Below are 72,089 nucleotides of genomic sequence, written 5' to 3'. Positions count from 1 at the left end.
CTCCGTGAGTTAGGTAAGTTACTCAACATCTCTAAGCCTCTAATTCCTCAGTACTGCTTTTCATTAGGAAAGTCACTAGAATAAATGTCTTCCAAAGGTTATATAACAAACTAAAACTAACAAAGAAACAAAAAACAAAAACACTCTTAGTTTTATTGTTCTCAATGTATTTTTTCTACTCTTTTCTATCTCTATCTTCCTCTCTTCCTCCATTTCTCTATATCTTTTCCTTTCTTTCCTCCTTCATCTTTTCTTCCTTCCTTCCTTTTTTCCTTTCTCCCTCTCTCCCTCCTGTTCTGCATTTCACTTCCCTAGAACTGCCTTCTTTTTAAAAATAAATTTACGTATAATTTCCTTAACTTTTAAAATTTGGTTACTCTATAATTTACATTTTTATTACCTCATATTGTTAGTTCAAAATATGAGATAAGAAATTTTTTCCAAATAATTATATTGACATATTTTTAAATTCTTTTTATTGACAATTCTCCCTTTTCTGGGGCATGATTCCTACCCTTCAATGTACAATTTTTTATTTCTTCATTCAAATCTATATGGAAAAGCAGCAATCTATCCCTTTTATTCGGAAATATTAAACTTCTTATGGAATGTCAGTTACTCTATATGAACTTTAAAATTAGTTCATTTAGTTTTATAAAACTTCCTATTTTAAATTTAGTGACATTTTAGATAAATTTAGAAAATAACTGTGCAGTGTCTATATTCATCTGGATGTGCTTGAATCCTTTATCCATCTTTCTCTACATATGTGAAAGGAACAAGTGAACTCCACTTGTTCTGTGTCACGATTTTCTTAAATTAGGGATTTAATTAACACTTGCCTTATAGGATTACTGAGAGTAATATATGCATTAATTGATGTAAATTGTAGAGTTAAGTCTCTACCATAGAACACAAACTCAACAAATGTTAGCTGTTCTTACTATTAAAAATTATTAAAATTATTAAAAATTATTGTCATACACAGCCTTTCTATTTAGTAATATAATCTATCCACATGTTCAAATTACTTTTGTCTAAGGAAGGCAAGTAAAGTTTGCAGCTTCCTGTCTCAGAATTCCTGGATAGTTCTCATGAATTTTATGCTAATTATTTTATTGTTAATATGTGAACCATTAAATATGTGATAAATATTTAATGCTTCACATATTAACAACAAAATAATAAAATAATAATTAATAAATTCATAAAATACGTTCACATATTAACAATAAAATAAAACTTCCACATATTTAATGGTTCACATAACAATAAAATCATTAGCATAAGAAATTAAAAATAATTAAAAATAAAATAAATAGCACATACTAAATCAATTTGTTATATATTCCGATACCATTTTCAGAAAAAGAACAAATGTATTTTAAATTAATTTGAATCTAATAGTTGTTACTTTCTAATAAGAGCAAATGTACCAGCATTTTCTTCTGTATGAATCTTTTCATTTAATTGTATATCACCTGCTGGTAGGGTTTGGATATTCATCCCTTCCAAATCTCATGTTGAAATGTCATCTCTAGTGTTGATGGTGAGGCCTAATGATAGTTGTTTGGCTGATGGTGTCAAATTCCTCATGAATGACTTGATGGCCTCCTAGAGTGAGTTTGCATTCTGAGTTCACACAATATCTGGATGTGTAAGAGTGTGGTGCCTCCTCCATCTCTCTTGCTTCTGCCATCGCTGAGTGATCCTGCTGGTCCCCCTTTGCCTTCCACCATGATTGTTATCTTCTTGAAGCCCCATCAGGAGCACATGCAAGCACCATGCTTCCTATTCGGCCTGCAGAACCGTGAGCCAATTAAACTTATTTTCTTTATAAATTACCCAGTCTCAGGTATTCCTTTCTAGCAGTTCAAAAACAAATGAATATACCTTCAAACAATAATGAATGTTTTATCTAATTTTGAACATTTCCATTTACCATGTTTTCATATTGAAATTTGTTGGCTAATTCTTCTGCAACAATTTAAGGGGATAATGGACAACAGACCCTCTGGACTAAATTCTAATGTTCATGAGTATTAATTTGTATTTTATTCTGTTAATGTAATAGCCAATTGTTTGAAATATTTTAACACAATTTAAAGTAAATATTCTCTATGGCAATTTAATTGTTTTACAAATTTCTACAACGATTTATTCATACAGTTTTTCATTTATTTTTTGATGTATTTTGACAGTTTCCAAATGTTATGCTTTGAAAGTAGGGGTAGGAGGAGCTAACATGTATTGTGAGCTCACTACACAAGAGGAAATGTTTAAGCATGCTATTCATACTCTAGCATGTAATCCTGAGGAACATATAAACATAATTTTCTCCATTTTGCTGATGAAGAAACTGAGCCACAGGTAAAATAACTTGCTCATGGTAACATGTTAAGTGATGCAACCAAGATTTGATCTTACGTAGTTGGATTCTAGTGCCATTATACTATGAAGTATGTAAGTGTGAACATTAAATGTTCATTCTTTCATTTAACAAATGTTAATAATATATTTTATGTTAATAAGGAATTGTACAACATGCAATTCACACTAAAATGAATGTTTTCATCTTCTTTAATGGGTTTGGTTTCTAACAGGTTCACTCTATGAAGTCATCAAGTCAGATTGTAGGAGTAAAAGAAATGAGACTGAAACTTCCAGGGTAGAGGACCTAGTACAGTCTCTATCTGGTTGTTTTCTATACTGCAGAAATTAGTTGCATACATTTCTAATGTTTGGTCATCATGGCTATCTATGTATATGGGTATGTATAAAATAAAGCCTCTAGTGTAAGCCTTTAATCATCAAAAATATTTCAAAGAATAGAGTTTGAAAGTTTTGCAACAAAGAACACATGCTTTCATTTTTCTGGTATGAGAATGAAACACAAATTGTTTTTTTTTCTTGTGTTGGACTAGAACAATTGTGAGTTTATGCTGAAAGTGAAAACATTATTCTACATATAATACTATAATGATTAAAATTAGTTGATTCACAATGCTAAGTATACTTTGATGACCTTATATTTTAATGCCCTGGAATCATATGAGAACACATCATTTTTATGGTAAATTTTAATGCAGTGTAAATTGTTATAGGTACCCTTTAATATTTAGTATTGTTATCTGCCCCAGTAACTGATTTTCCTTCTTTTTAAAAAACATTTTGTCATTTCTTCAAATGATTTCCAGTTCACAGATTAAGAGATGATTACACAACAAATTTTAATCACAACGAATTTTACTCAGGTTGCACAGCTTTCCTTCTTAGCCTTATTTTGTTTCTAAAAATCACCATGCTGATATCTTACTTTTTAAGAGGATTTTAGAAGATAGAAAAGCTAGGAATGAGATAAGTAAACAGAGGCTCAAAAATATTAAAAAAATACTAACCTCTGGGGCATCCAATTATTTTCACTGTGGGATAACCTTTTGGCATTCATCTGTAGACCCTTCCAAACTGTGTTTTGTGCTGCACAGTTATAAAATGAGTGCTTTTAATTTTTTCAGTTTGTGGAGCAGTGAGAATAAGAACATATGGCCTCAAATAAACTTTATCCTTTCACATTCTGCAGAATAAACTGCCCCTGGGAAATGTTTTCTGCTTTGTAATAACTCAAAACTTTTTCACTCTTACCTACTCTTTAAGCATAAATGAAGTCTTATTGGAATGCTCTTTGATATTAAATAATTTATTATTAGCACTGTGTTTTATAAAGTATAAAAATCTGTATTATTCATGATACCATATTTGATTTACATCAAGGTAAGTTATTTTAGTAAGAGAATTTATTTTCTAAAAAAATCATAAATGAACAATTATTCTAGATATTACATATATCAGGGTATTCTTACAACTACAACTGGATTTTAAAGTATGAAATGCTCAACAGTAAGTCAAAATACATTATAGTAAAATCTATCCATACTTAAATGGACAAACTTTGTTATTAGGGAAATTGATTTGTAGATATTGATAGAGAATTAAAGACACACTTTGACACACTGACACATTTTATTTATATATTAATTTGATTTTCATATCATTTCAAACATTTTTAGAGAAATTGTCAGTGGATATTTTTCAATCATTGCCATTTAAAGTGCTTATCATTTGGTACGGTGAAGAATTTGCCATCTGGAAACACTCCTGCTTTAGCTACCAGTCCAACAAAGGTTTCGTTTTCTTCCTGTCTCTCAAATACTTTCTCCATTTGCTTTGAATTTTTTTTCTCATTGTATACCCAACCACTGATTACTGCTGCTCCTTGAAGCTTAGTTCTAAGCATATATTTTTCTCCCTCTAGAATTTAACTTTTAGTAATCCTATATAATTCCCAAGGATTTCATAGCTACTGTGTTTTAATAAATCTCAAATGTTTATATTTCAGTTACATTTATTCTCTAAACCTCATCTCTGCATTTAACTGCTAATTAAACACATTCACTCAGAGGTATTCCAAGTATTACCAAACGCTCTTTGGCCTACATGTTCATATACTTGCTTTACACATCTCAGTAAATTTCACCTTTGTGTACCCATTGCGTAAGTCAGAAACCTGAAACTTGCCTATCCTTTCTTCCTCAACTTGACTATTATTCAGTCTCCTAAATGTTCTAATTTTTATTTTTCTAGCCTTCCAAAAGTTTTTAAACTACTGCAAATATGTGAAAGACACTAGATGCTCTCCAATTTCATCTGTTTTTGGTTATGGGAGAAACTAACATTTCTTGGCCTTCTCGACAGACGTAAGAGTCTATTTGGTAACTGCTCAATGAAACATGGGGTAGAGTAATTTTGTTCACTTCTAGACCTGACTACAACATCCTACTAGATAAAAATGTCTCTCTTTCTGTATTTTCTAGATTGTTAAAAGAGATTTAAAGGGATCTTGGTTAGAAGGAATCTAGTGGAGAATTTTCTAAGACTCTAGAGGTCTGTGGCAGATAATTTTATGTAGTGAAGGAAATATTCTATATTTCTGCTGTTCAATATACTAGCAAAATATTTGTTTTTGTAATTCATTTGAGATGTATTGTCTGTTCTCACTATTCATAGATTTTGTATTTGCAAACTTGCCTACTTGCTAAAATTTATTTTTAAACTTCATCTCAATAGTTATAGTGCTTTCACAGTCATTTGTGGACATGTGCAGGGTGGCAAAACATTCTAGTTCCCCGAAGGGCATGTTCCCAGCTGAAGTCAAACGAGCTGATGCTCTGCCTTCTTATGTCAGCTCTTACACTGTAAACAGGGTCCTTTTTGCAGTCTATGTAGTACCACTTTCTTCACAACTTTCTATGGGTTTTTTGACGATTTTGTTCATTAAAATGACCCCCAGGCATAGGGCATAACTGCTGTCTAGTGAACCTAAGCATGAGATGGCTGTGATATCCCTTGCAGAGAAAATAAGTGTGTTCAATAAACTTCATTCAGGCGTGAGTTACAATGCTGTTGGCCATAAGTTCAATATGAATGAATCAACAAATATGCATTAGATAAGACATCTTTAAACAGAAACACACATAAAACAAGGTTATGTATTGATCAGTTGACTAAATATTTTTACTAGAGGCTCATAGGAAGATAACTCTGCATTTTTATATTGGCTAATACAGTGTTTGCAGCAATTTTATAGAATATAACTACCAGGAATAAAGGGAACTAATTATATCTCTATTTTTGTCACTTTCTTATTTTCCTCCAAGAGTCTCATCATTGTTTTCATGTTTACAAAGTTCCTTATTTCACTTTGATAACCAGATCATATTTTCTCCTGGTAAAAGTCAGATCATATTTTCTCCTGGTAAAAGTCACATCAAGACCAGACAAAATTAGGCCAGGTGCATTGGCTTATGCCTGTAGTCCCAGCACTTTGGGAAGCTGAGACGGGTGGACCACCTGAGGTCAGGAGTTCGAGACCAGCCTGGCCAACATGGTGAAACCTCGTCTCTGCTAAAAATACAAAAGTTAGCCAGATGTGGTGGTGGGCACCTGTAGTCCCAGCTACTCGGGAGGCTGAGGCAGGAGAATCACTTAAACTTGGGAGGCGGGGGTTCAGTGAGCCAAGGTCGCATCACTGCACTCCAGGCTGAGCAACAAGGACAAGACTCCACCTCAAAAAACAAAACAAAAAGAAAGACCAAACAAAATTATCAAGAACAGAACAATAGAACTCTAAGTATAATTGTTGCCCAATTGTATAATGAGCAGCATGATTCCTCAATAATTTCTTGGAGAGCCTTAATCACAAGATTTCTGATATGGGTTTAAGAGCAGGATGCTTGCTATAGTCAGAAGGTCATTAGGAACTAGACTAGCATACTAACTAAACACCTGAACATTACCACACAAAACACAGGACAGAACATTACCACACAAAACATAGGACAGAACTCAGCCTGGGTCTTGAAAAAAACATAAGGTCACTAAGGTCACTACATGGATTTCATCGATTTTTTTCTTTTCCTTTAATTCAGGGAATTAAATATTAAGAAATGCAGAGTTAGCACTACCATTCCTTTTCAAACCACATTTGATATGACCTGAATCATTCTGATGCTCATGAAGAATTATCATTTTAATGATGAAATTATTGTTCACATCATAGCTCTGCAAGGTGAATCCATCAGCTGTTTTAATGGCTCCAGGGGAAATTAAACTCAGAAGACTTTTGCCATTCAAGACCGCATGATAAACTTTTGGTTTTGTGCATTACAGTACATGATGTGAACATCAGATCCTGCTGAGCCTTCTGGGAATGTTCTATAATTTGATAGCAGGAGTCCCAAACTCCCAGAACAGTGAAGCATTGAAGTTATAAAGATCTATTTCCAGATGTCTTTTTTTTTTTTACATTTGTTTATCAATTCTCTCTAAGGCTTTAGAAGAGACATTAAGTAAAGTTTATAAATGGCTCCTTAGCATATCTTCTTTCTTCAAACAAATAAACGAATATATTTTGAGTGACTACTAGAAGAGCCTTTTATAATATTTCACTATTTAACAGAAAAACTCTAACAAGTTATTTTGCATTTCAAGATGTGTTTTTGTACTAAAATGGTTTCTGTGAAGAATGCCATACTCAATGGGACCATTAGCATCCAGGAAACATATTTTAAAATTAATTATTAATGGTACCCAAACACCTGCAACAGAAAATAGTAAAGAGCTGATTGGCAGGTGAAAATTAACATAAATTTATAGGCCATTTTAAAATGATATGTAAACCAGAGTAAGTGAAGAAATTTCAGAAAAAAAAATTATTCACAGTGCCAGTTCTTCCAAGCCTCTGCCCCATGCTACTGTAAGGCTTTGACATAAATTAAACCCTTGAAATTCTAGTTTTGTCATTTTCACTTCCTCTCCATCCAACACAATTTTAGTTACATGGTTACGCTTTTCTCTTTATTTATCCTTTTGCATCTTTTGATTCCTTTCTCTCCCTTTCCTCTTTTGCCCTCTTAACTTTGCCTACCTCTGTCTTTCTCTTCAGCAGTTCTGTAATCCCCAACAAGTCAAATTAATGTACCTTTAAATTTAGTAGTTCTTAACAGTTTCTCTTTTTCTTCTAAATCTTTTTTTTTTTTCCTGCAGTTCTGGATCATCGAGTAATACAGTTTGTGTAAGTAATAGAACATAATAATACAAAGAGTGACATTAAATAAATAATAACTCCAAACATTGATGTTTTGTGATCACTAACAAGGTAAATAAAGAGTAAAAGAGGAAGAAAAAGGAGTGATTGAGACGCAAAGAATTGACAAGACAAAGCCAAAACAGGAAGGAAATATCTAGCACGTGAGTCTCCAGAGGGATCAACTGACCTCTGGCGGAAAACAATCTTCAAAAGGAAGGGAAACATTATGGATGTATCAGAAGCTTGACGTTAGGTTCCACGGAGCACCACTAATGAAATGTCAAAACTGAATTTTTCCCAGGGACGAATTGAGGAGTGTTGCATCAGTTTAAGAGACATAAAACTGGGAAGGCAAGTGTCACTGATGAGAAAATCCACAGAAACCCCAAAAAAGAAATGTTGAAAGTAAGAGTGAATTCAAGAGCTCTGCAGGTAGTGAGGAAAACAAAGAGTGGAGTTCAAGTCTTGAGAAAGTGTCACAGGTCAAGAGATGAAGTGATAAGTTAAAACAAATCAAAAGAAGAAAACAACAGAAGACAAAGCACTGTTAAAGTATTGATTGTATTTTAAGCTATATGAATAAAATAAAGAAAACAATATCAACAAAATAGTTTTCAAATACCTGCCATTAATAGTATTGATGGTATAATTTTGTAATATTTTACATACAGAAGAAGTAAAACTAAAAATAATAATTGACATCCTACTTTATGTGAAATGCTGTTGCAAAATGATGGGATATAATGATGACTTAAAACAAAAATATGTTTGTGTCAAATACTCCAGTTTATGGTATTATGAAGGAAACAGACTCAAACACACACACACATAACATAAATACAGATTACACCTATGGCATATCTACAGACATAAGAAATTTACATCTGTTATGGACTAAATGCTTGTGTCTCCCTCCAATTGGTCTGTTGACATTCTAACTCCAATGTCATGGTGATAGGAGGTGGGGTCTTTGGGAGGTAATTAGATTATGAGGATAGAGCCTTCAGGAACAGGATGAATGCCCCTAGAGAAGAGACAGTAGAACTTCCTATCTGGGTCTGCCCTCTCTGCCATGTAAGGATACAACAAGAAGTTAACAATCTGAAAAAGCAGGCATCACCAGACACAGGGTCTGTTAGCACCTTGAGCTTAGACTTCCCAGTCTCCAGAATTGTGGTAAATAAATGTACGTGGTGTAAGACATCAGTCTATGAAAATTTTTTATTGCAGCATACACAGATTAGGAAGTAAACTGATATTGGAAGTGGTGTTCTGCTGAAACCAATAACTAAGAATGTGGAAGCATCTTTGTAACTGGGTAATGGCTAAAGGCTGAAAGAATTTTCAGATGCATGCTAGAAGAAGCCAATATTGCCATAAAGAAACTGTGTGATTCTTGCGATGACTCAGTAACAAAAGAGGAGAGTTGAAGGGAAAATCATTTTCTTAGAGAATACGTAAGTAATCATGAGCAGAATGTTGGTGGAAATATGGATGGTGAAAGCCATTCATGGTAAAGGTCTCAGATGGAAAGGAGGAATATACTGTTGGACAATGGAGAGGCGATCCTTGTTATAAAGTGGCAAAAACTTGACTAAATTATGTTCATAATCTAGTGTTTTTTGGCAGACAGAACTTGCAAATGATGAAATAGAATATTAACTGAGGAGACTTATCAGAAGAGTGTCGAAAGAGAAGCTTGGTTCCTCCTGACCGCTGATAGTAAAATTCAGCAAGAGAAAATGAATTAGGATGACATTGTTAAGCCAAAAGGAACTAGAACTTAAATATTTGGAAAATTCCTAGCTCACTCATTGTATTAGTGTATTAGTCAGGGTTATCTAGAGGGTAGAGAGAGAGAGAGAGAGCCACAACCAAGCTCAAGTACTAATATGCTACCTCTCGGCCTATCTGCACTGTCTCAATTTTGATACTCTGAGGACCATTGGAGAAATTCATGAAATTAGGACATGTTTATGTTTCCACCATTAAAATATATATTTTCTGGTGTTTACTTAAAGTGAGGGCTATTATTAAAGTTTTTTTATGTATATTTCATATGACTTTAGCAGACATAATTCATTTTTACTAGTGAAGATCCTTCTCCACTATATATATTCACAAGGTGAAGTCCCACAATAGGCTGTCTGCAAGCTGAGGAACAAGAAAGCCAGTCGAAATCCCAAAACCTCAAAAGTAGGGAAGCGAACAGTGCAGCCTTCAGTCTGTGGCTGAAGGCTCGAGACCCCCTGGCAAATCATTGGTGTAAGTCGAAGAGTCCAAAAGCTGAAGAAGTGCAGTATGATGTTCAAGGGCAGGAAGCATCGAGCACAGAAAAAGATGAAGGCCGGAAGACTCGGTAACTCTGTTCTTTCTAAATTCTCCTGCCTGCTCATATTACCAAAAAAAAATGCAAAAAACATCGTTCAGAAGAAGATGCTAAAGGTCTAGTTGACTGAATTTTTGATAATGAGATTAGTGTGGCTGTAAACCATGGACCTAATTAATCCTTTTCAGAGAAGCCAGGAATAGATATGGATACTGACAGAAACACTGGTAGCTGGGAATAAAGGAAATGGAGAAAAAGAGAAGGAATGAAGAAAGGTTAAAAATATGTGCTATCCTTCAAGCAAAAGGAATAAGGACACAAGAGGTGATTCAGAGATCATCAAGCCACCACTTAGGTTTCAAAAAAGCCAATAGCTCCCAACAGAATTTTGCATATGAGAATATGCATTTGGGAGGTCAAGGAAGGAGTATTATGAATGAAATGTTTACCGACTCCCAACCAAATTTATATGTTGAACTCCTAACACCCGATGTAATGTTATTAGGAAGTGTGGCCTATGGGAAGTAATTAGTCATGAAAGTGGAGCCTTCATGAATGTATTAGTGCCCTTATAAGAAGAGACAGGAGAGCTTATTGTCTGTCTCTGCTGTCCACCATGTTAGAATATAACAAAGAGACAGCCACATACAAACCAGGAAGTGGGTCCTCACCAGACGCAGGTTCTGCTAGCATCATGATGATGGACTTTCCAAACTTCAGAACTGTGATAAATAAGTGTTAGTTGTTCAAGTTACCAGTCTATGATAATTGCTTATATGGCCTGGACTAAGACAACATCTGTGACAACTGCTAGAAGAACATATGCGGAAGATACAATGAGCGCTTATAATAATAGGTTGCTTTGATACTCAATTGTCCTGGAAGAGTCAATCTAGCAGAAATGAAAAAGATGGATATAGGCTTTATTAGGCAAAGAGAAAAGGGCCTACATTGTAAGTTGAAGAAACAGTGGATAAAGGAACTATAAAAACAAATCTAAGTGCCCCAAGAAATATTTAGTTTTCTTGTTATTGATAACTCAATATCTTTGTCATTGGTAGCCAACTGTGAAATACTGTCACTGGACTTTAAAAAATTTTGTATTAATCAGGCCACAACCAAGCTCAAGTGATAATATGCTACTTCTCACCCTATCTTCACTGCCTCAATTTGGATACTCTAAGAACTATTGGAGAAATTCATGAAATTAGGATATGTTTACATTTCCACCAATAAAATATATATTTTCTGGTATTTACTTAAAGTAAGGGCCATTACTAAAGTTGTTGTATATATTTCATATGACTTTAGCAGAAATAATTTATTTTTAGGAGTGAAGGTCCTTCTCCACTCAAAAATAAATGGTGATACTTCTAAAAATATGGTTAGTGAATAGTCCCCTGGATGGTAAATAATCAGTTTTAGATTAATTCAAGTTTAGATTCTTCAGTGTGTACTCAAAGGCTCACTCAAAAGTGCACTTTATTACGCTAACAATATACTATCCAAAAATCAAGAAAACAATTCCATTTATAATAGCTACTAAAATAAAATACTTAGGAATAAATTTAACCTAGGAGGTGATCTATACTCTGAAAATAAAACATTAATGAAAGAAATTGAAGAAAACATGAATAAATGGAAAGATACTCTGCCCTTTGCTCCACTCCAGCCCATGGCTCTGAGGCTGGCTTAGCCCAGCCACTGCTTCCCGTTGCTTGGAGTGGCTGCCTTCTGCAGGCAGAGGGCAGAGGCCCACAGTGATACAGCCTTCTTTGTACCCACATCCACTGGATCCCGAGTTCTTGTCCCATGTCCATAAAGAATGAGGTTACGCAGACAATCAAAGGGTGAGGAGAGCAAGAAGAATTGTACAGAGCGACGAGCAGCTCTCAGCAGAGAGGGGATGTGAGGGCGGTTCCTCGCTCAAAGCTGGATGGTCTCTCTTGCAGTGTGGCTGGGTCCCGGGCTTCTGTGGGCTCAGAACTGGGAGTGCATGGTGATTGGTTTATGAGTATGCAAAAAAGGATAAAACAAAGATACCACTCGAAGGTTGGCATGACAGTGTAAGAAACCAATTAAGAAAGGGTAGGTACATGTAAAATAGATGAAGGGTGGGGATTAATCAGAGGAAAGCACACCAAATGGGAAGATGGGTTCTCAATCTGGTCCATGGATTTACCTGGGAATTGTAGCTAGGCTTTATTTAAACTGTCCTTAGCTTGAAAGTCAGGTTTCATCGGGAACCTGTCCTTGTCTTCCTAGGATTTGGCTGTTTCCTGCCACTTTCATCGTCTCTAAATCTTGACGTTTGATCATAATTGTTTTAGGATCAAAGTGTCCCAAAATGACATTTAATATGTAACTAAACTTCAGACACCTTCACAAGCCAGTAATTTAGTAATTGTTAATGCAAGTTGCTCTTATATAATTTGGATTATGTGGGTGACATTTATCAGTGGCCAGATTGAAGTTGTCACATTACAAATATACATAGATGGCAAAGATTTTCTCACATGTAAGTTCCAAAGATTATGAATATTATCTATAATGCAAAGGAAAATCCTCAAATAATAGTATTTTCTGATATTTTCTTTTCATAACAGTTATAACTTAAAGGCATTTTAATTTCAGAAGTCAACTTTAACATTATCTCAAAATGTCAGGGAAAACCAGCAGATGTACAGTGACTGGCACATAGTAAACATCTGATAAGTATTTTTATTGTTTCTGTTCTTAACGATATTGTTGCTGTTACTATCAATTCTATTTGCAAAAAGCAAAGAAACAATAATTAGAAAAATCAGGAATAAGTACCTATTCTTAATGTGCTTGAAAGCATTGATTTGTGGTGGTGGGTATGTTAACTAGCTTGATTTAATTCCACTGTGTAGTCATAAATTATAATATGATTTTGTACCCCATAAACGTATACAGTTATAAATTGTCAATTTACAATAAAAAATGTGGATTTTTGTTTTCAATTTCAGTTAGCTAAGGTGAGAAGGCATCAAATTATTTCCCTTTGCCAAACAATTTTAAAACTCTCTGTACCTTCCTGCTTCCTACATATCAAAAATCTCAAACATACAGCTTATTTTTTCATTGAGTACTTTGAAACTAAAAAGTATCAGAAAATATATGCTGTTAAAGCTCGTTTGGTTTTCCAAAGAAAAATCTTCAAATATTCCACTTTATATTGACTATTATAGTAGTCAGCCTCAAATCACTTAAATGATGCAATTCAGATATTTTACTTATTTTCACGATCATTTGTTCAGATATTTTATGGTTCCCAAATGCAGCTACAATTTGTATGTATGTGTATGTGCATGTGGCTTCTTGGTATCACATCATATGAAGGACATTTTATTTAACTACATTACAATATGCTTTTAGTTTTTTTTCCACATGATTACATTATTATCCAAATTCTAGGAGTTATGTCATGACTACAGACATATAAAATATTTAAAATATTTTATATGTTTTTCTCACGGTTGCTAAGTTTATTACTGTATAAGGAGTTTACAAATTGCTAATGGAAAATACTAAATAAAATATATATATTGTTATAAGTTACAAATTATTTGACTTCTAGAATACAGTCTGTCCCCATCAAAATGCTGTAGTGCAAGCATCAATTCATACTTCAGTCTAACAAGATGCATTACAAAATGCCTTGTCACAGCTAATGAATCTTCGGACCATCTGGTTTGCTCTGTGTTATCAAAAGTCACCAAGATATTTTTTCAGCAAGTCATCAAGACACAGATGCCAGGTGATCATTCTTTCATTTGTTCACCACCAGATACTCTTTGGTGTCTACTACATTACAATTACTGTTCTGGGTACTTGGGATGCATCACTGAACAAAATAGAATTTAAAAATTCTTGCCTTGTGGAGCTTACATAAATAGCATAGCGGACAATAAACTGCATAGTAAACTATGAGGTTATGAGTGTCACTGATGAGGAATAAATGGAGCAGGATAAATTTTATGAGATATACCAGTCTGTGAGGGGGTGGGGCAGGTCACAATTTTAAATAGGATGGTGAAGATGTGGACTCAGAGAGAATTCGATTTGTCCAAAGACTGGAAAGAGGAGAAAGCACTAGCTATGTGGATATCTGAGAAAAGTTCTTCTCAGACAGAGGGGGCATCCGAAGCAAGAGCTTTGTGACTGGGACATATATGGAATATTTTAGGTACATCAAGGAAGTGATATGGGTGAATTGGTGATTAAGGGAGGGAATAGTGGGAGAGGAAGTCAGAAAGGAAATTGCATGTCCAGCTGTGAGGAAATCCTGTAGATCACTGTGAGGGTCTTGGCTTTTACTTGGAGTGAGGTACGAAGCCTTTGGAGGATTTTGAGCAGAGAGACGGCCTGTCTTATGGTTTTTTAACAGTTTTTTTTTAGATTGATACATGACGCATTCTGGACATTGTATTGAAAATGGTTTGTAGTAGAATAAGAATAAGAGCAAATTGACTAGCTTAAAAGGCTTGGCCAGGACAACAGCATTAGAGTAGCAGTGGAGATTATGAGGTGGTAGGATTTTTGATAATATTTGGTGGCTTGGAAATAGGGTGTGAGAGAAAAAGAACGTACAGGGCGACTTAGTTTTTGGTGTCATTAAATTAAAGAGTGAAATGTTAAAGGTTTCTGAACTAAAAGATGCCACACCACCAAACTCCTTATACCAAATAATATGATAACAACATGTATTTGGAAAATGGTATTGGCCTGGTGCAGTGGCTCATGCCTGTAATCCCAGCATTTTGGGAGGCTGAGGCGGGCAGATCATTTGAGGTCAGGACTTCGGGACCAGCCTGGATGACACAGTGAAACCCCATCTTTACTAAAAATTCAAAACTTAGCCAGGCATCCTGGCAGGCACCTGTAAATCCCAGCTACTCTGGAGGCTGAGGCAGCAAAATTGCTTGAACCTGGGAGATAGAGGCTGGAGTGAACCCAGATAGTGCCACTGCACTCCAGTCTGGGTGAAAGAGTGAGACTTTCTCTCAAACTAAAAAAAAAAAAAAAGGAAAATGGTATTGACTTCTCTCAGAGATTTGCCAATGTTCATTTTGTTTTAATACTAGATATTTTATTTTATTAGCCTTTTGAAGACGTGCTATTTTTTTTTGGTCCAGATTAGCAACTAACTAATTAACTGGTAAGATTTCCATATGATTTTTGTCTAGGTTTTATAACTCCATGAGAACATTGATTGCAGGCTAAAGTAGTTTCATTGAGACCGTCTGTTTAAAATGTGTAAATTACACCATCAAGCTAAGTGGAGAAAAGACAACTTTAATTTGCATGGTAACCAATACATTTGAACTTCAGTAGGAAGATGTATTGAATGTATGTTTTAAATTTAAATTCTGATAAACAATATATTCTTTTTGAAGCACATCTTTGCTTATGTCATAATATATGTGACTTACTTACTGCATAGGTACATATTTTAAAAAGTGCTTTGGAACCAGATATTTCTGGAGATTTTGTTTTCCTGCTTGAAACTGTGTTGGTAAATTACATTAGTTTTAGTCTTATGAATGGCATTTCATAATACTAAACGTAGAATTATGAAATGTCATTATAAATTACAAGAAAATGGCAAATAAGATAAAACAGAATGTATTAAAGTGGAACAAACTAAAAATATTCTTATTCCCACATAATTGGAACCATTGTCTATTGCTATAAACAAGTTAGAAAAAATATCTTTAAAAATCTAGTGAAACTTAAATGAGAGGGTTTCCAATCGAATATGCTTTCTAGGGGACTACTAATATCCATATAATTTAGTCTGGAAGTCTGTTAATTTCCTGTTTGAAGGGTATAACGCCATTTAAAATATTTTATAAAATCTTAGAGTATTCTTTCCCATTTTCTCTGTCACTGTTTATATGAACAATAAATTTTGTGAGACAACCTTTCCCAGGGATCAATTTGTATAAAAACGAAAATAAGTAAAATTTATATATATATATATATATATATATATATATATATATATATATATATTCCGTTTAGCTTTTTTCCTCAACAGAGCTCACACAGCTTTATTTTATACTTTCCCCATCTGTTTGGCTCAATTCTGGGCACTGGTATGTTTAAAGCAAGTGATAGTGTTTGCCCAACAGAAATCTGTAGTCAACAACCTCATTTCTATTTCTGTCTTCTAGAACTGGGCCAGAGAGTTTTGCATCAGATAAAAAGACGCTGTGTTTTGCCTATCTTATTATCTGCATAGGCAACTCCAAAATGACATGTAAGAACATTATCCAAGAGTATGAAGAAGATTAAGAGAGGAAAGAGGAAAAGATTTCTTTCTTTAGGCCAGTGGCTAATTCATTAGCAGGGAAGTTAATAACTAGGAATAAAAACTTCTCTATGGAACTACTAAAATAACGACACATGTCTGAAAATAGCTATCATAATCTGTACTTCTGTGGCTTCTAGCAAGAAAAACTTCACCTACCAATATAGTTTCTTATTTATGTAATTTTAAAGGACAATTTTGGATTGCATATATTTCAGAGCATTTTAAATTTAGATTACTTTAATCAATTATTAAAATTATGATTCCCTAACTGTATATGTAATATACAGATTATTGTCAAGTATGCATTATGTTTCTTTTCCCTCATGAACTTTCAAATGTAGTTTTTATAATCTATGTATTATAAAACATAATACCTATTATGATATGTATTAATAATCGATGTATTATGTATTTCTTTTACTTCTGCCCACATGGTACATAGGCACTAATCTATTTAGTCATTCAGTATATTTTTGGATGTCATTCTTAATGTCCTTAATGTCATTCTCTTTGTGACTTATGCTTTTCCATCCAGTATCAATGTGTACTGGATTATGTTTTTCTATGTATCAGCCTCCTGATTTATAATTTACATCACTAATTCTTATTTGTCTTCTCTTAGATCTCAAATAACTTTTGATCATTTCCATTTCCAGCTTTATCTCCCCCTTTTCTAAATTTAAATTATATAACCAGGCTTTCATCTACGTTTATCTATGTCTCAACTCTTGAGAAATTGCTTTTCATTCCCTGAAAATTCATCTTTCATTCAGGTCTCTCTCCTTGGTTCAGACACCTTCTTTTTTTTTCTTTGTCAGCTGGTTATTAGGCATAAGTGCTTAGACAGCCCAGAGACACATAACATTAGCAATACAGAAAAACACCCCTTGTTGTTTTACCCCAAGTCATTTTTCCTTTCCTGTTTTTAATCTTTGTGCCATAATCCAAGGCTTCCACACTGACTATTTGATCTCTCTCTCTCTGTTCATACTACATTCAAAGCTCAGTCAGGTCTACTTCTTAAATATATCTGGAATCTTATTATGTCTGCCCTGCTCTTATTGCAGTCCCCAAGACTATCTTCTTTGCCCTGGGCTCTGTGACAAGATACTAACAGATTTTCTGCTTTTTGTCTAATCTCCATTTAATCTATCCTTCATATAGTAATCAAAGTCCTCTCTAAACAAAACAAATCTGATGTCACTTTCCTCCTTAATTTTCTTCTTAAAGTTTAAATCTCTACTCATTTAAACGAGTGTCCACTTATCCTGTAAATCTTCCAGTGTCTCATGTTCTAGCCCATCCTTACCTCTCCAGCATCATATCCCACCATCAGCTTCATTTTCCTCCTTCTTTGCCCCTTTACCCCACCACACACGTCTCAGTATTTTAGATTCCAGCTCTCACCCTACCAGTTTAAAATCTATATAAATGCACTTGAATATTTTATTTCTCAAATGATTTTCTCTAATCCCTGGACCTTTCTGCAGCCTGTTCCCTCTTCCTAGCACAATCTCCTCACCCACTTCCGACCTTGCTTGGGCATTTATCTTTGTTCTTTTCTATTTTGTTTATATGATATTTCCTCTAGACAAGTTTTCCTCAACTCTCTTCCAACCAGTCTATAGTAGGTGCTCTTCATTTCCTATGACATCTGTGTTAACAACTGGTTGCAACAATTTCAAACCTTAATGCAATTGTCTTTTTACTTGTTTTCACCTCTTTCTCCCATGAGAGTTTTTATTATCATTGCACATGGAATTATTTTTGAGATTCTTTTTTTAACCATTCAGGTCATTGTATGCCATCTGTTATTGGGCCTATTATATTTGTTACTTCCTGTATTTATACTATAAATCATGGTGCAATTAGATAGATAGATACATTCATTAAATAAATCATAAATATTTTTTGATGGGACTTTTTATGCTGACAAATTTTCTACTTTATAAGATAGTAGATTATAGCCATGATGAATGATTATAAAATTCATCAGTAATTTGTTTGTGAAGACAGACATCATAAATATGTAGATGGTTTTAATATGTATTTTTCAAATTGCTTTCCAAAAACAATATTCCAATTTGAAAGATCAACTATTACATCAGCATTTACTCAACTGACTGTTCTTTCAACAGGAGGGGTTATAATTATTTTTTAAATATTAGCTAAATGGGCACTGCGAAATGTTATAAACTTTAATCTTTTTTCTGAATTTAGAGTATGAGTACATATTTCACCTGCTTTCTTTCCCATTTGCATTTCTTCATTGGCCTATTGTCTATTTATCTACTGGATTTTAGAGTGGTACTTCTTTTTTTATTTTTTATTATTATTATACTTAAGGTTTTAGGGTACATGTGCACAACGTGCAGGTTTGTTACATATGTATCCATGTGCCATGTTGTTTTGCTGCACCCATTAACTCGTCATTTAGCATTAGGTACTTCTACATTTTGTAACTAATTTATGTATTAAGGGCAACAGCTTTCTTCTGTGTTTCGTACACTAAAACCTGTCCTTAATATTTACCTTGCATTTGATACTTCGGTTTATATTTATATGCAGATGTTTAATTTGTGTGTGCTTACGTGAGTATATGTATATATTTAAATCAAAATAATTTTGATTTTACCCATTTTCTTGAAGTGAATAAATTCCTCCTTTATGTAGAATTTCATAAAGATCATTATGGTTATCTTTAATTTTTAATTTAACATTTTCATTTAATAAATACACTTAATACATTATTTAAAGATTATTTCTTCTATAATGTTTGTCCCTTTTTCTGGTTGCTAGTCACATGGGAGTGCTCAGTATTTAAAAATAAATCAAATATGATTGGTGAATTTTTCTTATCAGATTTTCTTTAGAAAATGTTATATTTGAATAATTATTTTTTAAACAACTGATACTCTAAAAATGTTAACGTATTGGAGACCATAGGAAATCATTAAGGATTTGCACTTATTACTTTAAAATATCCAAATTTTAATGTATAAGCATATAAAGCATATATAGTAAAGTAGTAATGCATAATGAAAGGTGATACATCAGTAAAAGTGCATAGAGAGCCTGATATATTAAAACTTCCCTACATAAAATAATATCTACTTTAAAAGAAGTTTAAATAAATTAGACTACATTAAAATGCATTTATAGGAGTTGAAATAGAAATAATCATTAAACATGACTGAAAACATTTGCAAACTCGCATATAAGTCATTTTAAGCCATAATACATCAAACTAATTTTTATTAAAATATTTCTATAGTTTTATGATAATATAAAAGAATTAGAAAAAGATAGAAGTCTGTATAAATATTAAATAAAATTTCTTTTATAAGTTAAAATATTGTTTAATGTTTTAAAAACTAAAAAGACACTATCAAAAACATTACAGTATTAAAATTTGTAAAAGTGTACACATAGAGTAATGTGTACACATACATGGACACACACACACACAAATATATATAACCAGAGTGATTTCCAGTAAAAAGGTGTTATATTTCTGCTTTATTCTTCTGTCTATTAGAAGAAGTTATTAAGACCAGTTCACACTTAGGGAAAGGCAGATTACATTCCCACATATGAAAATGGAAATATTGAAGAATTTCTGGATGTATTTTAAAATAGTCTCAGAAAGAGAGTGAAAGAAAGAGAAAGAAAAATGAAGGAACTAGGGAAGGAAAGAAAATAGCTCCAGCACTGTGACAATGTGTGTAGATATAAAATATCTATCAAAATATGAAAAACTATAGTAGTTTTGGAAAAAGTCTGACAAATCTCTGAGGGAAGTGACTAAATTATTTCTGTAAATCAATGCCATATTTTAAAGCACTAATATGTAAGGAAATATGAATATGAGATGACTGATATAACACTTTCCTCAGGGAACATATTGGTGAGAGCCATAATTTATTCATTCAGCAATTGTATGATAAACGTTGAGATAAAAGAAATGAGGCAAGGTAAGATGTGGCAAGTTCTGATGGTTTTATTTGAGTTAGAATAATTAGACAAGACCTCTCTGATTAGCTGATATGTAAGCAGAGACTGAAATAAAATGACAGATCAAGCCATGCAAATATCTACATAAGGATTGCTCAAGCTGTGTGAACAGTAAGTCCAAATACTCAAAAGCTAGAATCTGTTTTGTTTGTTCAGAGAAGTGAAAGTACAGAGGAGGAACTGGAACAAAGTAAATAATATGGTAAAATGGCATAAAGATTAAATCAGAGGAGCAATGGCAGAGGGAGACAGTCACCCTTGCTTTGAATGAGTGAAGAAAAGTGACATTGCTAGGTAAAATGTGAAGCTTTGTAAGAACTCGGAACAGATGTGATGATGTGACCTGATTCATGTTGTCAAAGGATCACTCTTGCTATTGTATATTGAATAGATTTTCCAAGACCGAAAGGAAACCAAGGAGACCAGCTGGGGTACTACTGCCAGATTCCAGGTAAGAAATGGTATTGCCTTTGACAAGGAAGTAGCAAAAAGTGGTTGTATCCTGAAAAGATTTCTCAGTTAAGAGCAAAATTTATCTATAAATTGATGTAACTGAAATGGGGGAAGAGGAAATTTAGAGGAATGTCAACATTTTCATATTGGGCACATTGAGTATGAGACACCTATTTTGTACAAAATTGGATATATGAGAAAACTAGTTAAATATATGATTCTATAGTTTAGAAGAGAATTCCCACTGGGATTAAAAAACATCTGGAGCCATCATCATTTAGCTAGTTAAAACCTCTGGGACTAGATGAAATAAAAGAATGGGTAAATGTAAAAAAACAACAGTTTTAGGGACTTAGTTCATAACTTAAGGTTGAAAAAGATGAGGGACTATTCATAAAGGTTATTGGGACAATGAAGCAAGAAACGTAGAGATGGTGGTAGCCTGAGACCAAGTGAAAAAAAAAAAAGTGTTGCAATAAGGAAGGAGTAAAGACTTGGTCCAATACTATGCATAGTTTGAGGAAAACGAGGTTGACAATTTAAATATTGGCTTTTCTGTTACGATGGTAGCCAAAACAGAATACACTGGCATGTATTCAAGGGAGAAAGGAAGGAAAATTAGTGGAAATAGCTAGGGAACAGAATATTATAATACTATTCAGCTCTTCATTATAGAATGAACTAGCTCTTCATGATGTAATATTGAGAAAAGTTGAAGCAAAAGGTTTATGTGAAAAAATGCAGAGTATTTTGTGGATATTTTTATCCCATTTGTCTGGGAAACACAGTGGTGGAAATAATTTTTTAATACACATATTTATATCTAATAAGAAATGGTTGGACACCTGGGTACCAAACTGTTAACATTTGTTGTTTAGGGGTAGGAGTCGTAGGATAGAAGAGAAGAAGAAACAGTGTTTGGTTTTTGTTTGTTTGTGTTTTAAATTTACCTCATTTTTATCTGCCTATTTTTATAGAATGTGCATGGTCTTCCAGCTTCAAAGTAGAAATTGATGTAGGGTAAATGTACAGGTAAAATATACTAGAAGAACATTTATTTCATCTTTCATTTGGCTGACAATATTTAGTTGGCTAGGCAATATACTAGAGATACAGTGATGAACAAGACAAACGTAGTTTCTTTCTTCCTGAATTCAACATTCTAGAGCAGTGGTTGTCTACCCCGGCCACATTTTAGAATTGAATATTCCTGCTGCATAGAGTCTTTCAAGAGCAATTGAAATGAAGTCTGGGAGTGGAAGTCCAGGCATCTGTATTTTTTTGAAAAAGCTCACTATACAATTCTGTTGCACAACAAAGATTGAGCATCACTGCCCAAAGAAAACTTTAAGGTGTTTAGAGAATATACGCGACCTGCAAGAACAATATTTTGGAGAGAAATCTAACATTCTTTCTCTATAACCTTACCCAAATTCACTCAAAGATGTGAATAAATACTTCAAAGTGTTTAACACATTCCTGCTTCTATTAATCATATGTCTTTTTGCATACTGTTTTTGTTATGATAAAAAATGCAAGACACAAAATTTACCATTTTAACCATTCTTAGGTGCACGGTTCAGTAAACATTCTATTTATGGTAACAACATTTAACAAATGTTAACAACCTCCAAAAAACTATAGGTTAAGTTTGTTGGTGTGTTTTTGTGTTTGGTTTTGCCTATCAGTAATTTTGCTCAGTTCTCCACTAATTAATAAACTGCATGAAATCACACTATTACTATAAGTTATAAACAAATTTCTACAAAATGGTTATTTTATTAGTATAATTCATACAGACACAGTCCTTTTAGATTTTGATGAAGCACTTTGGTAATAATATTACCATTAATTTACAAAAAGTATGAACCAGAAATTATCATTTCTCAGGTCTCATAGTTTAAAGGGTTCACAGGACTCATCATCTCCAAACCACCTGTCTTAGTCAGTTCATGGCTGCTATACCACAGACAAGATGGTTTATGAACAGCAGACATTTATTTTTCACTGTCCTGAAGGCTGGAAACAGGAGATGAGGGTGACAGCGTGGTCGCGTTCTGAAGAGGATGTTTGTACAGGTTGCAGTCTGAGGACTTGTCCCCTCATGTGGTGGAATGAGAGTGAAAAAGCTATCTGGGGTTTCTTTTTCTAAAGGTACTAATCTCATTCAGGAAGGCTCCACTCTCATGATTAAATTATATCCCAAAGTCTCCACATCCAAATATCATCACACTGAGGATAGCTAGCTGTTTTAACAAATTTTGGAGAGACACATTCAGTTCATAAAGCCAACTCCTTTGTTTGTTAACTTATTATTTCTAAAGAAGCATCCTTAAGCCCAGAGAAGTAAGATGAACACAGAGCGATCTTAGCCATATAACAGAACCAAGACTAATTTCTTGATGGCTGAGTACTATGTTCTTTCCTTTGCATATAAAAATGCCTAATAATATCCCTTTTTACATGTGTATATCAATGCATAGACCGTGGTATTGGGTAGACAGTTTCAGCTATGCTGTGCATTCAATTTGCACCCATTCTCTTTTCTTCCCTTGTCTTCTTGCCTTCTCCTTTGCATTCTCATTTTTTTTCTTCTCCTCTTCCCTTGCTAAGTTGCAATGCTGTATTTGCTTTTCTTTAATTTATTTTCACAGCAAGAGTACCTCTGGCTGCCAGCCAAACTTTACTTTATGTAAGGGAGACAAGTGCTGTTTGTTATGTGGAATGTTGCTGTTTTCTGTTCTTGGAAAAGTCAAACTGAGAGTATATTCAGCCAGCAATTTTTCCAGCTCATTTGGACAGAGGGGTTTCTTCCTAAAAATTTCCTTCATAAAGTGACTTCAAGCAAGCTCAGCCTCTTGCACTCAACTGGATTTTGAATTGTGATTAGATTGGCTTTCCAGTCAGAAATATACTAATTTAATCTCCTAAACTTCTACTTCCCTGCCTCATTTTTTAAAATATACTTAACCATGAGCAGCCATTTTATCTTCATGATTTTCCGGTCCCTTGTGTCATGTTATGCTCACAGAATACATCCAGGCAAAACCAAATGCGTACAATCAATTATTACTTAAAGCAGCATTCAGAGAGACATTTGCTAACCAAGTAATATTTGGAAAATATGAGTTATGGTTAGCCACAATGGCCTAATGGTTACTGACTTCCCAAAGTAACTTAATGAAAAGAGGAAATTTTTTAAGCTCATTATTTTTAGTAACTAACACTCAAAGTGGTACCCATGAGCTCTTGTTAAACAGGTGAATAAGCTGTAATACGAAATAAAAATGCAAAATATAATTTGTGAATGTCATGCATATATATACATATATACATATTCCGTTAAAAATGTGTTACCTTGTGCATTTTCTATATTCTTTTCCCCATACAAACAGCTTCAAATATGTTTTCTCAAAATTGTATTTACCTATATTTTAGACCTGTATATCATCATTTACATGTGTTTCACAAATCTGTTTTTTAATGTCTCTTTACTAGGATTTCGTGTTTTAGCTTCTTAGCCACATTTTTAGCTCTCGTTTTCTTTGAGATGGCTGACTATACTTTTTGAAATGTTACTTTGGAAATTAACTTAAATTTCTTCTCCTTGTCTGTTTATAGAAAATAAATATTAGTCTTATTCTGTATCTTTTTAGGTACAAAATTAACCATCCTTTTCTAGGTTTCACTTAATCAAATACCATCCGTATGTATACTTAGTTTTTCTCCTATGAAACCTTAAACAAGTATAGTTGTATGAACTTTAATTTTGACATATCACAAGAGGTCAATATTGAGTGCAAATTAGTTAGATTAAAATGTTGGATGTTTGCATTGAAAGGATTTGCTTTTCAAAAACCTCAGGAACAAATTAATTCAGAATGTTAGCTCACCTTTGAGCATAAGTGAGCTACAACTGAATATATAATACCTAATTCAGTTTTCACCTGGGTGTTTTCAACTTAAATCTATTTTTTAGCTGCATTTGATAAGTACATTGGAGTGGCTTTTGAAATGGAATCAAAGTGCAAATCCTTCCTGAAAATGAACATCATATTTCCACAATTAACTTGATTGTTTACAAAAATTTATATGCACACAGAAGGATTGTCCTCAGAACCTTTGAAAATGTCAGCCTGTGTGAGTAGATAGCTAAATGGCTAGAATTGTTAGATATTGATAGCACTTCTATTCAGTTTTTTAAAAATGTATCTATAGTTCTACCCTATGTTTTCTATACACGTTTTAGTCAAAACTTTTCACTTATTTGTACACTTCAGATATTTTGAGATTTGTCTCTAAGTTGAAAATTTAAACAAATAGATAAATTCAAGTTAGGCAATTGGCTATAAGAGTAGCTTCAATATGATAGGGACCGGGGGCAGAGAAATTCTAGGCAGACAAGGGCAGATGCCTGGCAAAGCTCCAGCCTCAAGCTGAAAAGCCTGAGACCTGGAAAAAAGTGAAAACTTATATCCCTGTTTTCCCACTCCAAAGTTACTTTTTCCTGAACCACCCATGGCTCCATCCTACCCCATTCTGTGCCTATAAAGACCTCAGATTCCTCTGGCTAAGAGTAGAAGCAGCTGGACTTAGGAGACTATGGCTGGACGTCGGAGAGAAGGGACAGTTTGATGGCATAGTTCTGGAAAATAATCTCGCTGTCTTCAGGGGAAGATTACCTTCCCTCCCCAGCCGCTTTTCAGCTCCCCTTCTCAGCTTCCCTTCCCACTGAGAGCTACTTGAATCAGCAATAAAATCCCCTTCATTTACCATCCTTTAATTAGTTCCTGCGATCTCATTTCTCCTGGACACAGACAAGAGCTCAGGAGCCACAAGTGCGGATACAAAAGGGCCCACTGCCATCCACGGATGGCAGAGCTAAAAGAGGGCTGTAACACTCCCTCTGGGGCGTCAGGGGTCATGGGCACCCGCAGAAAAGATGCTGCCACAGGGGCCACACTCCCATGCTCCTGCTGGCGCCCAAAAGTGCTCTCCCTGGCTCCTGCAGCCACTCACTTGCATGCTCTCTCCCATGAGGGTGGAATGCAGTGGGTCTCAGTTACTGGAGTTCGCCCCTGCCGGTGCTAGAGCAGCCGGCTGGTTCCAGGGCTCCTGCACTCCAGTTCCTGTCCCATTGGCTCACGCACTCCCTCCTGTGGGGAGTTGAGAGCTGTGGGCTGAGTAAACGAGGCATCCCCTTCATGAGTCCTGTGTAGGGATCAGGGAAATGTCCTGCTTCAAATACACATATATGTAAGAAAGATCACATTTCATTATATTTTTAAACCAAATTCGATTGGATTCAACTACTACCTGCTAGGAATAACAGGATAGATAATCTCTTCTATTGGCAGCAAATGAGGTTCTCACTTCTGTGGGAATTAAAATATAATTAATTAATTAATTAAATCGAAATGGTGAATAAGTAGCCTAAGATAATTAGATAAGTAACACTGATTCTTATTTTACTATGTCCATAGTTCAGGCAGAAATATAAATAACATCTTGTGATTTTCCTAGAGATCTAAGGAGTTACTCTAGGAAAGAAATAGGCCCTATAAGAAATCTAGATCACTGGGTTGCAATATTATTTTTTCCAGTGGTGAGAAAAGAAGGCTATTTATACATTTCAATGTATGGAGTAAAGGCAGAGTCACCCAAGACCATTATCCTGAGTGAAAGGGGATGACACTGTAGTGGCACATAAAGCCTACAGTTCTTAATAAATGAAGTTGCTGTTTCTTTGTTTTTTATTAGCACAATGAAAAAGAAATAGAAATATGAACATCCATCTGTTTATATATTTTACGTTTTCCATAGGTTTTTAAGTTTCATATAAAAGAAAAGACACTATTTCAGTAAATATTTTAAAATATCTAAAATATATATATTTTTATTAAATTCCACTATAGCTCTATGATCAATCATATGGCATAGCATCATTTCAGAGGGATAAACATACAATATAATATGCTGTGATTTTATAAGCCTACGTTACTTTTCATCAAAGTTCCAAGTGTCATAATCATTCATGCAATTTATTATACTTAGCCTTAAATCAATCTCATCTTTTCTAAAAACAAAAAAGAGAACCTCAAACATACCTTCCAGAATCAGTATTTCTAAAAATGATGTCAATTTAAACATTCCATTAATATTAATTCACGGAAATTTCTTTAAAACATTCCACAGTGTTTCAACACTTTGTAAGTAATTTTATTTTACTTTTTTTCCCAAGTAATAAATTTCAAATCTATTCTGTCTTCTATCACCAACAAAGCAGATATGTAGTCTCCAAGACAGTACACACTCATGAGCATAAATTTAATTTAGATGGTTAAATGTCAGCATATTTTTAACCAGAGGAACAATGACAAAGATCAGTTTATCCAGTAGATAGTCGTGGTATCCAAACTCTAAGAGTGATTATTTAATTGAGAACAAGAGTGAGTTTTCTGTTGGGTGAATTCTTTTCCTTCATAATAAGAAAATTTTCTAAAACCTGGCCCTGTGATCAACAAAAAATTATGTATTTCTCATGTATTACTTTGCATTATTGTCATAAGCAAAGATTTTCATGTGCACTTTTCATAAAAGCATGTACAGTTCTCTCAAAAATTTACTTTAGTCTACAAGATGATTTTAAATAAATTAGAGTTGGACTGTATTTGCCTCAGTGGAAGGGACTTAATTTTAATTTTCAGTACTACAATACTGAATGAAGTCTTCCCATGAGAATGCATCTTAGTAAAATTTTTATTTTTATTTTTAATAATTTTAATTTTAATAATTTCATTATGTGAATAAAATGTAAACTCCAGAAGAAAATTATGCTCATATTTGTGAATTTGTTATCATTCTTTTATTTTTATTAGACTCTAATCATTTTAGGGCAAAAGTTATTTCTTTGCTTAGATTGGAACATTAATCTATTGATGATTAAAATACGTTACATGTACATTAATGTAAGGCATGTTATTTTCCCCCTAGAAAATCATTTCTGAGAAATGGAAGAGTCGTCTTTCACTTAATTCCTTACAAATTTTATCATATGAGTAGGCATTGTCTCAATTACTTCATTTTAAATAATGTTCGTGAAAGACGCATTCATTTGAAATCTCAGTCAAAGCTAATGTTGAGTGCTTACAGTGGTTATCTGAAAAATTCCATTAAAATAAGAGATGAACAGGATTATCTTGCAATCATCAGTGCTGGGACTTCATATTTCAATTTTAAGTAGATGTTGCTGCTATATTAACAATTAATTTATAGGACAATAGAGTTAAGCTCTGTTGGAGAATCTTGCAATAAGCCAAAGCAATCACCAAGAACAATTAGAAAAGTTGGAAAACAAAACAAACGTAATACATGATTGGAAGCAATAGGGGAACTGTTGAGGCAAACAAATGCAGAAACAAATAGAGAGAGTAAGTGGGGAACCTTGGAAGGGTGAGAAGACTCTCTATCACCAGACTTTCTACCTCAAGGCATAGGTTTATTTTTAGTGCTAATCCCCTTAGATGGTTGCTAAGAGACAAAGAATTAGCAGAAACATAGGTAATCTAAGTAACTAGAGATACCCCAAAATCAATTCTGTGGCAGTCACAGTAGCTGGGAGCTGGATATGAAGGTGAGACCCCTATAAGAAGAAAGAGACATGGAAATGGGTCTGAAACTCATATAGTGTTTCACCATGAGGCTTTAGCCAAAGGAGGTTAAAAAGTCAGGCAGGAAGCAGCTGACAGGCAGAATAGAGTTCTAGACTTTCTTAATGCCAAGGTGATTGAAAATTAAAGTTCAAAACCTTCCGAGAGAATACTGGCAAATACTGCAGAATTCAGTTAGAAACCCTGAAAGGCTGCCAAAAGAGTAGAGAGGTAAACTTGTAGGTAGGTTGACCCTTCTAAAAACTGTAAGCCAAGCTCTGAGTCAGTTCAGTCATAGGCTGATAGAAAGTTCTGCCAGCCTTCCATTCACCTCATAGATGAGGGTGAACTTCATTCAGAGTCGCCACAATTTATTTTATTCAATTAATAACATTCAATCCATCAAAATGTAATAGAATGTCAAAAAGAGGGTCCAGTTAAAAAAAAAACACACACACACAATATACACAGACCCACTGATGACCCAGGTTTTGGAGTTATAAAAGATGGTTTTATAAAATAGCTGTGCTTAATATATACAAGAAAATTTGTGACAAATGGAAAATTTCACTAGACACCTTGAATCTAAAATCTATGAGAACATTTATGCAATTCTGAAATTTATAAAAGAACTAAATTTAGAAAAATTAAGAACTATATGATGCCTATGACAGAAGATTGAAGACAGCAAAAGAAGAAGCTACTTCATCCTCTGAAGAAAGATAAAACTGTTAAAAGCACTGGGCCTGAGAATGCAGAGGGTAGACACAAGGGTAAATACAAAGAGAATAAAGAATATAAGCAGCATATGGGACATAAAAGATAAATTTAATGTATGTGTAATTTAAATCCTAGAGGAGGAGACAGAAAATGGGACAGAAACATCATTTGAAGAGAAAATGACTAGAATTTTGCAAAAGTAATAAAAGATATTGAGTCACAGATCAAGGACTATGAGCCCAAAGCTCCATGAAGATAAAACCAACAACAAAATCCACAACTAGTTGTATCTTTGTAAAACTTCTGAAAACTTACAAAAAAAGAAAAACAGAAATCAATTAAGATTAACTTCAAAGAAGAAACAGTAGAAGACATAGCTGACTTCACACACACACACAAATGGAATTCAGAGAAGAATAGGATAATATTTTTAAATCATCCTGAAAGTGCTGAAAGACAGTAACTCTTATTCTATAGTTCCAGATAAATTATTCTCCAAATGTAAATAGGAAATAACATCATTTACAAACTAACATAAAACTAAATTTCAACAAATTCTTTCTCCAAGAATATCTGTTCTAAAGAGATGGAAACAAGGAAAATGATCTCAGTTGGAAAAAAGATACTTAGGATAAAAAGCAGAGTAATTAAAGTCACTATGTGATAAATATACCTGAATATTGGCTATCTAAAATAATATATTCTCCTCTAGAATTTTAAATATATGTAAAAATAACACTAATGATCATAACACAAGAAGCAGGGATGACCAGCACTTTGGGAGGCTGAGGCGAGCAGATCACCTGAGGTCGGGAGTTCGAGACCAGCCTTAGCAACGTGGTGAAACTCCGTCTCTACTAAAAATACAAAATTAGCCGGCCGTGCTGGCGCATGCCTGTAATCCCAGCTACTTGGGAGGCTGAGGCAGGAGAATCGCTTGAACCGGGGGAGGCAGAGGTTGTGGGGAGCCAAGATCCCTCCATTGCACCTCTGCCTGGTGCACAAGTGAAACTCTGTCTTAAAAAGAAAAAAAAAAAGTTTTCTAGTGCTGTCTTGGAAGTTGAAAAATAGTAATTTTTATTACTAAAATATATAATTAATAATTATTAGTACTGATTTATTTATTGATAATACCAATGACTAATAAAGCATTGATGCATAATGTATTGCTTAAAATAAGCACTAAAATACTATTAAAATAAACAAGTAAAACATTATGAGAGAGAAGTAGAATAACTGAATATTGTGAGTAAATCAAAATACGACCATAAAAGAACAAAAGGAGAACAAAAATTAGAAGAGACAATGAAAAATAAATAGCAACAAGGCAGTTAGTTATAAATGAATTATCCCTAATTGGATTAAGTTTATATGGAATAAAATGCTTAAATTTTTAAGACTGTCGATTTTTTTTTTTAAATGTACTTCTTACAAGATATCCATGATAAATACAGGGATATAACAATTCTGAAAATAAAAGAATAAAAAATACATACAAAGAAAACACTAAAAGAAATCTAATGTAACTACACTGATATCAGACAAAATGGAGTACAGAGCAAGAAGCATTTCTTTATCTGCCTTTAATGGGAACCTGCTCATTGAACATTTGATCTTAGGAAAACAGTAATGGAGTTCACGATGAATAACATAATATTGATAACATAGTAGTTATCTTTCCCTCAACCCCAGTAATCTTTCATTACAAATTATTTCTTCTGCTTTGTATATAAAATGTCTTCTTTTAAAGTACGATCCTTCTACTCATTGAAAAAAATGCCTTATATCATCATATTACAAAATAATAAGTACATTAAGTAACATAAAATAACCTCACTTCCTATTTCCCTTCATCAAAAATTTAATTTTTCTTAGCAGCCAAACTTCTGCAAGCCATATTCTGTAGCAATTATTTTCATATCCTCACCTTCTATGCACTTTTCACCCATTCCAAAATGGGTTCAAGCCATTGGAAAATGCTCACTCCTGTCACAGTGCCCCTCAGCCACTAAATCCAATGGATAGTTTTTAGTCATCTTGTTTTCCACCTACATAGCACTCAAGATTGTAATGGACTATTTCTGAAACTCTTCAAATCCTTTTCATGACACTAGTGTCCCTTCCCCCGTTTCTCACTGATTTTCTCCAGGCTGCTTTGTTAGCTCTTCTTTTTTTTTACACCACTAATAAACTAACCTTGGGTCATATTACTGGGTGAGAAATTGGCATAAATTTCATGTTACAACACACATAGACAGTCGTCAAGACCCTCTAATATTCAAATTATTTAAATAAGTAACCCTTAGCCTCCACAACTTATTACACTGAAAGTTGCATGCCAAAATATTAGTCTACATTTTTAATCAAGAAGCTCATACAAAATAAGCCAAGCCTACATCTGAAAAATAAGACTTTTAAAAACATATTTCTTCATTTTATAAACAAAATATAATAGTTTCATTCTAATTTGAGAATGAAATCTGTGTAATCCAAAACAATATCAATCCCAAATAACTGACATTTTGAAACAGTGATTAAGATCAGGAAATATTGGAAGATAAAATGCAGTTTTATTTATCAAAGCTAAGTTTGTTTACCTAATTTAGAACAGGCCCTATATAAATACATATTTACACATTTAAAGCACATGAATTTTTCTATATTAGCTCATCAGTTCTGTTTTAGTACAGAAACCAAAGCATTTATAAGTTAGGAATGGGATGCTTAGATCTGCCTGGAAGAGATTGCACAAAAGAAAAAGCCTGGATTCTTTTTAAAAACTCCCAACTTTTGATGCATTTACAAATCTAGCACATTTGGATTTGCCATTTGACTATAAGTAATGGAAGGAACATTAAAGCTATTTCTGTACAGTAAAAAATGTCAGCTAAGAATGATTTCAATGACTTAAATTTCACATGTTCTAGGAAATTGCTTATATAACAATCAGCCATTTGAAGTGGTAAAAATTCTCTGAAATCACCAGAAAATTGTTGTGTCTTAGATGGCATTCATGTATTCTAGATTCGTTGTTAACATTTGAGGGGCAGTTTCCCATTTTACTCGTTAGTGTTGTTTTTTGAAAGTCTAACTTATTTTTCAAAATTGTTGATTTATTCTAACTACTTCAGTGTTTTTAGTTTGTATTATGATAATAAAATGCCATTTTATTTCTTTTTCTGCCCCAATTACTATTTTATATCATAATACTCCAGATATATTGGTATAATACTCCCAATACTAGCAAACAATTAAACATTTTAAATTCAACACAGTTTTGTAAGCAAATGAATTATCACTATTATATGTTTCTCAGTTCCTAGAACTTAATAGGAACTCTTCTATAAATAATAATAACTCAATAGGTATATGTTGTATACCTGAAGAAACATACACAGTAATTTGATTGACCAACCTGAGAGACTATTGAGACATGTAAAATGCAACTTGTGGTCCTTGAGTGAATATATTTTCTCTACAAGCCAATCAACAACACTTGAAGCTTGGGTATTTGATAGTAGTAATTTATTAATTTTTAAAATTATTTTGACTGGCCATTATTTGAGCAACATATTATCAAATAATTCAGAAAAATAAGAAACTATATTGATAGTTCTTGTAACTATTATGTGTGCTTAAAATTAATTTAAACTAAAAAATATGCAATCACATTAACCTGAGTCTATGGAGTTAAATTAAAAACCTAAAAGTGTATCACATATATAACATATCACAAAAGTCTCTAGTAAACACAATTCGTGTTATGCTTAAATACAATTATTTACATGATTAAATATTGAATTCTGTTAATGATACATTTTAAATGTTCATAATGAATGTTTTGATTCTATGATAAAAAAATTTTAATTGTTTTGATAAATATTTATCAGAAATAATTATTTTATATAATCATATATAAAAATGTAGAAAATCAGTTTAAATGGGTATATTATATTGAATAATAAAATGACATAATAAATCTAGTAAAGATACCTCTTACTATGTAACATTAACTATTCTGAATATCTTACATACACTAAATGATTTTATTCCTATTGATACTCTAGAAGAGTTATTAATGCCTATTTTGCAGAATAGAAAACTGGAAGGCCGAGTACTATACGAGTAGTCGCCAATTCCTGTAACTGGCCAATGTACCTTAAGTTGGGCAAAATATGGTAATAGCAACAGAAGAGGGTGGAAATAGATCTTTGATACTTGTCATTTTCTAGTTCCTTTCAGTTCATATTGAATCAGTTGAGAGAAATATTTGTGCTCAGATATTTGTGTTCCATCAATATCTGCTCAGTTTTATTGAATGAAATATCAAATTTTAGGTTACTGAGAAGTCTGAATCCTTTAATAAGCAAGCATTCTATATTATCTTTAGAATGATAAAAGAAAAAATTACTGTAAACTTGTATTTGTTTTAAATTACCTCATTTATTAAATTATTTGTATAATAATCGTAGTTATATTAATAAAAATAATAAATGTATTTTTATAGATAAGAAAATATTTTCCTAATCTAAAATGTATTTTGTTATTTAGCAGGTCAAATCATTTAGTAACAAGAAAAAAGACATACTAACATTGATAGCTTATTTTACTGTGGTTTGTGTCTGTCAAATAGAAAACTTTCTTTCCCAACAAAATATTATGTGAAACATCCCAGTGTTAGCCCCCTTTAGGGGATATGGCTCCTGGCAGTCAATCTTTATAAGTTTATATAAATATGGGTATTAAATATTTTCACAATACCCATCTAAGTTGGATACAATACATTTTCTTTAAGAAATATTTTAGTGAATGTGGCAACCATGGCAAAATCATCATCATCACACAGACACACACACACACACACACACACACACACACACAGCCTCTCTCTCTCTGGAGAAATTGGCATTCCTTCACCTTGCAATAGAAGATTATCCCGGAGGCTTTCACTGAGCAATCAGAAAGGAAGATACTTGTACCCCTCAGACAAAGCACTACTCCGGAAAGAACTGGAATCCTATCAGGGCAACAGTGTTTAGGAGAAATAACAGTAATACCCATACGTGCATGTGTGAGAGTGGCAGGAGAAGAATAAAGGAACATTGCCTGCACTATGGTGGCTGAAGGGAGTTCTTTCCGAGCACGTGTGAGACAACTGCTAGTGACTGCCAGGAATTCTTGGGGCATTTTCAGATTTGAACATTTCTCCTGTACTCCTGTATTTGTCTGCCTACTTGCAATTTCCACCTGGATATTGAAGTTATCTAAACCTAACATGTTCAAAATAAAGCATCTGGTGCTCTTCAACCCACCTTATCCAACCTTGACTTCTCTATTTCTCTCACATTGTATATCCAATCCACAGGCATCTCTGATAGATCTAATTTCAACATCTATTCAGAATATGTTCATTTCTCACCACCATGTCAAGCTCTCATCTTCTTTCACTGGAGTCCTACACTAAATTTTCCCTTAACAGGTCTTCATGCTTATACTCTCTCCTCAGTCTATTCTCAACACAGATCCTTTCCACATCATCTTTGGGTTGTATCACTTCTCTGCTGACACCATCCAGTGACTCTTCATTTCATTCAGATATAATCACAGTCTTTACAATGGTCTACAAAGCACGAAGTCATCTGCCCCCACAGGACCTCTGACTCTCCTACCCTGTCCTCCCTCCCTCACTTCGTTCCAGCCACACAGGCTTCCACACTGGCCACCAGGTGTTCTCTGGCTTCTGTCTGCCTGGGATGTTCTTTCTCACAACATCTGTTCATGGCTGAATCCCACAACACTGTTGTCAAAGTTTTGCTCAAATGAAACCTCTCTTAACCATTAATACCAAAATCGTTTCTAAAAATGTTTTGTACCTTTCCCCCCACTCTAAATTCTCCTTATTCCATTCTAATGTAGCATTTATGCCTCCGTAACAGACTATAAAATTTAATCATTTATTGTCTTACTCTCTCCCCCATTAGAATTTATGTTTCACAAGGAAACAAAATATTATCTTAGTTTTTAAAAATTGGTTTATATCCAGTTCTTTCTACCGAATGGATAAAGAATCTCAGTTGTAACAGGAAGGCATTGATAGGGAATGTATTAAGAAGTGAAAAAAAAAAAAGAAAAAAGAAAAAGAAATAAATGAGAACCACTGAAGTCTCAGACTTGATACCATAAAAATAAGATGAGTTTGTCTCCTGCTGAATGAATGAATGGATAACTAGATCAAGGAGAGCTGGACATACAGAGTTAATGGCGTCATTGATAAGGTGCTCCCAAACATTTATGGTGAGGAAACAATCAACTGATTGTTTTGTTTGTTTGTTTCACTTTGCCTATGTAACCACAGAGATCAAACAGTACATTTGGGTTAAGGTATTTTCTGTAAATATTTTTTAAATGTAAGAAAGGCACTAAAACCAGCAGAGACATATGCTCCTTCTAAATGACAAATGAGGCCCTTTGTGCAACCATGACATTTTTCATATTGTATTTTCAATGTATGTTATACTTTATATAGATTTTTTCTAAAAAGTTATCTGAATTACATCATTGTTAACATAGTTGTACGAGGTTTAGTTTCTATTCTGTGGAAAACTAAAAAAATACGTATCTGCATTAAATGAAAATAATTATATATAAAATTCTGAATTAATTTTTGCAACAATATGTAAATAAGCATGCATGACTATGCCTTCTAAGGCACGATAACAGAACCACAGAAAACCCTCTGTAAAATGGACCATTGAATAGGAGGAGCATATCATCTTTATTTTTCTACACCAACATACAGCATGATGTTAGTACATACTTTTGAGGAACATAGGGGGAAATATATTGAACCAGTATGGCTTTTTGGAGATAAGGTAAAACTAACTAGTCTATATGAATTGGTGTATAAAGAAAGCCAGACAATGTAAAAAACAAACCTATCCAATAGGTTTTATTAATTGTTGCTTTTGGAATGGTACAATAGCTCAGCTGTTATCTATCAATGGATATACTAACTTGACAATACATGCTATATAAATGTACTGAATTAAAAAATAAAAAATAATAATGTTCCTTATGAAAACACACCAGACAGACTTATCTTGACCTTAAGAGAGCAAAAGTTCTATTTTGATTTTTTGAAATCTTTTTTTTTTAATTTTCTGCTTTTATAATTGATTTAATCTTGATTTTATTTGGGGGAAACTGCAGTAAGGTGTACAGATATGCAAAGCTGTACCTACATAGATAAATAAGTGATAAATGGGTAAACATTATATAGTAGTTTAACAATTATAGAGAACATTCATAGTAGTGTTTATATAAAATGCAACCCCTAGTCCATTAAGGCAACTTACTAGTAGAGTTTCAGAAGAAAGTGTTCTAAGTTGGAAACAGGATTGGAATAATTATTTTGCTTCAGGACAATGTCTTAGGCATCGTTTAGTTTAATTTTTAAAAATCCAGCATTCACCATGCCCTGGATACCCAAAGATGTAAAAATCAAAAATGAAAATAAAATCCTGGGACACAATTTTCAATGTGAGCGCAGAGCTTTTTTTTTTTTTCACATTACAGAAAATAGCTCGAGCTATAGTATTATGTGATATTTGGAAGGGTGGAAGAAATATCTCGGAAATACCGATTTGCCTCAAATTTGGCAAATGTTTAAAACTGATATCATACACTAAAAATCAGAGTAATTAGATCACCTCATGTAGCTACTTAGTATAGTTTAAAGTATCACTGATTAGATGGTAGATTTATTTATTGAATTTTTGTTAATCTTAGGAAACAAACTCATCTAATGTCTTCTGCATCTTATTTGTATAGTATCAAGTCTGAGACTTCCGTGGTTCTCATTTTTTTCCTTTTCTTTTTTTTTACTTCCTGATACATTCCCTATCATTGCCTTCCTGTTACTACTGAGATTCTTTATCACTATTTGGAGATATCCCTAGGATATTTCCTTTCAGTGCAGTACAGATTCTGCCGGTCAGTTTTCTCTTTAATTTGCAACCTCTGAGATAGTCACAAAAACTGCTAATTAAAAGCAACTGAAAATAGTCTGACTCACAGATGCAGCTGGGTTGAGCTGAGTGGAAGGGTAGCTTAGATAATCGTTTGCTAACATCTTAATTTACTTTTAATGAAGAAGGTAAAATCTTATATTTAATTTACATTTGTTTTTCCCTTTAATTATTTGTTATACCAAATTTTCACTTTTTTAGAACTAAACCTTGTAGAGTTATATAAAAAGTTACACGTTGTTTAATGTTATTGCATTCTCCATTCCTACAATAATGAATTACTTTAATAAATACAGCTTCAGAATCTTCAAGGATCCACATTATTGTCTATTATAAAAGCAGTAATAATTGTAAGTGCTGTAAAAATGTTAAAGAAAAATAACTTCAAAGAGTATGGTTATTAATTTATTACATAATTGTCCCTCAAATAGAATATGACAATGTTATAATTGAAACAAAAAAGTTTTTATCCTCTATGCCTTCCTTTCCATGGTAATTTTACATGCATAAGATTTTAACTCTAACTACCAATCAGGCAATTGTAAGTAACTGTTAAATTTGTACTGTGGACTAAAATATACATAACAAAATTACAAGAAGACTATCACACTGGCTAGATATACATTTTAAAAATATGAACAATTTTAGGTTACATATGATGCTTTCATCTTGAATATTACATGAATTCATACGGTACTTTTATAAGACATATTTGTGGAATTGATCTCATCTTATAATACTTATTTACATATTATTTTAGCTTTCAAACTTGTACAAATAGCTATTTCAAATATCTGTGGCTTATTTTATAAAAAGAGCATAATAAATTGGATTGAAAAAAAAATCTTGTAAGTTTATTCAGTTTCACCTTGGAAGTCCATACTGGGAATGTTTCTGGTGAAAATGATATTGAGAATGCTCAGTGGTTACCCAAATAGATCAAACTATAAGGTCATATTTACCTTCATGAATTCACCATTATCATGAGTTTGGTCCTGATGGCTTAGGATCTTGATCTCTTCTGTATCGCAGAGTGGATTGAAAATAAAGAAGCTAATTCATATTGACAAAAGGCATAATGCATCAACGTAAAACCCAGAATATCAACATATTAACTTAAAATCAATTTATTTTAAAAGTAAATAAAGAGCTGAATTGTCTATGAAACTGTCAGACACATTTTTGCCCTGAATAAGTGGCATGCTAAAACACAATTACCAAAATGCTTTTCATTAAGTAAAGTATTAGCAAAGGGAGTAATAGATATTGTTAAAGGGGTGGCCTCTGTGATACTTACATGTCATGATTTAAATAGTTTAATTTTGTATCAGTGTCACATTGAAGAAGCATATTTCAATGAAAAACGAACATCAAAAACTTTCTTTTTCTTTTATGGTTAGACCGGTAATGTGCCGACATTATAACAAGGTTTGAGAGTAGCACATCTCACACATGTGCATGAACACCCAATCATTATGCTCATGAACTACAAAAAGATCAATCAAAAACATTTTTAAAAATTAAAATGGTTTCTTGCTTTAAGATTGTTATGCTAGGGGAAGATATAGCTTATAGCAATATTTCTGAAAACCTTTAAAAAGGCTCTGCTCATGCCTTCAGGCTTTTAGAGTCTAAAAAATTAGAAGATCAAGAGGTTTATGTCCTCCCCAGGGCAAAGAGTTCTGGGGTATAGAGTTCCCTAAGAAATAGTTTTAGTTCTGCTACCACTGCATTTTATTATTAATGTGATGGTATTGATGTTGCCACTACTGCTGCTGCTGACGATGATGATGATGAAAATGATGCTGATGATGTTGATAATAACGCTGAAAACCATCCACCTTGGCTCTTGTTATCTGTCTATCTGCCTCCTTTACTATTTTTTTATGGATGTGTGTTGTTTTCACCCTATGTATTTTCTTCCTATTCTTAAAATATATTTGTGTTGTTATCTCTCTACCTACTTTCCCTGTAATCATATATGTGAATACACACACACACACACACAAACATACAACACATACACACACCTATGACTGAAGAGACTTAAGATTTTTTTTCCATTTTCAGAAAACTCAGGGCCTGAAGGTTTAAAATATTGCCATATTTCCACCATTGAACAGAAGCACTTCCAGAATTCAAATCTTGACTATCTTTCTGTAAATGCGTGATTCTTAACTACTATAATATCATGCCTCTTCAAAGTCCAAGAATAGCTTTATTTCATTAATATTTATCTACTATTTTTACCAACTCAACTTTCTGATCTTGCAGTCCATTAACTTGAATAGATTAGATTATCCAGACCCTCACTCTGGTATCACTGTTTTTGAACTCTGAGTATTTCTGAGTGTAAGTAGGCAAGCATCCTGCTGATTTAGCATCAATACTTCATTATTGATATCCTTACTCTGAATTTATATTTTACCTATATGTTGTTGTCTTCTCTGTACCAGTTTTTTCAGACAAGTCGAGGACACTCGTTCCAAAACCGTATTTAAAGTGGCCATGTCCCAGCTACTTATGTCTGGATCTTCCTCAAAACTCGTACTTATATGCCTTTATCAGTAAGGATTGTCAGGAGAGAGAAACCACAGAGTGCATGAAATGATTTGGATAGAATCTATATGATTATTATCGTATAATATGTATATGTCTCCATCTATGAGTATATACGTATACACACATATCTGTGTGCATATAATATGTCATATATTATATATATATATATAAATGAACTATAATGGGGAATAAAAGTAACATGGTAATGAGGGAATGGTAGTAAGAAGTAAAGAGAACTTTTCAAAATAAAAGAATAGAGGGTATAAGGAGCAGCCATGCTTCTAGGGGTAATGTAGGGTACTTATGAAAGAGCTTCTCTCCCTACCCTTGAGGGCTGAGTTTCAGACCTTGTTGGAGAGAGAATCATTGCTGCTTACTGGATGGTGGAGGATTTGATGAGGTTCCATGTCCGGGAACTTTTTGTCTTGTTAAAAATTTACTGCCCAGAACTTCCTAGAAATCTGCTTAGAGTGATGGGGAATCAAATGACTTGTATTTTATTATTATTATTTGTTTACTTCTTTATTACCACCCATATAACTTGACACAAATTAATCTTGAGTTCTATTCCTAGCTATAATTAGTAACTCATGTCATATATCATCACTCGTTGACAACTATACAAATTTAACAAATTATAAAAACAGCGATTGAATTAAAAAGAACTGATTGGAAGCATTAGAAAGCACTGAAGTACCAGAACTTGAGGAAGAGGACTATAAACACATGTATCAAATTTGCATTCAGAGCAGCCTTTCCCCCTGAGACTATTTGCTGATTTTATCTTCAGGTTGTAGAGGCTGAGGAGTGAGTGTAGCTTGGAGTTTGTGTTGTTTTCACTGAGCTGGGGAAACAGACATTAGAGTTCATGGATAGCACAGCATCCAGGAATGAAGAGGCCGGAATGGCAGAGAAATGGAATCCTGGAAGTTGAACTAGGCCTTTTGTATATAGCTCTCCTATGAGAAATTTATCAATTCCTAAATTGTACCTTTCCAGAGCAAAAGGTTAAAACAACAAAGCAAAAATCTGCTCAATGGATGAAAATCATACTGAAGTTTTGGCAGTCTCAGAGTGCTAGGATGGAAATCAGTATAAGTGAAAGCCTAAGGAGCTCAGACCCCCCAAGCCACCCAAGTTTATAGCTGATAGTCCTAAAGGAATATGCCCTAAGAGAAAGGACAAATAAGAAATAGAAGAACCTTCACAAAACTTAGAGTAAAGCTTCAAGTATTTGTAGTCTCTGTTGGAGTAAGGTGTTTTGTGTATATGCTATCTGTGTGTAGGAACCAAAGTCTTCTCTGAAGGATGATAATATGATCCAGAGATCATACAACTTTTCACATAAAGTACTCAACATTTTACCAAGCACACCAGCAAACAGGACTAAATGAAGAAGAATTTTAAAAGACACAGAAATACTCAAATATAAATCAGATATAAATAACTATGATTAAATGATAAGAAAATGGTCTCTGTTAAGCCTCTACAACCTGAAATATATATATATAATACAATACTAACAAATAGAAGCTCTAGAACTGTAAAATTAGCAAGCCACTTGAATTACATTAATAATTCACTACAATGCAAGGGAAAATGATGACCTTTCCAAGAACTATATTGGAATAATATACCATATGGAAAAAAATATTACTTCTGATTCACATCATGTACAAAATCAATTCTAGATGGATCATAAACTGAAACAAAAATATAAAAGGTGAAACAATAAATTTTCTGCAGTTTTGCATAGAGATGACATTCGGATAGGTTAATATTTCCTAAACAGAACATAATTATTTGCCATGAGGAAAAGGACTTATAAATTAGACTTTATTAAAATTTTTAAAAATCTGTTCATCAAAAGACAATTTCCAAAGAATAAGTGGAAATCTAAAGACTAGGACAAGATATTTGCAGTACAAATAACCAAAAGAAAACATACAAACATAAAGAATAACTATAAATCAATAGTGAAAATATAGACTATCAAAGATAAAAAGGAATAAACAAATTGCACAGTCACTTTTTAGATGTTATCTAAAATTAACCTTCGGAATATATGCTCAACGTATTTACTCAATACAAATAAAGTCACAATGAAATATTGTTATAACAGTATTTGAATAGCTAAAATTAAATAAAAATTAAATACCAAGTGTTAGTAGGATTATACAGTAACAGAAACTCTCATATACTTCTGGTGAAAGCATACATTTTTACAACCACTGTGAAATTCTTTAGTAGTATCCACCAACATATGTAAACTTATGACTCATCAATTGAATTCCTAGATATATACCCAGAAAAAATCTTTATATATGTCACCAAAGATAAGAATATTTAAAGAAGCAATATTCATGGCACCTAAAGTATAAATGATCAAAATTACCACAACACTAAAATGACAAAGTGGGATGGATACATAAATTCTAATTATTCTCACAATTGAATAGTATACAGCAATAAGAAATAACAACCTGTGACTACGTACAGCACAGATAAATCTCATAGATCTTGATTTGTTAAAAAATTTACAAATAGAATATTGCACACTGAAGACATTCAAAAACAAGCAGAGTCTATCATGGTGGTAGATGCCAGAATACTGATTACATTTCCGAGAGGCCTAGTGACTGAGTAGAGGCATAAGGGAAGATTCCGGAGGCATAATGTTTTACATCTTGATATAGTTAATACTTCCACAATATTCTTTTTAAAAGTACAAGTAGCATTTGATGCTTACTATTTATTCATTTTAATATACAGATGTTATATTTCAATTGAAAAGATAAGTATAAAATTCCTTTGTGCATATATGTGTATACATATGTATAAAATTCCTTTACATATGCATATACATATATATAGAGAGAGAGAGACAGAGAGAGAGGATCTTGTTCTGTCACCCAGGCTGGAGTGCACTGGCACAATCACTGTTCACTGCAGACTTGACTTCCCTGGCTCAAGCAATCCTCCCAGCTCAGTCTCTCTGTAGCCGAAATTGTAAGTGTTCAATATCACACCCAGATTACTTTTTTTGTATTTTTTGTAGAGATGGGTTTTTGCCTTATCTCATTTCTTAAGATTGATATTAAATATTAGGATGAGTATACAGATTTCTGTGTTTTGCAATGCATTTGAAAGTTAAACTCTTTGAGTATTTGGGAGTATATTTATGGTGGAATGCAAATCACTGTGTTCCCAAGGTGACTTGTTTTTTCTTAGCATATTTACAATGTTATCTTATTTCATTTATCAAATTTTATGTGTCTGAAACAAAATCATGTCTATGGAAAAATTTTAAGAATACCAATATGGATGTTTAATTCCCCTATGATCCATCATTAAAAGTTAAATTGAAATAAAACAGAAATGAATAATGTAGAGAAATTTTTCTTAGTGCTTTCACATTCAGTATTTTATGTTGATAGGAAATTTTTTTTAATAATTAAGATTTTTCTATTAATCTCTGATTAAAAATTTATACACTATGCTAAAGTAATGATGGAATTTGAAAATCACTGATTTCAAAGGACAAGGTACAGCTGAACTTTGAGAGGAAATGGAAGATAATATGTCACATTGAAAACAAAATAAAATTTATTTATTTATTTTGAGACAAAGTCTCCCTCTGTTGGCCAGGCTGGAGTGGTGCAATCAGAGCTCACTGTGACCTTCTCCTCTCCAGGTCAAGTAATCCTCCCACCTCAGCCTCCAGTGTAGCTGGGACTACAGGCATGCACCAAAATGCCTGGCTAATTTGTCTATGTGTATATATATATATTTGTATTTTTTGTAGAGACACGTTTTCACCAGGTGGCCCAGGCTAATCTCAAACTCCTGGGCTCAAGCGGTCTGCTTGCACCGGCCTCCCAACGCGTTGGGATTGCAGGCATGAGCCACCGTGCCCAGTGAAAATAAATTAACATTTTCTATTTTCTCCTCTTGACCTTGTCTTAAAAAGTAAAGAGCTAATAGTCTGTATTGATAGTTATGTACAGACCCATATGCTTTATTATCTGGGCTTGGACTTTATTTATTTCTTTTTTGTTGTTATTTAGCAAATGGTAAATAAAAGGTGTACACAATGTACCTGCCCCTTAGATTGATAGAAAAGTTTGAGATGGCTCCTCTCCTAGTTAGAAGATCACATTATTTACTTAATAGTTGCTTGACAGGTACAATTGGCAGGGACAGGCTTTCCCAAAAATTGTTTGGAGTATAATCTAACATACAGTAGTAGAGTCAGTTGAGGTTTCAAATTGATGTATTATAATATGTAAGCACATTTTTTGCTGGTGTTATCATTTATCATCAATCAACTAAATTTATAAAATGTTAATTTTTTACCAAAATATAAAGATCAAGCATTCAAAAAGAAATGAAAATAATTCGGATTGTTCTGTTGATGTTGACTGGTAATTTAGTATTTTATAATTATACTTTAAACTTCGTGCTTCTTTTTATCAAGAATAAAATCACATTCAATCTTCTAGTTACCTCCAGGTTGGGCCCATGCTTTTCAGGGATTGCTAATGTTTGCAACTAATGCTGGCTTTTTTTTTTTTTTTTGAGATGGAGTTTCGCTCTTGTCACCCAGGCTGGAGTGCAGTGGCGCGATCTTGGCCCACTGCAACCTCCGCCCCCTGAGTTCAAGCGATTCTCCTGCCTCAGCCTCCCGAGTAGCTGGGATTACAGGCACCTGCCACCTCACCCGGCTCATTTTTGTAGTTTTTATTAGAGATGGGCTTTCACCATCTTGGCCAGGCTGATCTTGAACTCCTGACCTTAGGTGATCCACCCTCCTCGGCCTCCCAGCATGCTGGGATTACAGGCGTGAGCCACCACACCTGGCCAGCTAATTCTTCCTGAGTGCTTACTGTATGCTGGGGATTTTGCATTATTTTTATTTGTTTTTCTAAAATCAACATATTGAAGTTTAGTCATTCTAAAATTTAATTAATGAAAACAATTGTTGCAATGGTGTTTTCCTTTTTCTAATTAGAGATAAACATGCCATAGGTTTCTAACACTAGTTTTCCAATTGCCTTATAATTGTAATTCAAGATACTGATTTTAAAACATATATATCACATGGATTTCTTAGTAACTAAAAGAAATGATTACGATGTCATTATGAATTATTTGCTAGTTCAAGTTGGAAGGCATTTGAAAATGTCAATTATTAGCTCATCAATAATTACTTTTGCTTACTTTTTTCATCCTTTAGGTATCTCTCAATATGTCTACTGTGTAAAAATTAAAATCAGTGTAAAACCATTACTATTAAAATGACTATCTTCCTCAAATTAATATGATAATTCAATGAAATTTAAAAACCTTCAAATGGTATATCTGATAGAATTTGGCGAGCTGATTATACACAATGAAGAATGTCATCATAGAAATATATAAAAATATGCAAAAATATCAAATACATAGGAAATACTTTTATATTGTGCAACATAGCAAACTTTAAAGCTATAAAAAATCATAAATTATGCCACTGAGGCAGGTAAGAGAATATGATTATGAGTAGAATAAAGACAGTTATTTCATATTTTATACGTTTATGTGTCAGTTTTCCTTTCTTATAAAAGGAGAATGTATTTGCATGTTGTTTGTACAATTTGAAATTTAAAAGAAATAGGGCTATTTGCTAACATTTCTGAGAGCCTGCTCTATGGCAGGAATTATTCTTGGTGTTTGCAAAGGTCTTGACTCATTGAGTTCTCACAACAATCTTATGCTTCAGAAGGGAAAATCAATGCTAGAAAAATGGACTGCCCAAAGTTGCACAGCATGGAAGTGTCAGAACTGAGACTTGAATCAGGCTGGCTGGCTACGTTTGCTACACTGTTAATCATTACATAACACTGTTTCTCTACATAGAGTTTACTTGAGCTGAGAAGGCATAATACCCAGGATATATTATGAACATAATTAAACTAAGTTATAGAAAAAGATTTATAAATATGTTAAAGTTTCCAAAAATAGGGTACACACACCCCTACACACACTACATATATGGAGACAATTCCCAAAGAATCTAGAATAATTTAAAATAAACTAATACATAATAAACTGCTAATAGAAACCCAGGCTGATGGGACTAGGTTCTCTCCTCATGTTACTACAAAGCAGGCTATGTTGCCATCTTGAGGTATCAGCTAGGCTGAGTTCTCATCTGGAGGGCTGGGGGAAGAATCTCATTGGAAACTCTTTCAGATTGTTGGGAGAGTTCATTTCTTTACAGTTGTAGGACAAAGGACTTCATTTTCTTGTTGACAGCTGCAGCCCTCAGCTCCTAGATTCCACTTGCCCTCATTTCCATGTGTTCCATTCTGCCAGCAATGCAGAATTTCTCATGGTTCAAATCTCACTCATAGTTTGAATATATCTTACTTCACTTTCTCTGTTTGCTAAATCTATATTTAGAGGGCTCATGTGATTGCAACTGGATCACCCAGTACTCTCCCTGTGTTAAGGTCAGCTGATATGGGATCTTAATTTATCTTTGAAATCCATTCCCGGCAGGAAAGTTAGCACACAAAGGTTACCAGAGCTTCAGCTGATCTCAGAGGGAACATCAACACTAGTCATTCCACTAACAATAGCATCAGTGACTGCTTTCCTAACATAAATCACTTTTTTTGCCCAAACTTCTCATTTGCTTTTGAGTGGTTAACTACCATTAGCGCAAAATTTGGCGGCTCCCTTATAAGTTAGCATATATCACCTAACTAAATCAGACAGTGGAAACTTGATATTGGCATTCAAAGCATAGTATGGCCTCCCTAGCTATATTGCCAGAATATATTCATTTCTCATACATGTACAAATTACATATCCCAGTCAGTTAACTTGGACCTATGGCTATTTGCTGCCTCCAAGTATTAATCAAGCAATGTCATCTTCCTTGAATGCACTTTCTCCCACATGGAAATATTTATTTTCTACAGTCCAGTTGTAAGTGCCATCTCTCTTCAGTGACATCATTTTTTTTGCTTTCATTTGATAGTAATAATTTTATCATTGCTTTGTTTTGCCTTTTGTGATAACACTGATATTTCATAGATTAGGTTTTGTTTATTTCTCTTTCTCCCACCTTGATCTCACTTTTTCATGGCACTTGGATGTTTCTCTAATAACTCCCAGAAAAGTATTTGAGGGAATGCAATAGAGGTATAATAAATGAATGTTTAATGAATATATAAATGATTTAATTGAATTCTGAAATATAATAAAGTTTTTGCTTTACAGGTGGAAAGATTAGATTTAAAATAAAGGTTATTTTAATAAATCATTATTTCACTCATATTTATTATTAAAGAATAGTTTAATATGTATTGGACATGTTATTAAAGAAGAGTTAAATGTATTTCAGACACACTATTATGGGATAATTTAACATGCACCAGGCGTTACATCCCTAAATTATGTTAAGAAAACCAGTTCTTACCAAGTGAAACTTACTAGTTTCAACACATTCTAGTTTAATCTACTTTTAGTCATTTATTTTTAATAGCAGAATCTAGTATAAAATTAACAAATTTAAATGGATTTTCATCTTACATTAGAGTTGCCATACTTAGCAAATAAAAATATAGGAAAACCAGTTAAATTTGAAATTTAGACACACAGTGAATAATGTTTTACTATAGGTATCTCCGTTATACATACTTACAGGTAAAAACTTCGTTGTTTATTTTAAATTCCAGTTTAGCTAATGTTCTGTATTTTATCTGGCAATCCAATACTTAGAGCACAGTTTTATCTTGAGATTTTAAGAAATCTGCCCTTTTTTTTTTGCTTTTGTTTACTTTTTTAAGATTTGCAAAACAAAAGTTTAAGTATTTAGGGTAATAATGTGTTTTTAATAGTTATGGCATTCTGCATATAATTAAGCCAGTTGCTTTTTAAATTGTAAATATTCCCAGAGGCAAAAATATAGAAGTTCACATAGTTTTGTGGTCATTTTTAAATACTGATGATACATATTTATGTGCATGGAATCTGCAGAAAGTTGAAAGACACTATGAGGTATTCCAAAACTTTAAAAACAAATAGTACATACTGCTAAGCACACATTATCTAGCAAACACTAAAATTCACTTGTGTACTATGCTGTTCCAGCAATAGTATCATATAAGCCCAGCATTTCCCAAACAGATTGAAGACACTGTAGCTCCACGCTTGCCTTTCCTGTGAATGGAAATGGAGACTGAGGAGGGCAAGTTCACATCAGCTAGCTGAACTCAGGAAATGCAGAACTTAATCGTGGTGTGGCAGATATTAGCATTCTGACATTCAGACATGACCTTTCAGGGCTTAAAGTGACTCATTTTTCAAAAACATAAAATAGGAACAACTTCAAATGGATTCTTTTAAGGCTTGCATGAGAATACGTATGTGAAAATTTCATTAAAATGCACCTTATTATGAATGTTATTTTAACACACTAGTGGTTCATTTGCTATTTAGTTGAAATATAACCTCTAATAATTGATTTTAAAATGTTTTTCATGCATATTAGTACCGGGTATTTAATTTTAACTGTTTTCAAGTAATATTTTGGAAAAATACAGTATTTATTACTAATTCAGATGTAAACATCTTATAGAAATTATTACTCTGCTACTGACCAAGAGTTTATTAATAGAAATATGCTAGCTTAAGGTAAACGAATAAGCAGAAACTTTGTATTGTATCATAACCATTTGCATGCCCACTGTGTATATTGGTTTTTAAATTAATAGACTCTTTTTTCAAAGTGATGTAATATTTACATACAAATTGAACAGAAAATACAAAGAGTTCCAATATACTCCAGACCCCTGCTCCTTTAAACTCCTTTTATAATAACACCTTCCATTAGTGTGATATATTAGTTATAATTGATGAACCAATATTAATAAATTATTATTAATGAAAGTCCACAGTTTATATTAGGGTTTACTTTTTGTTTTATACTTTTGTATGAGTTTTGTCAATTGTAGTGTCATATATCCACCATTACTGGATAATGCAGAATAGTTTTGCTGCCCAAAACAACTTCTGGGCTCTTCCTATTCACTTTTCTCTCCCTGCCCTTTATTTTTACATCTCTATAGTTTGCCCTTTTCCAGAATGTAATATTGTTGGAATCACGCAGTTTGCAGCCCTTTCAAACTGGTGTCTTTCACTGAGCAATATGCATTTAATGCTCCTTCATGTATTTTCATGGTTTGACAGCTCATTCCTTTTATTGCTGAAAATATTGCATTGTACCGATGTTCCATAGTTTGTTTATCTATTCACCCATTCAAAGACATCTTGGTTGATTCCAAGTTGTGTCATATATGAATAAAACTACTATAGACACTTTTGTGCAGGTTCTTGTGTTTGAAGGTGAGTGGTACATTCAAATCTTTTGCCCACTTATTAATTGCATTGTCTGTTTTCTTTTTGTTGTTTTTAAAGGTATTTTGTATTTTTTGATAAACGTCCTTTATCAAATATGTACTTGTAAATATTTTCTCTCACTTTGTGGCTTGTCATTTTATTCTCTGAACAGTGTCTTGCAGGGCATACATTTTTATTCTAATTTAATGTGTCAATTATGTTGGGTCTTTGCATTTCCATATAAACTTTAGAATCAGTTTTTCAAAATTCACCAAGTAACTTGTGTTTGCATTGAATCTATGGATCAAATGGTGAAGAACTGAGATGTTAACACTACTGAATTTTTCTATTTCTGAATATTTGGTATCTTTCTATTATTTAGAAAAGATTTCTTTGATTTATTTCATTAGAGCTTTACAGTTTTCATCAAAAAGAACTTAAACATATTTTGTTAGATTTAAATTTAAGTTGTTTATTTTTCATGCTAATATAAATGGTGTTCTGTTTTAATAATATTTCTATTGTTCATTGATGATATATAGTAAATCAACTGACTTTTGTATGTCAATATTGCATTCTGCAACTTTGCTATAACTGCATATTAGTACTAGGAAGTTTTTTTCCAATTGTTTTGGACTTTATAGACAATCATGTCATCTGTCAGCAGTTTTATTTCTTGCTTCCCAATCTTTACCTTTTATTTTCATGACTTGTCTTGTTGCATTAGCTAGAAATGATGAGTGGGCATCCTTGCCTCATTTCCTATCTTAAAGGGAAAACACCCAGTTTCTCACCATTAGGTATGATGTTACTATAGGTTTCTTGTGGATATTCTTTATGAAGTTGAGTAAGTTTCTCTCTATTCCAAGTTTGCTGAGAGGTTTTGTTTTTAATCATATATGGGTATTGGATTTTCTCAAATGTCTTCTCGGCATCTATTTGATATACTCATATAATTTTTCCTCTTTAGCCTGTTGATGTTATGGATTAAATTGGTGTTCAAATGCTGAAACAGCCTTGCATACCTGGAATTATGTAGATTTGTTTTTAAATTTTTATTAGTTGAATTTTGTGAACTACTTTAATAATTGATGTATAAAAACTTAAATGTTTATATGGATTGTTCATTATACAATCTGGACTCCCTGCCCCAGATGGTTCCAGTTGAATTTAATAACACCTTTATTTAGCAAAAAAAATTCATTGAGTATTTAAAATATGAAGCATGGTAGTAGTTACTAGTAATGCGTTGGTAAGTAAGAAATAGTACCGAAAACTTTCCTGGAGTTTTTATGATGTGTAGGAGACAGAAGATGAACTAAAATTTCTACAATGCTATGAAAGTATTTTGAATAGTACATAGGTATCTTCAGAGACAAATGAGGCTCCCAGAGATTGAGCTTAAATGGAGTCTTGAGGCAAGTTTCTGAGGTAAATGATATACTACAAGGAAGAAATAAGATACAAAGATTTAAATGTGATAGCACTTCCCCATTTAGTAAGAACACACCTTAAAGTGTGAAAGGAGTTAAAAAACATTAAAATGAAAAGAGGTGAGAATATACTGATGGTTGAATCATGGAACAGGTCTTAAAGACAGATTTGTCTCTCTAGTTTATGAATTAGAAAATTTTTTGAAAACTAAAAAAAAAAGCCACTAAAGGTTAAGGTGGTAAACACCATGTTCATACATGTAATTAAGAAATATTAACTTAGAAATAGAAATATCCTCCAATCCAATGATCCCATTACTGGCTATATACCCCAAATAAAACAAATTGTTCTCAGCACCACTCACAATAGCAAAGACATGGAACCAACCTAGGTGGCCATCAATGGTGGATTAAATAAAGAAAATGTGGTTACATACATACCACAGAATACTACACAACCATAAAAAAGAGTAAAGTCATGTCCTTTGCAGCAACACAGATGCAGCTAAAGGCCATTATCCTAAACAAATTAATGCATGAATAGAAAACCAAATACCACACATTCTCACTTATATAAATGTTGGGTACTCATGGACATAAAGATGGCAACAATAGCAGTTAGGGGCTACTAGAGGTTGGAGAGAGGGAGGAAGGCGAGAAGGGTGAAAAAATTAACTCTTGGGTCATATGCTCAGTATTTGGGTGATGGTATCATTCGTACCCCAAACTTTAGCATCACGCAATATACCCAAGGAAAAAAACTGCATGTGTACCTACTGAATCTAAAATAAAAGTTGAAAAAATTATATATATATTACCTTAGAGAAAATTTACAAGATCGATTTTGATTCTTCACCCTAGATGAATCGACACTGCTCCAAGGTACATATATGGCTTCATTAAAATCAATGGTAGATTAAATTTGGCCTCTATCTCTGTACTAGGCACTGGAAAAAATTCAAAGTACTAATACAAATGACAATTATGTTTGAAAAGTTCATAATCCTGTTAAAATTAGTGAATAAATATAAACAAGGACTTTATAAATACAGAGCCTGAGTATGTAGAAAATAAGATAATCCAAGGTTGGCCCAAAACACTACAGTGTGTTGGGAGATAGCAGGAGACAAAGAATAGAATACAAGAAATAAGAAAAAGGAGGAAAACCCAGAGAGTAATATTGGCCAAACCTGAAAAACTAAATGTTTAAGATGGTGGCCTGAGAAATTCTATGTTCATTTATTTACCTATCTGTTCAATCAATCTCTAATTCAGTTAACATTTATTTCGCAAGTATCATGAAGACAGCTACTTAGCTAGGTGTTAGAAATTTAAAGATTCATAAGTACATACTTCTAAAATAAAGGTTCAGAGACAAAGCTGCCAATCATTGATCAGAAAAAATATTAACACACAATGATAATAATATAACAGGATAAATAAAGCACCGAATAGCTCCAAAGAATAACTTTGGAAAGTTGATATACTTTGTCAAGAATATCAATGGCAACTGGGTGCGGTGACTCACACCTGTAATTCCAGCACTTTGGGAGGCCATGGCGGATGAATCAGGAGGTCAGGAGATCAAGACCAGCCTGGCCAACATGGTGAAACCCCATTTCTACTAAAAACACAAAAAATTAGCTGGGTGTGGTGGCAGACACCTGTAGTCCCAGCTACTTGGGAGGCTGAGGCAGGAGGATCACTTGAACCCGGGAGGTGGACCTTGCAGTGAGCTGAGATCGCACCACTGCACTCCAGTGCAGGTGACAGTGTGAGACTCCATCTCAAAAAAAAAAAAAAATACTGTCAGCCAGTATTGTATAATAAATCTCTTTCTAAATATCTACATACGTATTTATCTATGTCTATCTATATCTTATTAGTTAGATTATCTACAAACTCTAACACAATCGGGATGCAGATTTCCTAATATCCCTTTCCTATCTTCCTTCATTTCCACCAGATCTATAAACAATGACATATTCAGGATGTTCCAGGAGAGAAATTAGAAGGCCCAACTTATATAGAATGGTTTATATACCAACGTAAGTACAAGACATAATCTCTTTCTAAATTTATTAGGATCAGGAATCTAGGAATTGGGTGTGGATATTTTGAAGTGGCTAGATGCAGAATGAAATAATTGTATATTAGAATAAATATATCGGGCTTGCAGAAATTTATGAATATATGTGTTAGCTTGAGAAATTAAGAGTGGTTTTAACTGCTGTTTCATTTCGTGGACTTTATCTGGAAATCATTAGTTGTTCATTAAATATGAAGTTGAAATTCCAGAAATATCATAAGATATAAAGAAATATATAAAGAATCAAAACGTTGGAGTTGACGGATCATATGTGATACAACATTTACGTCCTATGTCCCTGAGAGAATCCAGAGAATACTATTTTTTATAACATTGAAAAATATATTCATGAATAGAACTCCAATCTTGAAATTCCTTGAAACTGCCTTATTCGTTGCATAGGAAACATTACCAGTGAAATTTATTCATTATTTTTATTTGATTGATTAACTTATCCCTGGAATCATAAACAAAATGGTTTTATGTACCTTGATTGCATAACTGTATGTGGTGAATGTCTTAGAACTATACACTCATACTGTGTCAATGTCAAATGGCTGCTTTTGATATTGTACTACATGTAAGATGTAACTAGTGGGGGAAACTATCTGAAGAGTACACTGGACTTCCCTATATTGTTTCTAAATCCCCCCAAAATTACAAATTTTGAAACTGAGGGAATTACCATAGAATAATTTCTCAGCCCTACTGAGACCTTTATAAATCATTTATGAACTGAGCCTTTGAAGCTTCTCCTACTTGCTGGTGAATTACAGTAGAATTTTGTGTTCTCAGGAATTGCTGTTAACCCAGAGAGTGTTGCCAAACGTCCCCCAAAACGTACCTTTCCCAGTGAACATTCTGAAAAGTGGTTGTAAGTGCCATTAAGGAAAACCATAAGGAATGTGTGCTTATGAAGTTATCTCAGGGTGCTTCCTAAATAGAATCCAGCCTCAGCTACTTTCAAGGAACTCTCTATCTGTGAACTGACTCAGGAGTGGGAATTTTATCGAGGGCCATTTAAGAGAATTTAAGTTAGTCTCTAGACTTAGAAGGTTCCCACTTATCCCCTATACCCCAGTTGAGTGGATCAAAGAAGATGTTAGTGACAGTTAGTGAGTCCACGGCATAACACTATCAGTGGACAAGCACCAAAGATTCCCAAAGTTGACATTTCCTTTGGTACAGCTGTGTTGACGGTTAGGGTAATCAAGACAACATCATTTTAGCAATATTTAAATCAATAAACTTTGAATAAAACAGATTAGTCCGCATTATGTGGTTGGGCCTTATCCAATAAGTTTAAAACCTTAAGAATATAAAACTGATCTCCCTGAAAGAAGATATTCTGCTATCAGACTGCCTTAGGACTTGAGGTTCTGCATTAGCTCCTGCTAGAGTTCCAGCCTACCGGCTTACTGCTCAGATTTTGGACTTTGTATAATATAAGCCAATTCCTTAATAGAAATCTCTTTAGATAGATAGATAGATACATAGATAGATACATAGATAAATAGATACATAAATACATAGATAGATACATGGATAACCTACAGGTCATATTTGACAGGCTTCCAAATTAATTGCTTGGGAAAGGTCCTAGGATTCATGGCTTACCTCCTATCCCTGACTAAAGAATTTTATCATGAATCCCTCTAATCTTATGGTGAGTTCCTCACAATAGTGTTGACACTCATTAATATGTAACCTACTGACCTTTTAAAAAGCAATAATTTGTTACTGAATCATACATTTTTGTTCATTTGTTTTTGAATTGTGAAATTTTACTGATTATTTTGCATGTAGAACATTTTATTTTAGCCTGCATGTTGTAATCCGTACCCAATAATTTTAACCTCTGTATAATACCCTCCAATAAAAGAGGACAACTCCAATATAAGAAATCCAGCACACCAACATGGCACATGTATACATATGTAACAAACCTGCATGTTGTGCACATGTACCCTAAAACTTAAAGTATAATAATAATTTTAAAAAAAAGAATTCCCCTTCCCTTTTTCTAAACTTTTTTAATAAAAGCATTCCAACTTGTAACAGACTTTGAAACATGCCAAACTTTGCTGGTGTGTTTTCTTGGGTCAATCCCCCCATGGCTTCCAATAAACCTTTATCAACATGTGAATATGCGTGATATGTGTGTGTTTGTATGTATTTTCCTATTGGTTCTCTTTTTTTCTGGATGATCCTGATTGGTCCAGTCTAAACATACAAGCTCTTAATAACAGAGGTCTTTCTCTAGCAGTTGGCAAAGGAGATGAGCAAAAGTGGAGGTCAAAGAGATTTAAAATGTGAGAAGGACCTCATCCACTCCTGCTGCTTTAAAGAAATATGAGGGAACTATGACCAATGAAATATGGCAAGGCTCTAGAAATTGCGAACAATACGTGCTGACAGCCGGGATATCAATATTACATGTACACGGAGCTAAAATCGGCCGACAACAGAATTGAGTCTAGAAATGGGCTCTCCCAGTTAATTTCTAAGAGCTTAGACTTGCATACAACTTGATTTTGACTTTGTAAAACCCTATATAGAGTACTTAGTCAAGACTGTCAAACTTCTCACCTACAGAACTAGGAAAAAATAAATCTCTGCTTGGTTAAGTAGCTCCAGTTTTGGCAATTTATGTCTCATAAATTTAAAAAAAATGTAATACAGGAGGTAATCCAGATATCACAGTAAAATGTCTACAGTTCCAATTGTCTGAGATGTATTGAGGTACAAAACATACTCCAATAAGGAGACCTAAATCGATTCCCTCATAGCCTTACTTACACAACGTTGAATTTGGCTCATTGAAGGCAAAGTTATATCTTTGTGAGAACCCTGTCTCTGGGGGGATGCTGTCCTATGGGGTGAAATATACATTTTGAATGAGTCACTTTTACATTGTTCCAAATTTCCCAAAAGTAGGATATTAAGATATTAATATTGAAATATATGCAGGAGTAGAACAATTCACTAATATATACTAAAGGTTTACTTGCAAATATTTGATTGCTATAACTGCAATTTTTCAGTTCCTTTCACTGAAAAATTGTACTACAGTTCCATTTAGAAAGATGTAGAATAGCCCAACACACCAATTTTAGTTCTCGTTCAAATAAGGAAAACAGGAAATTTATTATTATTTTAGCTGGGTTCATGGATTCTTATTATCAAGAGGAAATAGCATTATAACCACCTGGTATATTCACTGAAGCTGATACCTAAAATTCAAGTGATCCTCTGGGCTATATCATCACACTGTGTATCTATTAGTAAAACTAATAGAAAATTACACTTTAAACATATTGGCATGACTACAAAAAATCGTGAGTTTGAGTCCAACAAGTAGAGCACCCTGACCCTTGGGGTTGCTGAATAAAGACAAGGATAAATGGAGGGGGTAGTGTAAGGAGGAAATTATGAATATAAATTATTGCTTTGAGGCTTATTTAAGAAACAAAAAAAGTAGGAGCTAGTTCATAATGTTATTTTATTTATTATGTACATATTTATATTTATCAATTTTCTTGTTTCCCTCTCTTTTTCCTCTATAATTTTATTCAAGGTTTGCAGGTTGTTATTAAAATAATTCTTTCTACTTTACAGTGTTACAGAATTGTGATTGAACATGGGGAGGAATGAACATTAGCTAGAGACAAAGATAGTGACCACTGGAATATTATCTCTTTAATTTAGGAAGAAGTGCAAGTACATTTCATTTTTATGAAGGAAAATTTTATTATGTTAGGCAAGAACATAGATTTGTTATTATGGTGTTTTGTATGATTGATTATATCCATGGATGTTGAGTATTCAAAGAGGTAGAGTTGAGTTTTCCTAGAAATAAAGTGTTTTCTGAGGATTGTTTACTCAATATCTATTCCATTGCCCTTCGACCTTGTCTTCCGGGGAAGTTGTATTTCTCAGGGTCTCTTGTGACTAAGGATGTAGATGTGGTCTAGGTTAAACCAAGCAGTAGCCCCAACATAAAATGTGAAACGAAGAAATTAGCAACTTGGAACACTGGATGTGAATTTGGAGATGTGTATTTCTTTTAAGCATATTGTTAGAGCTATTTGTTTCCTGAGTGAATTCTGGTGAAGGGTGAATGTTTGGTCTATAGCATGTTATGTTCCAAAAGGAATAGGGTGGCAATAGTGAGTTTTCTTTCAGTAGAGTCTTGTGGGATGGAAGAGTATTTTCCTTAGCTGTACTTGTATTGACACTGTAGCACTGATATCTGATTTTCTATTCATAGGCTACTTAAACTAATTACATGCTTTCTGCAAAATCTATTAAGAATAGCTATAGTTATCTGGAACCAAGAATTTAAACATCATATGGTGAAAAGATTTTCTTTATAATAATAATAGAAAAAATTCTCATTCTAGAAACATTAAAGGGTGAAGAGACTTTCAAAATAATTTTGGTTCATTCATACTTTCCACTTTTTGTTGACTTTTAAATTTATTTATCTTCATGCAACCTTTCAGTCTTTCCCATGAATTAAATTCACCTGGTAGCCAATTTTCAAAAACCAATCACATAGCAGCAATTCATTTTTACCATTGGATTCAGGCCACATAGTAATCACAGGAACAATTTCTTTAATTTTTCTAAACAATTATAGCTGTTCTTGCTAGAACCGTTACAGTTAAAGGTCACTCATTATTTGTTATAATGTCTCTCTTTCAGAGGTATATTTCTCAGCCATTTTAATTTCCTTGAAATTTACAACTGATAGATATGTCTGGGTAAGTAGTTTTATTGGAAAATTACACAAATATATTTCTTTTCATAGGATGTGAAAAAACATCTGCTCTGAAGAATAGCATTTAGTACGTATCAGTTCATGAGAATTTGTGCTTTTTGTATTTGGAAACTGTATGTTATAATGAAAAGTAAGTAAAAATGCAGTTCTACTGATTTTAATTAAATTCTTAGAATAGGATCTACACATTTTTATAAGAAAATTCTTACTTAAAAAGGATATTAGGTCCATATAAATATGGTTGTTGGGAAATAGAAGAATTTTTATTGGCTATGAGGATGGTGATCCTTCATATTTCATGTATCTACCACACTTTACTAACTCAGGAGCAAGATAGAATCTGGGTTTGCACCATTGGGTTAAATTTTCCTAACTGGTTGGGCACTGGAGACTGAACTATATTTCTCTTTGCAGTAAACATATAGAAGAGTAATTATCTCAGCTATCATATGGCCATACAATAATCTAGGCATTTTCAGCAGAAAATGAGTTACTTTTGAGTATCACAGAAAAAGAGCGGTGGTTTTAAAACATGTTTTTGGTGCTATGATGAATAGTGTATGTTTAAATTTGTGTCCAATTTCTTTGTTATTGGATATACAGAGGCATGCATACATTCATAAGTACACACATATATCATGTATACATACTGTATATGCATGCATTAAATTTATTGTATTTTTCTGGCCGAGCGCCGTGGCTCATGCCTGTCATCCCAGCACTTTAGGAGGCCCAGGTGGGTGGATCATGGGCCAAGAGATTGAGACCATCCTGGCCAACATGGTGAAACCCCATTCATACTAAAAATACAAAAATTAGCTGGGCGTGGTGGCGCCCGCCTGTAGTCCCACCTACTCGGGTGGCTGAGGCAGGAGAATCGCTTGAACCCGGGACTCGGAGGTTGCAGTGAGCCCAGATCCCACCATTGCACTCCAGCCTGGCGACAGAGTGAGACTCCATCCTAAAATACATATAATTTTTCTATGTATCCCGGGACATTGCTGTGTAGAATTATTAATTCTAGTCAGTTCTCTATTGATTTTGTTGGGTTTACTATGCTATCATCAATTCTGCTAATAGTCACTTTTTTCCCCCAAGCCTTTCTAGGTTTTTCTGTACTGTTCTAGAACCACAAATAAAATAGTGAATATATGTGTTGATTACAAACCTCAGTGAAAGCTTTAAATATTTTACTTTTTTTGCAGTTGGTTTACTGTTTATATTTCTAGCAGATGGAGAAATCTGTCCTTATAGTCCTAATTGAATAAGAATTTTAAGTATGATGGGTGTTTAAAGTTGTCAACTGCTTTTTTGAATATTATAGGGTCATGTGATTGCTTTTTACTATTAATGTGACATCTTGAAAAGATTGATGGTATTAATTGTAAATTGTTAAATGTTAGATAATACTTCCATTTCTGGAATAAACTCAACTTTTTGATATTAATGAATTTTATTTGATAACATTTTGTTCTATTTCAAGGAAGCACTATTTGTCTTCCTTGAAAAAGTAAAAAAAGTATAAAAAAAGTAAAAAAGTATAAAAAAAGTATATTTTTACTTTCTTATAATGCTCTTATCAGTTTTAGGTTACAGAGTTTTAAGACTTTGAAACACGGGCTTGGCTGGATGAAGTGGCTCACGCCTGTAATCCCAACACTTTGGGAAGCTGAAGTGGGCAGATCACGAGGTCAGGAGTTCGAGACCAGCCTTACCAACATGGTGAAACCCCGTCTCAACTAAAAATACAAAAATTAGCCAGGCATTGTGGCATGTGCCTGTAATCCCAGGTACTCAGGAGGCTGAGGCAGAAGAATTGCTTGAACCCGGGAGGCGGAGGTTGCAGTGAGCCAAGATCGTGCCATTGCAGTCCAGCCTGAGCGACAGTGAGACTCCATCTCAGAAAAACAAACAAACAAACAAAAATAATGGGCTTGAAGTCCCTTTCAGATTTTTCTCTAAAGAGTATGTAGAAGATCTATGTTATAATTTTTATATATTTTTAAAAGAATTAACTCATCTATATGAGCCTTGAAATTTATTTTTAAAATGCATTTTAGTAACAGATAAAATTATTTTAATACGTATTAGTCATTTTCAATTATCTATTTCTTTCATTTAAAGTTGAAATTTTAGGAAAACATTAATTTTATCAAAATAGTCAAAGTTATTAGTATAAAATTATATTTAATATCCTTTTATTGTATTTAATGTCCTCTCCATCAAGAGTGATGTTCCTGAATTAATCATCTATATGTTAGTATTTTGTTCTCTTTCTCTCTCATCACTGCAGTAGCTGGAAGTTTAAAAAGTTGTTTTATGTTTTCAAAAAAATCAATTTTTTGTCCTTTGATTTTCTCAATTCTAAATTTTCTTTCTTTAATTTTTATTTTTGAAAGTTTCTTCTTTTTATTTTTTACTTTGCTATTCATTTTTAAATATTTAAAATGGTAGCAAGATTTTTGACTTTTGTTTTTAACACAGGCATTTTTGGCAACAAATTTTCTTCTAAGCACACCTTTAACTGTAATGCACATGATTTTGGACTTTTTCATTTGTTGTTTGTTTTGCTTTGATAACTGCATTATAATTATTAGGTTCAAATATTTTCTTATATGAGGTTCTATTGATTGTTGAGTCCCATAGATTGTTAAGAAGTAAATTCATTAATTTATTGCCATTTTGAATAAAATATTATGGAACTTTTCCCATTATATTTTGGTTAGTATTTTACAACTTAATTCCACTGTGACTAGAAGCATACTTTAAATAATTTTAATACTTTAATATTGGTTGAAGCTATTTTTAAAAGTCACAATAAGGTCAATTTATGTAATTTTTCTAGATTAACAATAGTTTATTTTTTGTTAGATACCATGTTCTGTATATGTTTATTAAGTCATTTGTTAATTTTGTTTTTCAGATCTTCTGTATCAATATTGAGAGCTTTTTCTTATTTTAAAAAATCATCCACTGAGAGAATTGTTTTCAAATCTTCTGCTACGGGCTGGGTGTGGTGGCTCATGCCTGTAATCCCAGTACTTTGGGAGGCTGATGTGGGAGGATGGCTTGATCACGGGAGGTGGAGGTTGGAGTGAGCTGTGATCGCATCACTTCACTCCAGCCTGGGCGAGAGCCAGACCCTGTCTCAAAAAAAAATAATTGTCTATTATGATTATATAACTAATTATTTCATCCCTTTAGGCTGTTCATTTTTAAACACATATTTTAAAATAATGCTGGTTACACTGAAATTTAGAAATGTGTTATCTTCCTAGGAGTTTGATTCCACTGTCATTATGAAAAGTTCTTCTTTATTCTTAGTAATGTTTCTGTCCTTAAAGTTTACTCTGACCAATATTAAAATAAATGCCTTAAGTTTTTATTGGCTATTGACTTCATGGAAAAATTTTTAGATGAAAACTTTCTATATGCTTACAGTTTGCTTATGTTGACTGTAAGTCTCATATAGATGGCTTTCGATTTTTTATTTTATTTTACATTTGTCTTTTCATTAGAGTATATATTCTGTTTATATTTAATGTAAATTCTTGGCATATTTGTATTTAAATCCACTTTCTATTTACTTGTTTTCTATTTTGCCCACTTCTTAAAGCTTTATTCTCCCTCCTCATCTTATTTTTGAATATATACATTCAAATAGAAAATATTTTCCAATAAAATCATATGTAATAAAATTATGCAAACACACATGGATATATATGATTTTATATTTTCTCAAAGTTATACTCAAGGAAAGTCACTGTTTTATCTCTTTTGCAGTCATATTTTCAGCCTCTGTTCCAGTTTGTCTACAAAGGCACAATGCAGTACAGAAAGAATATTTTAGGATAGATTAATAATATTTATGGGATTTTTAAAATAAATTCCACTTAATTGACATGCACCAGCTCCTCCTTTCCTTTACAGTAAAAATTACTTCTGAAAGAATTAATATAAGAATTAAGTTTTTACTCTAAAATAGCTCTTAAAAACCCTTTCTTTTCATTGGTTTCTCTGTTTTCCTTTTTTTAAATAAAATGCACATTTGTATTGCAGAGCTTTTAAGATTTCATTTTCTTGTAGAAATGATTTCTGAAACAGATATTAGAATCTGCATAAAAAAGCATTTAAGTTGTCAAATATGTTATTTATGTTTTCCTTATATATACTTTAAATTGCTTTGGAAAGAAATTTTTAAAATATATTTAAAGTGCACCTATTAACATATTAAATTGGAATTTATTTTTATTTGATAATGTTGATGTCCACAAAGGCACAATGCAATAGAGAAAGATCATATTTTAGGATAGATTAATGATATGTATAAGATCTTTTAAATAAACTTCACTTAATTGACATGCACCAGCTTCTCCTCTACTTTGCAACAAAAATTAATGAGTTTATTTTCCGCCACAGTCTGAGCTACTCACACCAATTGAGTTGGAGGCATAATGAAAACTATTTGTATTTGATCCTAAATATTGTTGGATTTAAATTTTTATTACATAAATTTTAATACAATTTTTGATAAATAGTTGGAATTAAAGTGTAAAAATAAAAAGAACTTTACAATTAAAACTAAACTAAATGTGGAGATTCAAGACATTGGGCTTGCTAATAATCATGTTATCTATCAAATTAAGAGTGGGCAAAATGATTGGAAAATAAAATACAGAAAAAAATTTTTTAAATTATCCTATTTTTAAAAACTATTCTCTGTGTTAATAAATGTTTTTAAACTCAAAATCTTAAAAGAACTCTAAAAATGGAAATAAGTGATTCATCACAGTTATGTTAATGTAAATATGTTCCACAGAATAATCAGTAAAAAGAAAAGACTCAATGAAAAACAACAACAACGACAACAAAAAGCCTTTGAATTATATTAATTGTTTGGCAAATTAATACCCTATTAAAATTGAAAGAAAAAAGTGTTTAACTATAACCATATTAGTTTTTTATGTCTCCATGCCCTATTTACCTTTTTTGACTAATCAACCTCCTCTAGTTCCTGATCCTTTTGGTTAAAAGTCTTCTGTTATAGCAAAGATGGATAATTCTATCCAATGAAAACCAAAAATTATGTTTTTCTTATAATGGTAGCTAGTGGGTTCTAAATTATCTGGAATTTACCCTGGGAATTGTAGCTTTGCTTATTCATTCTTTAATGTGAAAACTAGGATAAAGGTTATGTTAGATCCTAGTTTTTAAGAAGTTTCAATTAACTGACATTGAAATAAAGAAGATGTTAAAGCCTTTTCTAAACTACTTGGCATGACCTCCTGTAGCTCCACTGGAAAACTTCAAAACCTTGGTTACTTAATACTGGCATTGGAAAAACTATCTCTCTACAGTTTATCCCAAATACTGAAGGTATAGTCATGTGCCTACCAATTTTTTGCTTACTTAATTTTAAAGAATTTGTAAGCGTCAGTCTAGAAAACAATTTCCAATATTGGTTAAAATATGTCCAGAGGCTGGGCACGGTGGCTCATACCTGTAATCCCAGCATTTTGAGAGGCTGAGGCAGACAGATTATTTGAGGTCAGGAGTTTGAGACCAGCTTGGCCAACATGGCAAAATCCCTATCTCTACAAAAAATACAAAAAATAGCCAGGTGTGGTGGTGTGCACCTTTGGTCCTAGCTACTTGGGAGACTGTGGTGGGAGAATGGCTTGAGCCTGGGAGGCAGAGGTTGCAGTGAGCTGAGATTGTGCCATCGCACTCAGCTTGGGCTATAGAATAAAACCCTGTTTCAAAAAAAAGAAAGAAGTCACAGAACACTGTTCCCAATAGGGTGTAGGAAAGGGAAAAATGACAACAAAACTCTTCAATAGTATCACATAATAATCATTTTTTTCTATTATTTTTATTTTCATGTTTTGTTTTTTATTTTTTTCCTCGTTAAAATATTATTCAGCCAGCTTTACCTCATTGTTTTGATGTAAACTGGATATTCTGTTACGAAAAACTTTGCTTAAAAATTGGGATGTAACATAACTTTCATTCTAATTTTCACATTGAAGAATGAATAAACAAAGCTACGATTCCCAGGATAATTTAGTTTATTTTGTTATAAAATACTAGAATGTCTGGGCAGCATAAAAATACACAAGCAAACTTCAGTGTTGATGAATTGATTTGAGGATGATTTCTCAGAAGCAAGTGCAGCTAAAGCAGGGAAACTAAACCACCGCCAGTCAATCCAGAATTGAATTTCTAAGAAATATAGAATCTGGATTTCTAAAAGTTTGAAAATACATTTATATAGGCTATAAGTAGCTTTTCAGTGACAGCTAATATCTCATAAGGAAAGAGCCTAGAGTAGTATTCCCAAAGTCTTCCTCTAATGCTATTGCTAACCTGCATTTCCCAGTGTTTGATGTTAATATACTTTAAATTAATTTTAAACTAGTGAAGTTTCCAGTGTCCTTAGGGTCCTGATACCTTCAATATCTCTCTTGAACCTGGCAGCTTCAATTCATTTGAAATTACTTGACATCACTTATGAAAAGTCTTTGAAGTAATTCAGCCTTGACTCAGACTGATTCTACTCTGAAGTTAAAAAAAAAAGAAAACAAAACACAATTTTCTAAATCTCTTTTTTAGTTTGACTTTGTCATCTTCCTTTTTGTTTAGAACTTCTGAATCAGAGTTTCATTTGATCAAATAACTTGTGACCCATTTTTACAGTGCAATTAATCTACTTGCTGGAAAGTGATGCAATGTGAAAAATCACAGGCATTGTAAGTTTTGAATACTCATATGATATTTGATATTTAAGGTCACTGTTTAATTATAATGAACCATCAAAAATTAAATGTATTCAAGTATTCCCAGATATTATACATATAGGGCACTAAATGATTTTGAAGTGACTTTTAAAAAATTCTATATACATCAACAGTATATAGTTGGTTAGAACCAAACAACAAGAAAGTATTAGAGCATATAGCTTGTTTCCTGGGCTATCATAGAGACTGAACATTACAGATCATCCATGTATCATACAGAATTGTTTCACTGCCATAAAAAACTCCTGTATTCTGCCTATTCATCTCTCTCACTCTAACTCTTGTACCAACCACTAGCACACACAAATGTCCAGAATGTGGGAAGAAACAAGTAAATATGTGCTAAGTAAAATTGATTTGTCCTATTACTATAAGTGCTATAATGCAATATTTAAAACTGTCTGGTTAACTTAATAAGATGGAACAATCTGCTAATTATTTCTGCTAAGATACACATAATTGGCCAGGTGCGGTGGCTCATGCCTATAATCTCAGCACTTTGGAAGGCTCAGGAAGGTGGATCATGAGGTCAGGAGTTCAAGACCTGCCTGGCCAAGATGGTGAAACCCCATCTCTACTAAAAACTACAAAAATTAGCCAGATGCGGTGGCAGGTGCCTGTAATTTCAGCTACCTGGGAGGCTGAGGCAGGAGAATCACTTGAACCTGGGCAGCAGAGGTTACAGTGAGCCGAGATCGTGCCACTGCACTCCAGCCTGGGCAACAAACAGAGTGAAACCGTATCTCAAAAACAAAACAAAACAAAACAAAACACATAACTAAAACGTCAACATTTCTTTCAGTGGTGATAGGTAGTATTATCAACAAAAAAATTATCTTAATAGCGCTCTTCTTAAAATAAAAGACACCTCTCAAGATATCTGTTGCCAAAGAACAAAAGTCTCACTATATGTATTATTATTACCATACCAAAGTGTCTACCTAGCCAATGGTCTGCTTAATTTAAATAAAGGTCAATTCACCAATATTTTCCAGGACAAAAACTTCTGACAATTTACTTTATCTGTCTAGTTAATATTATTTTCTCCTGCCACAAACCCCTACACTAAAATTGCAAAATCTAAAATAGCAGTAGTATCTTTGCCACTATGCTTTTTGGTATTGTGTACTACCCTGTAATTTCTGATGCTATTACCGAGGAATAGGGACAATGTTAGTGAGTCTGATTTGAGTCTTTTTGTCCGGCCTAGGGGGCAAGTGGGTGGGGGAGGGTTGATTCTGTAAAAATATCCTGAAGCTAACCAGAAGCCCAAACTGAGACAGAAGGAACACAATCTGAGACAGAAGTCATAAGTTAGATGCCAGAGGTCCAGGGTTACAAAAGTGACTGTATGGAAATAGAATGGAAAGAAACAGAACATTTGGGAATGGAGAGGTTGGCTGTAAAATAGGTAGAGATGAGAGAACAGCATTTCCTCATCAAAACTTGTTGATATCAACAAAACTTGTTGATATCAACAAAACTTGTTGATATCAACAAAACTTGTTGATATCCAAATTCTGGAAGTGGTGTTCAATTGACTAAGCCTAGAGAGATTAACAGTTACAGACTATCTAAATACTGTTTCAGAATCTGAATGTATAAAAGTAATACCCTGATATATGCTTTCCATGGGACATAGTATGCTTTTTTTATTTCATTTTTGGAAATAGTGTTATCTCCTTCAGCAAAAGGAAAAATTTCAGATTGAAATCCAAGTAGAAAGGTACTTTAAAAAAAAAGGACAAAAACTTTATTTAATCATAGCTACCCCCCTTCAACCCAGCCTGTGATTATATAATAATAATAAATTGGTTTTGGGCTCATCAGGTAGTACCCAAGACAAAGCATATTTGTTTTTGAAATTGAAGTCTTTCCTCTGATTACAATTTTTCAATATTCCTCAATACTATTAGCATGTTTTCCAAATTCCTAGAAAAATCTCAGCATATCATCATGGTCCCACGTAATCTTGTCAATTTCTGTGTCCAGAACCTCATTTTCTACCACTGGCTTCCCAGCTTGCCTTTTATTCCTCAGACATGCCAAGTTCATTACTGGCTTGAGCCTTGGCATATGATGCTTCCTCTCTGTGGAATTAATGCCTTTGGAACTGACTATGCCCATGTATGACATTGTACAATTTAGATCTCAGCTCAAACACATAATTTTCAGAGAGGCTTTTCATGACCCTTGTATCTGACTGGTTTTAGTACTCCTCTGTATACCACTTCTCTGTTTTGTACGTTTACTAGCACTTATCATTTTCTTAAATTATCACATTTTTGGTTTACTGGTGATTATTACTTAATTACTATTAAATATCAGAGATTCAGTGTGTTTACTTCAGTGCTGTTTCTGAGTGCCTACATTAGCTGGGGAATGCTTAGGTCTGTGCCTAGATCATAGGGGAATATGTGTGTTTTTGCGTGTGTGCATTTGTGTGTGTGTGTGTATTTATACATACATGAATAAATATAGATAATTAATGAATTAAATCTCAGTGGCTTATCTCTTCTCACGTAAAACTGCAGACTCACTGGAGACTTTAACGTCTCTCAAGATTTCCATTAGATTCTGGATGCATTTTAAATGCAACTTCAAGGACAAACCAAGTACCTAGGCTCTTCTTTCCATTATATTACTGATGTTGGCCCATTTGATATAGAACTCCTTGAGCTCTTACAAGCTGAAGATGCTCAAATTGCTTAGTAAATTTCTCTTTCATGTGTTTTCAGGAATCTCTGGTAAATATATCCATGTTTCCCAAACCTGGTTTGTGGCCCTTTCTTGAATCGGCCAGCTACCTGGCTCACAATCACTGCTGCTTGTTCTCTGGGAGGCCACACTAATCCCTTCTCCAAGGCTCATTATCTGATTTCTATGTGGTTGCTACTCTTCAATTGCTTTTCTTTATCTAATGTCTTAAATGCAGACAAAGTGCAATCTATAAACTACCACAGCTCCAGGTGAGACCCCACCTTTAGTGGTACTTGAATTAAATTCAGGGAAGACCCAGGGAAACAGAGATGGACACACACAGAGATGAATTGACAAATGCCATCAGATGGAGCTTCTCTAACAGCCCATGGGGACACAGACCAAGAGATCATGGCTGGTATCTGTCACCTTAGGAAGCATGCCTACCTGGCCATTCCCAAGATCATCCTTCGTGACAACAATCAGCTTACTTTCCCCTTACAGAAGCATCTTTGAAAATGCCTGAGGAATTTTCTGGATCAACCTTTTTTAAAAACAGTGTTACTGAGATATAATTGACATACAATAAATAATACATATTTAAGTGTATAATTTGATGAGTTTGACTTTTTAATTCTCCCACGAAGCCATCAGTATACTCAATATTTATAAGACATTTTAACCATTAAAGTTTCAGCTTCAATGTCCCCTTCTCAAAGATGCATTCCCTGATACCCCATCTTGATTTTAAAGTGTGGCAGCTTCTTTTCAAGTACTCTTTATGACTTAACATCCATTTTATTCAGAGCTCTGAACACTATCTTAAAATTATCATATGTGTGTTGTTTTTGCCATTGAAAGTAATTGTATAACACCAAATAATTGGCTCACAGTTCTGCAGACTGTACAGGAAGCATGGCAGCATCTGCTTCTGGAGTGGTCTCAGGAAACTTACAATCATGGTGGAAGGAAAAGCATGAGCAGGTGTCTGTCTTCATATGGCTGGTGCAGGAGGAAGAGACAGAGGCGAGAGGTGCAATACACTTTTAAACAACCAGATCTCATAATAATTCACTCACTCACTATCATGAGAACAGCACTAAGAGGATGGTGCTAACCCATTCATGAGAACTCTGGCTTAATGATCCAATCACCTCCCACCAGGGCCCACCTTCAACACTGGGGATTATATTCAACATGAGATTCGGTGGGGACAGATGCAAACCATGTCAGGAGGTATCTATCACCTCAATAACTTTGTGTTATAAACAATCCAATTTTATACTTTTAGTTATTTTAAAATATACAATTAAATTATTATTGACTATAGTCACCCTGTTTTTCTATCAAATACTAGATTTAATTCATCCTAAATATTTGTTTGTGCTCATTTACCATTCCCAGTTCCCTTTCACCCTCCCTAATTACCCTTCCCAGCCTCTGGTAATCATAATTCTACTCTGTATTTCTATGAGTTTACTTATGTTGATTTTTAGCTCCCATAAATAAGTGAGAACATACAAAATTTGTCATTCTATGCCTGGCTTATTTCACTTAAAATAATGACCTCCAGTTCCATTCATCCTGTTGCAAAAATAGGATCTCATTCCTTTTAATGGCTGAATAACACTTCAGTCTGTATATGTATCACGTTTTCTTTGGAAAGTTGCTTCCAATCTTGGCTATTGTGAATAGTGCTACAATGAACATATAGTAGGAGTGCAGATATCTCTTCAAAACACTGATTTCCTTTTTGGGGGATACATACTTAGCAGTGAGATTGCTGGATCATATGGTAACTCTATTTTTAGTTTTTTAGGAACCTCCAAACTGTTGTCCATAGTGGTTGTACTAATTTACATTCCCAGTAACGGTGTACAAGGGTTCCCTTTTTTCTGCATCCTTGCTAGATCTCTACTGTTTCAGTTTTAGTTTTTGTTTCCATGTTATATTTCAATTTGTAATCCATTTGATTAAATTTTTATGAAGGATGTTGTTCGTGAGTCTGTACCTAGATTTATTTCTTTTATCGAATGGATATCCAATTGTTCTTACACCATATAATGAAAAGACTACCCTTTCTACATTGAGTTGTCTTTAGTTCTTCTCAATGATCTGTGGACTATATTAGTGTGGATATCTTTTGAGGCTCTGTATTTTGTTCCATTCACCTATGTATCTATATGTTGCCAGTATCATGATGTCTTGTAGCTTTATAGTAAATCTTGAAATTGAATAGTGTGAGTCTTCCAACTTGTTCTACTTCATTAGTATGCTTTGACTATTAGATTGTTTGCCTTTTCATACAAACTTGACAATCAGCATGATGACATATGCAAAATATCTTGCTGAGGTATGACTGGGATTACATTTAAATTGTAGATCAATTTGGGAAGAAATGCCATTTTAACATTATTGACTTGTTCAATCCATCAACATGTAATATATCTCTTTTTAGATTTCCTTTTATTTGTGTCATCAGAATTTTACATGTTTCACATAAAGGTCATGTACATATTTTGTTACATGGTTACTTAAGGATTACATTTTTGAGGCTATTAAAATGGCATTATATTTAATCTCAAATTCTAATTCTTTGTTGCTGGTATGTAGAAAAATAATTTTTTTGCACTTAACCTTGCTATATCACTTATTAATTCTGAGAGGATTTTCTTAAAGGATTCTTTGGGAATTTTCCACATAGCCAATCAGGTCATCTGTAGACAAAGTCAATTTTATTTCTTCTTTTTCAAATGGTATTATTTTCATTTATTTTCTTGTCAAATTGCTCTAGCTAGGACTTCCAGTATGGTACGTGATAGGAGAGTAAGAGAAGACAGATTGTCTCATTTTCAATATTTGGAATACCATTAAATATGACAGTAACTATAAGATTTTTGGGGGGTGTTCATTATTAAATTGAGGAATTTCACTTCTATTCCTAGTGTGCTGAGATATTTTGTTATAAATGAGTGTTGGATGTTGTCAAATGATTTTGTCATACTTATTACATGATCATATGACTTTTTTTCTTCACTCTGTTGACAGAGTGGATTATATTAATTTATTTGTGGAAGTTGAACCAGGTTTGCATATCTAGAATAGTTTTTACTTGCTTGTGGTGTACATTTTTTTGTAAATTCTTATATTTGGCTAATAATTTGTTTAAAATTTTGCATCTTGAATTGAAAAGATATTGATTTTTAGCTTTCTTTTCTAAGGGATTTTTTTTTCCTGATTTTGGTAATAGGGCAATGCTGGTATCATTTCTTTCTTAAGTGTTTAAGTTTTTAATTGAATTCACCAGTTAAACCAACTGATACTGTTTTTTTTTAATGTCAGTAATTATTGATTTAATTTTTTAATAGATATAGGTCCATAGAAATTATTCATTTCTACTTGCATATGTTTCAGAAGATTTTGTCTTTCAGGGAATTGCTCAATTTTATCTAAGTTACCAAATTTGTAAGCACAGAGTTGTTCATGATATTTTTTTATTATCCATTAAATGTCACTAGGATCAGTACAGATGATCCCTTTTTCCTTTTTGACAATGGTAAATTGTGACTTATGTCTTTTTTCTTGGTCAGCGTGGCTAGAGGTTTACCAATTTTATAGATGTTTTCAAAGAAGCCTCTTTTGGTTTTATTATTAATTTATATTGCTGTTATATTTTAAATTACATTGATTTCAGCTCTATTTAAATTATTTATATTTTTCCTCATTTGTCTTAAAGTGCTATTCTTCTCTCCAGTTTTCTAAGGTAGAAATATGTTATTAATTTTAGATTTTTCTTCTCTTCTTGTTTACACATTCAATGCTACATATTTCCTTCTAAGCATTGTTTTTGCTGCATCTCACAAATTTTGATCCTACATTTTCATTTTCCTTTACTTCAAAACATATTTTTAATTAATTTTATCATTTCTTCTTTGGACATGTTTAGAAGTATAATTTTTAATCTTCAAATATTTTCACTAAGAGTGAAATTCTTAGGTTATGTGGTAAATTTAGATAAAGCTTTTAAAGAAACTACCAAAAAGTGTTCCAAAGTGGCTGTAGTTTTATATTCCTACAAGCAATGTATGAGGGTTCCAGTTTCTCCATATTCTCAACATGAGTTAGCACAATTTGTCTTTTAGATTATGCCTTTTCTAGTGGTCACATTTCAACTTACGTTTCCCTAATGAGATATTATTTTGAACATATTTTCATGTGCTTATCAGCCATTCTTATGCTTTCTTTGGTGAAATCCACATTCAAATCTTGTGCTCATTTCAATAATTGAGTTGTCTTTTTGTAATTCCATTGAAGTGTCCTTGATAGACGTTAAGTAAAAGTTCTTTTTTGAATATATGATTTGTAAATAATTTCTACCAATCTGTACCTTATCTTTCTGTGGACTTAATGATATGTTCTGAAAGCAAAATATTTTTATCATGATATCAATTTTTAAAAAGGGTGGATAAAGTTTTGTGTCACATCTGAGAACACTTTGCCTAATCCAAACCTATGTAGATTTTCTGAAATATTTTCTGTTAGAAGTTTTGTAATTTTTTTTTTTTTTTTTACCGTTAGGAGTATTTTTGTAGACAATATGAAGTAAGGTTCTAATTTTACTTTTTTGCATATAAATCTAACAGTTCCAGCATTTTAAAAATGTGTAAAAATTGAATGACCATAGGTCAACATTTGGACTTGTTATATTGTCTATTTGATTTATGTATGTTGATTACTGTAGCTTTTTATTAAATTTGAAATCAGGTAGTATAAGTCCTCCAACTTTATTCATTTTGAAAATTGTTCTACTATTGCAGTTCCTTTGCAGTTTATAGTAATTTTAGGTTCAGATTTTTAACTTCTAAAATAATTCTTCTGGAATTTTAATAACATTTGTGTTAAATTCATAGGTTGATTTGGAAAATCCTAGGGAGGAAATATTCAGTGTTTAAACAATAAGTATCTTACTTACTTTTGCTTTTTTGTAGATATTTCTCATCAAGTTGAAAAAATCCTTCCTGCTCCTAGTTTGTTGAAAAACTTAAGGATAATGTGTAATGAGTTATGTAAGATAGTTTTTCTTCATCTATTTGAGAAATCTGGTAGCTTTTGTTCTTTATTCTGCTGAAGTGGTATACTAGATTATTTTGCTTCCAAT

At 33.2% G+C, this 72,089-nt stretch overlaps 1 non-coding gene across 1 annotated transcript; it reads right to left on the bottom strand.

Annotated features, from left to right (window-relative positions):
• Nucleotides 1-38,571: 38,571 nt before the first annotated feature.
• LOC115831961 lies at nucleotides 38,572-38,675 on the bottom strand. The gene has a single exon (XR_004027446.1). It is a non-coding gene; the product is annotated as a small nucleolar RNA U13 (small nucleolar RNA).
• Between the last annotated feature and the right edge of the window lie 33,414 nt (nucleotides 38,676-72,089).

The sequence above is a fragment of the Nomascus leucogenys genome, chromosome 20 (genome assembly GCF_006542625.1).
Source record: "Nomascus leucogenys isolate Asia chromosome 20, Asia_NLE_v1, whole genome shotgun sequence".
Classification (NCBI taxonomy): Eukaryota; Metazoa; Chordata; class Mammalia; order Primates; family Hylobatidae; genus Nomascus; species Nomascus leucogenys.
This window is presented reverse-complemented; position numbering and strand designations above follow the sequence as displayed.